General features: G+C 48.3%; 4 protein-coding genes across 8 annotated transcripts; 1 reads left to right on the top strand and 3 right to left on the bottom strand.

Moving 5' to 3' along the window:
- Positions 1–7667: 7667 nt before the first annotated feature.
- MEAF6 (MYST/Esa1 associated factor 6) lies at positions 7668–19835 on the bottom strand. Of its 5 annotated transcripts, XR_010026062.1 has the most exons (9): positions 19644–19835; positions 19300–19415; positions 18821–18908; positions 17870–17915; positions 17175–17364; positions 9218–9247; positions 9016–9074; positions 8416–8449; positions 7668–8001 (listed from the first exon to the last, which is right to left on the bottom strand). XR_010026062.1 is itself a non-coding variant. In XM_063139711.1 (8 exons), exons 1-8 carry the CDS (start codon positions 19746–19748, stop codon positions 7993–7995), a joined length of 618 nt encoding a protein of 205 aa, XP_062995781.1. In that variant the 5' UTR covers positions 19749–19834; the 3' UTR covers positions 7668–7992. The 5 variants fall into 5 exon arrangements, 3 of the variants coding, with proteins under 3 accessions (XP_062995781.1, XP_062995782.1, XP_062995783.1); XR_010026063.1 differs by lacking the exon at positions 9218–9247 and having other exon boundaries at positions 19644–19833; XM_063139711.1 differs by lacking the exon at positions 9016–9074 and having other exon boundaries at positions 19644–19834.
- A 1682-nt stretch (positions 19836–21517) lies between these two features.
- On the bottom strand, positions 21518–30214 carry SNIP1 (Smad nuclear interacting protein 1). Its single transcript, XM_063140431.1, has 4 exons — positions 30085–30214; positions 29697–29799; positions 27798–28384; positions 21518–22974 (listed from the first exon to the last, which is right to left on the bottom strand). The coding sequence occupies exons 1-4, from the start codon at positions 30165–30167 to the stop codon at positions 22695–22697; spliced, it is 1053 nt and encodes a 350-aa protein (XP_062996501.1). The 5' UTR covers positions 30168–30214; the 3' UTR covers positions 21518–22694.
- A 330-nt stretch (positions 30215–30544) lies between these two features.
- On the top strand, positions 30545–36299 carry DNALI1 (dynein axonemal light intermediate chain 1). Its single transcript, XM_063140432.1, has 6 exons — positions 30545–30723; positions 30859–30995; positions 31313–31482; positions 34150–34328; positions 34541–34705; positions 35947–36299. Exons 1-6 carry the CDS (start codon positions 30643–30645, stop codon positions 35980–35982), a joined length of 768 nt encoding a protein of 255 aa, XP_062996502.1. The 5' UTR covers positions 30545–30642; the 3' UTR covers positions 35983–36299.
- Positions 36300–36942: 643 nt separating this feature from the next.
- Positions 36943–55182, bottom strand: GNL2 (G protein nucleolar 2). Its single transcript, XM_063140430.1, has 16 exons — positions 55056–55182; positions 53742–53826; positions 49210–49304; positions 48841–48980; positions 47034–47218; positions 46289–46355; positions 44999–45157; positions 44525–44638; positions 43533–43661; positions 42576–42680; positions 42156–42314; positions 41513–41620; positions 40157–40584; positions 39452–39531; positions 38975–39078; positions 36943–37100 (listed from the first exon to the last, which is right to left on the bottom strand). The coding sequence occupies exons 1-16, from the start codon at positions 55117–55119 to the stop codon at positions 36972–36974; spliced, it is 2151 nt and encodes a 716-aa protein (XP_062996500.1). The 5' UTR covers positions 55120–55182; the 3' UTR covers positions 36943–36971.
- Positions 55183–61935: the final 6753 nt, after the last annotated feature.

Here is a 61935-nt window from a genome sequence, read left to right as displayed (position 1 = left end):
ACACAGACCTACATCTAGCTCAGTGCCATTTTTACAGCAGATAGTGGCCATAAAAACAAAAGCATGGGTGGCTGAGCGGGTGCACATGCGCACACACACACACATGCACACACACATGCGCGCACACACGCACACACAGTGCCTGCAGTTAGGGTGACCATTTGCACCGGAAAAGTCTAGAGACCTCTGGGGAAAAAGAGACAACTGGAGCAACCGGACTTTAGGCCCAACTTACCAGGAAAATGGGTGCCTGGTACTGTAAGGATGGTAGGCCTTTTTGTTTTTTCCCCAGGAAGCTGGAAAAGCATTTCAAATCTTGCGCAAGTGGCCAAAAAGTCCTGGCAGCCTCATTCTGTGCAGCAGCACAGCAGCAGCGGCAGTGTGTGTGGGAGAGCTCTTCACTCTGCAGCAGCAGCAGCAGGAGGAGGAAGAAGAGGAAGATGACGGATGGAGGAGGCACTGGACAGAGGCACCGAGGGACAGTGGCGGTGACCGGCAAGAGAAGTGGAGGAGGAGGACCAGGCAGCGGGAGAAGGAGCAGAAGGGGGAGGAAAACAATGGTGGCGCAGCGGGACCAGAGGAAGCACCGGACGACGGAGGCACCGAGGGACAGCGGTGACCAGCAGAAGAAGCGGCAGCGGCAGAGCAGGCGGCGAGAACAGCAGCGACCGGCGGGAGAACCTGCGGCGGAGGATCAGGTGGCGGCACCGGAGGTGAGAAGAGGAGGACAAGATCAGCTGCAGCGGCGGAGGACTAGGCCAGCACCACCACCAATGCAACGCGGGAAGGTTCGTGCTGGCAGCACAGCCATCCTCCTTTTTAACTCAGCTGGCGTGGCACACGCGGCTAGATTTTTAGGCATGCCTGGCCTGGGCCTATAATTCTATGACCCCAGCCGTGTGGCGCATGTGGCTTAATTTTGGGGCATGCCTGGGCTGGGCCTATAATTCTATTTTTTTATTTATTAATTAAATTTATATACCGCCCCATAGCCAAAACTCTCTGGGCGGTTTACAAATTCTAGTACCCTGGGCTTCCAATAGGCCATCCCTCAGCCAGGTGGCGCACACGGCTTAATTTTTGGATGATGATGATGATATTGATAATGATGGTGATTATGATAGATAATGGTGATAATGATGGTTCAGTGAGGGTGAGAGGAGCAAAGCTGATTAATTCACTAGGACTCCTCTTCAGGCAAATTTTAAAGATGCTTTATTTAATCTTTAAGCCTTGTTTTATAAATTTGGTAGGAGTTGAAGACTGAAACATCTAGAGAGCACCAGGCTGGGGACAGCTGTTGTTGATAGGATCAGCATATGAAAAGGAGGACAGGTATCATTACTCCTGTATCATTAACAGTAGTATTGAAAAGGGATTGCAGCAGTTAAAGCTGCAGGACAGGAGTCCTGCCCTCTTTTGAATCTGGTCACAGCTCCTGCAGCTTAAACTGTTGTGATGAACAGGGTGTTACGTGCATACAAAACAACACCTGCTGAAATTCCCTTTTCTACACAACTCTTGAAGATGCATGAGCCCTGTCCTCCTTTCCATATCGTCATCCTATAAGTAATCTATTATCTCCATGGCCCAAGGAATTATATTGGGGTGGGGAATATTTCCCTTTTTGTCTGAATTGTAAGACATGTGTGAGAGCCAGTGTGGTGTAGTGGCTAGAATATCAGACTGGGAGTCGAGACATCCCAGTTCTAGTCCACACTCGGCCATGGAAACCCACTGAGTGACTTTGGGCCAGTCACAGACTATCAGCCCAACCCACCTCACAGGGTTGTCGTTGTAAGGATAAAGTGGAAAGGAGGATTATGTACGCCATCTTGGGTTCCTTGGAGGAAAAAAAAAAGGCCGGGATATAAATGCAATAATAATAAATAAATAAAAGTGATGGAGGCCACGCCCCCTTGGGGTGGCCACGCCTCCTGATGGCAGCCATATTGTCCTCCTTTTTGGTTTCCAAAATATGGTCACCCTACTGTAGTTGCTCTCCAGGGTGGCAAATCCCCCTTCGCTGCAACAGAGGCCTTTTCAGTTAGCTGCCCGCAATGAGAGAGGCTCTCAGGCCTGGGTTTCAGCTGCCCATACTTGAATCCTCAAAGGCCTGTCAGGAATTAAGCGGCATCATTCACATCCCTTGCTGGGAGCCAAGATCACACCTCCTCTGCCCCAGTCAATCCAGAGCACAGAGGAAGCTGCTTTATGCTCAGCTGGAGCATTGGTCCAGCTAGCCCAGTATTGACAACACAGTGGACTGGCAGTGGGTTTCAGGCAGGGTTTTTTCCAGCCCTACCTGGAGATGGAGCCATGGATTGAACCCGGGACCTTCTGCATACAACACAGGGCCTCTGCCCCTTAGCTACAGACCCTCCCAGAATGGACCACAGTGAAGCCCAAGCAGGGAACAAATGTGTAAAAAACCAAGAAGTGCTGTGCTGGATCAGACCAAAGTGCAGCACTTCGTTCCCACCGTGGCCAGCACGATGCTCCCAAGGGAAGCCCACCAGCAAAGCACGGGTGGAAGAGCACCCTCCCGCTCATGCTCCCAAGCAGGAAGCTTTGAGAGGCACGATGCCTCTGATACTGTGGCCAATACACAGCCGTCATGACCAGCAACCAGTATTTATTTAGAAGATTTTACACCCACCTTTCAGGGCACACAACCCTCACAAGGTACTATGCAATATTACAAAAACAGGAACATAATTAAATACACAGACATTCAGCAGCAGGAGCAGCTAGTGATTTTAGAGCACAAAATGTACACTGGAATAAATGAGTCTTCAGGATTTGGGTGTTTTTTTTTTTTTTAAAGCCAGCCCTAATAAGGCATGGGGCAGGCGTTCCAAAGCTGCTGGGCCATCACTGAGAAAGCCCTGACCCCAATACCTGCCGGCCTAATGGCTCAGGGAGTAGGGACTCTAATGCTGATCTAAATGCTTAGAGGCACTCCTAGAGTCCCAAACCATTTATGGCTTTAAAAACCAAAACTACCACCTTCAATTGAGCCTGGAAACTAACAAGCAGCTAATGGAAATGGCACAGAACAGGAGCAACATGATCCATGTGGCAGCTAGAACACACGCACAAGCGCTCCAGCTGCCACATGCTGTACCAGTTGCAATTTCTGCAAGGGCAGCCCCGCATAGAGCACATTACAGTAATCTAACCTGGCTATAACCAAGGCATGTGGCACGACAGTTAAGCCAGCTTTTTTGAGATAGGGCCACAGCTGCTGAACTAGCCTTATCTGTTAAAAAGTATTCCTGGCAGCTGACACCACTTGTGCCTCCATAGAAAGCGCAGAATCCAGAAGTCATTCCAGACAGTGTATCTGGTCCTTCAGGGTGAATGTGACCCCATCCAGAGTCAGGTCTAAAATCAGTGGTTTTACCAACCCATAGAATTTTATTTTAGCCAGTTAAGCTCCAACTTGTTAGCCCTCATCCATCCCAATACTGCCCCCCCCCCACACACACACTTTGCCTCCCTGGGATTGGAGGGTGGAAAATATTGATGCACCTCCATCTCAGAATGATTTCTCCCAGAGGTTTCATGTAGACGTTGAAAAGTGGGGAGGACAAGATGAAAACCTCAGGGCACCCCAAATGTCAATAGCCAATAGAAGTCACCCAGCATCACCTTTTGGAGCCACACACAGAGAAGGGCTAGAAACACTGCAACACCATGCCCCAAGCCCCATCCTAAAGAGATGGTCCAGAAGGATAACATCATCAATGGTATCAAAAGCATGAGAGGTCCAGGAGAACCAATAGGGTCAGACACCCTCTCCCATTCATCCCCCAGGATCTATCACCCCCCAGGGCAACCTTGTGATTATGGAAAGCCTTTTCCTCCATGAATTTGTCTAATCATCCTTTGCCTGCTGGCATTTCTTTTGATGCAGGTTTGTTTTCCTTTTTGTTCTCCTCCTTTGGGCAAGACCCAGTTTCTGAAGGAAGTGTTCATATCTCTAATAGCTTCCTTGACCCTGCTTATCAACCAGTGCTGACCTCTTTGACCTGGTGCTACTTTTCCTGCCCTGTGGATTAATGTGTTTTTGAGTAACGCTGAAGCATTTTAGAGATATTTAACCTTCTTGGCTTTCTCTTTCAGCTTTTTTCTTTTGTTTCCAGTCCCCCGGTAAAACTCATCTAGCAATTTTTCACATACATATAAACTGCACTTGCTAGCACTAGGTCACCGTTTCTAATTGGTAAAAAAAACACCACCACATCTCCCATTGAGCTCCCCCTTCGTCCCAGAGCCTATGAGCCAAGACTGGTCCTCCCATAGCCAAAGCATGGCACCATTATGTCTCTCTCCTGCTCCCTCTTTCAACCTCCCCCCTGGACCTTTCTCCTCCCCACTTTCTTTTTCCCAGCAGTGCTCGGCTTGGGTTGGGTCCTTTGCCTAAGCCCAACCCAATTCAACCCATCAATAGTTTCCCTCTTTTGTTGTCAAATGAACTTCCTTTGAGAGGTCAGGACAGGGCATACTGACTGCTCTTTCACACGCACATCCTACTCGTGTCCAGCACCTCGTCTGCAATCCCTCCTGCCTCATTATGGAAACCTGTCTTGTTGAGAAAAAGCTGTGCACCAAGGTGAGGGGGGTTCAGCCCTGACTGTAACGCTGAGCAAACGGGAAACATCTTCAAGCCAAGTCTCCCACTAATTGACCAGGGGGAGGCTGCAGAATGGGGCAGGGCTTCCAAGCAAATGCCGAATTAAAAGATAGGCCAAATTAGAACACACTCACACAAGTACCCTACACAACAGAGAGAACAGAGTAGGGGGCTACCATTTGTAGAGGGAAGACCTCCTGATCAGGGCTTTGTAAGATACCTTTCCTTGGATTTGACGTTGGGGATCGGGGAGCATCGGAAGTCCTGAGGTCTTGCCAAAGAAAAACAGACGGTGCAGCAGGTCTTTTCTGAGGCAAAGCAGGGGACTCTGGGCAAGAAGGGAGAATAGCGGGCTGGCAGAAGCACCACGTTCCACGGCTTAGTGGCTCCCAGCTGGGCTAATGAGTGCCAGTGGAGGTTAACTGGGGCTTGTCTGCAACCAACAGGAGGAGATGTGTTTGCCAGATCCAGAGCCCTGCTGGGAGCAAGGAGGCAGGAGACCGAGCGATTCCACCCAAGGTGCCCGCCTCGGCTGGCCAGGACTTCAGAGGTTTCAGCTGCTTGGTTACCAGAACCAAGCTAATTCAGCAGCATTTGTCTCTGGATGGCATGGGATTGGAGCCCTCAGTTTTCTAGGGTAAAAACAAGGGCTTCAAAGGCGCCCTAGTTGTGAGACTCCACATATCAAGAACACAAAAGGGTGAGAGGAAGAGTCTCCTGAAGAGTCTACAGAAATTTCAGGCCAACAGACAGTGCAAAAGCTCTGGAGTCCCAAACGGGCCATTGAGGTGGGCAAGGCCATCGAGGCAGGGATTCAAGGGGATTCAGAATGTGACCTCTCCAAAAAGCCAGGAAACTCCTCACCAGCTCTCGCACCTGTGATTAGACCAGAGGGGTTGGGGGATCGCTCAGGGCTGGAATAGGGATACAGAACTGGCAATCCAATGGTTGCCCCCCCTCCACACAGCTCGAACCCGGGGGCTCTGGATTAGGTGCTGTTCTGATTGAAGTGATTTTGCTAAATGAAGCTTTGCATAGGAATGCTTTGGGCAGCATCACTTGCTTTATCATCCTGTCAGGTTTCCCTACCTTTCCCTGACTTGGCTCTTGAATTTCTTAGTGACATACCAAAAGTGTTGCCAAATACCATAAATACTACAACAAAAACTCCTGGACAAACTGGGCTGGTTCACACCTTCAAATAAGCCATGGGGGCTGCAGCATGTGTGGGCAGCCACTTTGAATAGTCAAGCCATGGCCACAGCTTGTCATGTTATCTGAACCCAGGCAGTGGGGATTGTGCGAGGGTTAAACCCTCACATAACCCATGGCCTGTTCTAGGGTTGTGACTGGATTCAGACAATACCAGCCAGCTGTGGCTTGAATAATGCAAAGCCACGGTGGGTTGTGGTGATTGCGTAAATCAGCTCAGCAGCCCTCTCCAGATGTCTCTGGCATCGACCATGTCTTACTGTATGCTCATGGCCCATTTCCACCTCCCCTCTCCCCATTGAGACCATGGGAAACATGATTGCATTCATCCCCTTGAGCCTGAACCAGACACTCCCCAGCCCCTATCAGGTTTCCTGAGTGCTCTGTCTCCTTTTTCATATGTAGAACCAGCACGCTGGTTCCAATTTGGTTCAAGTGGAGTCTGTCCCTCTTGTACAGGTCCAGCTTGTCCCAAAATGTTACCCAGCACCTAACACATCTGAATGCCTCCTCCTTGCAGCAGCATCTCATCCACACACTGAGAACCCTCAGCTTTGCATGTCCAGCTGGCCTTATGCCTGGAACAGGCAGCATTTCATGAAAGCTTCCTTGGAGATCTTGGCTTTCAACTTCCTGCCTAGCAACCTAAATGTGGCCTCCAGGACCTTACAACTACATCTTCCTCACTTGTACCACAACCACTGATTCCATGCCAATTCTAGTTAGATGACATTTTAATTGTATCTCACACCATGAACCGCCCTCCCTGACACACACCTGCTGGAGGCACCAATCTCAGGATGAGAGGATATCTATTTGTTTAAACCTGCCCCACCCCAAAACATGCACGCACACGCACACGCACACAAAGGTCCCTTCTAAGGGATTGTTTCCCTTTCCTGGGAGTGACGGTCTTCCCTCTCTGAGAGTTTCATTTTCTGACTGCAGAGGAGTCACAGAAACTTTGGGACTGGGACCGTGCTATCACATCCCATAAGATCTTGTCTACGAATCCCTCTGCCTCTCCAGCTCAGCAACTTTTGCCTCAAGGAACACACATCCTCTTAGAGCCAGGAGATCGTTGTGCTGCACAGCCTCCCACAACTGCAATCCTGCAGTCCTGCACCACCTGAAGAGAGAGCCCAAAGGCCCTCTCCCCAGCGGGGGCAGAGGATTCCTCTACACACCCAGTGCGTGAATATTTTCTAACAGGCGAGGAGACATTTCATTGGCATTGCAGCCCTTCCACCTTATCTTGCTACCGGCTGTGGCAATAACGCCTCTTGTCCCAGGGATGAGTGGGGGAGCCAGTGCTAACAGATCCTTCATCTATGATGCAGCTCTGTTCTTTGGGAGCTTTACACCCCTTTTGAATAAAACCCTTTGCCCACCCCCCTCCTGCCTCCAGGCATCCCCATCCAAACGCCTCTGCTTGCAGCGCCACTGTTCTTGGCTGACCACGAAGGCAGCCAGAAACGGCGGCTGCTTTCCCCTGCCTTGATGCCTGACTTAAGTAGCTCACAGAGCAGCATCCAGAACTGACCCACAGCCACTTCCAGGGTCGGCTTTCACTCAGGAACAAGCTCAGTGAGATGAAGATTTTCTATTGTTTTAATTACAAACAGCAGGCATGAGTTTTAAAAAGAGACGCTGGCCCCACCACACCCTTTTTTCTCAAGTTGCCAGCAGAAGTTTCAGGACAATTAAATAAAACCACCCTTTTTATGTTGAAGAGGGCCACTCAAAAGAAAGAGGGTTTAATAGACAAATGGGCTGTTGAACTGATCTTTTTTTTAAAAAAAAAAAAAGTGGAAAATTAACTATCAAGGTTTAATTTAAAAAAATAAACATACAGGAGACAAAACATCCAACCAGGAGGCAGCAGCAGGAGAAGCAAACGTCCACAAGAGCATCTCTGAATGGTTGTTCTACACATTGTGAAGTGGCAGCAGCTGGGCCAGAGAAGGGCATCTCTTTCTATCAGCAAGGAAGCGAGAAGCAGCACCATCACATCCAGGCCGCAAACAACACAGGTGCGTGGTCTGGGAGGGGGCGGTTGTTGTGCTTATCCAGCCTCTTGGTGTGGACCAGCGGGGGTGGGGAAGAGGCACAGCTCCTGGAAGATTCGGTGTGGAGGAGCCCTAGTAGTCCTATGGAAGGAGAGGAGGCAGAGCGTCAGCCTGGCTGCGTATACAAGGAGCTGAGTCAATGCCTCCAGGCGCACCTGAAGCCAATGTGGGCAAATGTAGGGAAGGGAAAATTAGCACAGCAGGGCATTTCCACAGAGAGAGGCAACACCAACCACAAATTTGGAAAGTACAGCTTAGAAATTAAACCACCCAACAATGTCCGTTCATTAAAATAAGGCATTCTAAGAAGACTGGTGTCCTTTTTCCTTAGGAAAACTTTAGGCGCCTCATTTATTTTCTAGCAAATTTAGGACAGGTTTTGTATTGACCCCATCCAAACCCAATTCGAGAATTCTGCTGACATCAGAATAAGAGCCTGATTTTGGTGCTGGAGAACTGGATGGAAAACCCTGAGGATAACAGATGAATACTTACAGCTCGGGGTTTTTTGTTCAACTTGAGATCAATCCTACAAAGGAGGGAGAGAAGAGAGCTGTCAGCCGGGATTCAGTCCTAGAGCAGCTCCAAAGACATGGCCACAGCCCACGGCAGCAGCTACAACCAAGGGCACGTGGATATTCATCCCTGCTGTGTGCCAGTTCAACCAGGGCCATGTAGAACTCCCCATCCACACCCCAACCCTGCACCAAAATGAAGATTTTGCCCACGCAATCAGGAGGGAAAACGAATTAGGGAGTTAGGCAGCATACAAAGATTGTGAACATGTCATGCGCTATGTTAGCATGTTAAGGGTGCAGCTCTGAGGAGGAGACAGCAGTAACTTATTGGATGTCAGCATGTAAGAAGATTTAGCTAGGCTCATGATGATCAAACTAGGCCCTTGCATACTTGGCACTGGTGGGGAAAGTGCCAGATCCACATGGGTGAATTGGCTTCAGAAAGCAAAGCAAGAAAAATCAGTTATTAAAAAAACCTCAGTAGACGTTTATCTGCTTTTTTAAGATGATGTAAAGAAGCGGAAGAAGGAAGCTGATTGAATTTATCTTTTGCCAAGATTATTAAATAAAACATTACCTCCTTTGCGCTTTTGTCTGTATTTTAAAAAACGTGCCAGCCTAACCTAATATACATACCTACAATTAAACAGATAAACTGTGGGTTAGAACAGTTTTGACAAGAATTGTGTTGCGGGGAGGGTTGGGAAGTGAGAAGGTGGGGGAGGAAAATGTCTACACACTAACAGCACAGCACAAAAACTAAGTCAAGTCAAACTTACTCAAAGTCATAATCAAACATGCCAGACGGGCTGAGGGGCAGCATTTGAAAGGAAGAAAGCAATAGAAATTAATATACTAACGAATTAAATCAATTAGTTGATTAGCCACCCTAGCGAGATTATTCTTTATAAAAAAAAGAGAGCCCGTGACACACATTTCTTATGTCAGAATAGAGAAATGCAACGCCCTCCCCACACCCCGCCAGTTTGACATCCTGGAAATTCCCACTCTGGAGCATTTCTGTAGAGAACAAAATGAGAAAAGCTGCAGGGCCACATGGCAGGCATGGAAGAGGCCACCCCAGGGGCCATCAAAGCATCTTTTGAAGGCACAAGTCTAAGGGCAGAGCAATGGCCGTTAGGTGAGGATTTAAGAGTTGAAGAAAGGACTCCAGGTGACTCTTATGGCAAAAGCAAATTTGGGAAGAAGCACCAGAACAGATTCTGCCCCAGATATTCTCTCTCTCTCTCTCTCTCTCTCTCTCTCCCTCACACACACACACACAGACGCACATGCCTCACTCACAATCCCAGAGCGGAATCTCACAGGAACTGAATTGCAAAAAACAATAGACCGCTCAAACACAGCACGGGCATCACATCTGCCCCCCCACCGCACCCAGGAGGAAGGAAGAAGCAGAAACACCCCACAACAGTAGAAATAAGGAAGGAAAACCCTCACATTTGGGGAATAAATCTGCCAAATCACACTTTCCTTGAGCAAGCCACATACTACAGTTCTGCAGGGTTCTGGACTGGAGTGCAAGGGTAATCCCCCCCCCCCACCAGTGGTTTGGCAGGGGAAAAGCAAGCACGACCCCACCCTGAAGGCAAGAACAGCCCACTGCTGCTGCAGGAAAGGGGGACGGGACACACACACACCCCTCCCAGCAGCTGCTGCTTTGCCTGACAGACTGAGCAGCAGAGCTTAGAAGGAGGCAGAGCACATGACCCTCATCTCCACAGGGGGAACGCAGTGCACAGGCTGGCACAAAGCCATGGCAAAGAAGTGCCATTCTGGGCCCACTTTCCCCTTAGGATCCTAAGAGTCTGTCAGAGCCAGAGGCCTCCCAGAGTCCCCTGGGCAGTGCCGGACATTGCTGATGCGAAGGCCCAGCACCCCTCAGGATAGGCTCCCTCTGCTTATGGCCTGTGCTCATTCACCAGAGTGAAGCCAAGGTCATTTTCTGCCTCTGTGGGTTCTACACAGCGAGGGCCCACAAGCCAATTCTTTAGTAACCTTCACATTTCTCTCAACAGTGAGGAAGGATTGAAGTTGGTGCTCTTCCACCCCAACCCGCCACTGGAAACAGTTGCCTGCTGACGTTTTGCCCTGAAACGGCCTGTGTGTCCCTGTAAGGTTCATTTTCTTCCCCAACCTGCATTTCCCTCTGCTCCCTTTGGGCCTTTTCTAGACAGCAAGACCTTTGGAGAAGGCAGAGAGTGAGCCCTTCATTCTTTGTGCTGAGCGAAGAATGCAGGTGGCAAATAAATAGGCCTGATCACAAGATAGCCAGTGTGGGATAGCAGCAGACAGAGGGCTCTGGCCAGAGACGAGAAGGGGGCGGGAAATCTGGGAAAACATATTTATTTTTATCCCAAGAACCTTCTTTCCCCAAAATAATTGTAGAAATTGAACTGTTTGGGAGTATGAAATACTTTCTTTTAGAATGATGAATCAAATGTTTATGTAATGCTCCAAGCAAATGATTTCTAAAAACTATGTAACAGGAAGACTTTTATAACAAGATCAGAGATGTAAAATTTCTGGAAATATTGAAGCCATAGGCAAAAATGTAAGATTCTCAGCAAAGATGTAAGTGAAAATGTAGGATCTCTCTGTAAGAGCCTCAGCATAGTTATTTCTTCTATTCCTTATTAAAATTACTGGAAGTCATTTAGGGATGCTCAAAGTCATGATCAGTTTCCCAATATGTGATTTAGCGTAATACAGGAACAAAATGTGGACTCTTTAACAGTTCGGGTTTTGTTCTATGTTCCTGTGTTTCTGGACTTGTTCTGTAGCTAATCTAAAACCCACTTGTGGAAGAAACACTAGAGATTATCCCACCACTAACACCAGATGCGATGGAACAGTGTGTAGGTTATTATTTATTGTGTTTATATTCTGCCTTTTTTCCTCCAAGGAACACAATCTTCCTCCTCTCCATTTTATCCTCCTAACAACAACCCTGTGAGGTAGGTTGTGCTAAGCATCTGTGACTTGCCCAAACTCACGCAGTGAGTTTCCATGGCCAAATGGAGTCTAGAACCTGAATCTCCTGCCTCCTAGTCCAACACTCCAGCCATTACACCACACTGGCTCTCCTACCCATGTTAGTTTTAAAAACAAAACAAAAATCCTTTGGGATCTATGGAACTCACTATCACAGTTTTTAATAAAAGTTCCAAATCAGACTTCACGGCTAGGGAATGTTTCTGTAAAAGCTTTAACTTCTGCCACCAGAATAAACCCTCTTTGGCCAAAGAAGCTCAGTAACCTGGTTTCTATGGGCACAGTCATGGAACTGAAATCACCATTAAAGAACCTTTCAAAACAAATAAAAAGTAAGACGTTTATTAAGAGGAATTATTTACAAGAGGGAATAAGATGTCACTCTAAATAATAGGTGAAGATTGCTTAAATTGTGTATGTTTGGGAAGCCTGTCAATGTCTACTAGTGCTATGTGCTGCCCCACTATCAGAGGGAGTAAGCCTGTATATACTAGTTGTTTCGGAACATGGGTGGGAGGCTGCTGTTGCACCCATGTCCTGCTATGTGGGTCCCTGGTCAACAGCAGGTTGGCCATTGCATGAACAGAGTGCTGGCTAGATGGACCCTCAGTCTGATCCAGCATCAGGGCTCTTACGTGCTTATGATACCTAATAGATAAGAAACACTTTCCCAGCTACATAAGATCACAAAAGCTTCTCCTTCCGATCAGATTCCCCTAAACTCCACCCCACAAACAGGAACAGGTTCAGGAAGTTCACTAAGTGCACGATCATACGTCGATGCCTGTACGCTACTTGGAGGTTTCTGGGACCCCTACGCAAAGCAGGAGGAGCTGCAGAGGTGACCTTTGCCTCCGTGTTCCCCCCGCTCTGCATTTTGGCTAGTTGGGCTTTCCACCTGACTACCTGCAGTGCATAAGGGTGGGAGGTATGGAGGCTGGGGCAGCCTTGGGATACTGATACACCCCTTTTACTCCCTCTCCAAGGTCACCTTTGCAACTTCGGAAGCAACCGGCACGGTTCCTTCCACGACAGCTGCAAAGGGGGGGGGGGGGAGGGAGTGCAGATTCCTGGATCAATGGTTGGAGTGTTGCCTCTGACTTCGGATCCAGGAATCCGAATTACCCTATGGCCCTCCCAGATACTGTCCAGGGTCCATAGGGTTGCTCCCTAAACTTCCTCACAATCAGGAACAGACCTTGTACACCAGTCTTCCTCTGCCTTCACTTCTTCCTGCTTCTAGGATGACTAAGAGGATGATTTATTTATTTATTTTATTTTTATGATGCCCAGTAGCTGAAACTCTCTGGGTGGTTTACAACAATTCATAAAATAATGAAATGCAATATAAAAATACATTAAAACTTACATATACAAAATTTAAAAGAATTTAGACAGCTAAAAACAGTTTCAATAAACTACTAGACCTGTTTAGATGACTGGCATAAATGCCCCATCACATGCCTCTAAAGGCCATGAAATCCTTGGGAGCAGAGGGCCCTCTTAACCTGACGTCGAAAAAATGACAGTGTTGGTGCCAGGTGGGCCTGAGTGGGGAGCTCCTTCCAAGATGCTGAAGGTTTTCCCTCTGGTCAGATATAAAATAGGAACCTAAAATGTACAAGATGGTTTGCCCATAAAGTTATCATGCTTGTTATATTAAATTTAAAAGTATTGTTTATTCAGAAAGCAATTACAAACTTACTGGCAACATTTGGAGGGTTAATAGTCAATACACAGTTGGTTATTTTGCTGGTACTCCCCAGACAATGAGACTGGGTTCGGACGACACAATAGTCAATGGTTGCTTAAATAGTTCCCCATTGACTATTGTGTTGTCTGTTGAGCATTTTACACACAACAGTTGGTTATTTCTGGGAAATAACCAATGCAGATTAGCAATGGTGTGCAGAGTTGACTATCTGCACAACCGTTGATTATTGTGTCGTGTGTCAGGCTCCGTGGACTATTCCACATGTCTACAGAGTCGCGAGGCAAGAGCGGCAGAAACCCCTGCCACACTTGCCCAGCGGGGCTCTATAGGCATGGGCTAGCCTTTCTGGGAAGGGCATGGACTGCTGCTCATCAGCGGCTCCCCACACGCTTCCCAAAATATGCACATGCTACCCTGCCAAAGAATCATAGAATAGCAGAGTTGGAAGGGGCCTACAAGGCCATCGAGTCCAACCCCCTGCTCAATGCAGGGATCCACCCTAAAGCATCCCTGACAGATGGTTGTCCAGCTGCCTCTTGAAGGCCTCTAGTGTAGGAGAGACCACAACCTCCCTAGGTAACTGATTCCATTGTCGTACTGCTCTAACAGTCAGGAAGTTTTTCTTGATGTCCAGCTGGAATCTAGTTTCCTTTAACTTGAGCCCGTTATTCCGTGTCCTGCACTCTGGGAGGCTCGAGAAGAGATCCTGGCCCTCTTCTGTGTGACAACCTTTTAAGTATTTGAAGGGTGCTATCATGTCTCCCCTCAATCTTCTCTTCTCCAGGCTAAACATGCCCAGTTCTTTCAGTCTCTCTTCATAGGGCTTTGTTTCCAGACCCCTGATCATCCTGGTTGCCCTCTTCTGAACACGCTCCAGCTTGTCTGCATCCTTCTTGAATTGTGGAGCCCAGAACTGGACGCAATACTCTAGATGAGGCCTAACCAGGGCCGAATAGAGAGGAACCAGTACCTCACGTGATTTGGAAGCTATACTTCTATTAATGCAGCCCAAAATAGCATTGGCCTTTCTTGCAGCCATATCGCACTGTTGGCTCATATTCAGCTTGCTATCTACAACAATTCCAAGATCTTTCTCGTTTGTAGTGTTGCTGAGCCAAGTATCCCCCATCTTGTAACTGTGCATTTGGTTTCTATTTCCTAAATGTAGAACTTGGCATTTATCCCTATTAAATTTCATTCTGTTGTTTTCAGCCCAGCACTCCAGCCTATCAAGATCACTTTGAAGTTTGTTTCTGTCTTCCAGGGTATTAGCTATCCCACCCAATTTGGTGTCATCTGCAAATTTGATAAGCATTTCCTGCACCTCCTCATCCAAATCATTAATAAAAATGTTGAAGAGCACTGGGCCCAGGACTGAGCCCTGCACTCGTTGCCTCTCCCCAGTTTGAGAAGGTTCCATTGATAAGTACTCTTTGAGTCCGATTCTGTAGCCAACTGTGAATCCACCTAATAGTTGTTCCATCTAGCCCACTTTTAGCTAGTTTGTTAATCAGAATGTCATGTGGTACTTTGTCAAAAGCTTTGCTGAAGTCAGGATATATGACGTCCACAGCATTCCCACAGTCCACAAGGGAGGTTACCTTATCAAAAAATGAGATCAAATTTGTCTGACAGGACTTGTTCTTGACAAATCCATGTTGGCTTCTAGTGATCACCGCATTGATTTCAAGGTGTTTACAGATTGACTTCTTTATAATCTGCTCCAGAATTTTCCCAGGGATGGATGTCAGACTGATTGGTCTGTAGTTTCCAGGTTCCTCCTTTTTGCCCTTTTTGAAGATAGGGACGTTAGCTGTCCTCCAGTCGTCCGGCACCTCACCCGTCTTCCACCTCACCCGCCTTCTCTGCTGTGGCACCCCAGCTGTGGAATGAGCTCCCTAGAGAGGTTCGCCTGGCACCTACGTTATACTCTTTTCGATGCCAAGTGATGGCCTTTTTATTTTCCCAGTATTTTAATAGTTTACCATCTTAGACTTTTAACTTTGTTGTTTTAAATCTGTATTAATCTCTGCATCGCTACTCAGTTTTACCCTAGTTGTGCTTTTATATTGTACTTTGATACTGTGTTTTTTACTGTTTGTGTTATACCTTGAATTGTTTTCATGGTTTTAATTTTTGTGAACCACCCAGAGAGCTTCGGCTATTGGGCGATATAGAAACGCAATAAATAAATAAATAAATATCCTTGGGTGGGGCACCGCAGATCATGCATGTCTCTTCCACACATACCTGCGATCCATTTGGATATCAGCTTAAGGAGATGGAAGGAGCTCCTTCCATCCACTCGAGCCGATATGCAAACGGCTTGTGGGGCAGAACGCGCAACCATCTCCTGCTGGAGAGCCTTGGTGCCCCGACCTCGTTTGCCACAAACTTGTGGTGGTGGTGAATGAGGACAGGGACGCCAGGACCTCCTGCCTGCTCTCAGGTTCACCCCCACTTCCCCCGCAGAGAGCCAGCTGTCCGCTCCCCTCCCCTCCGAATGGCGGCGCTGGTTCGTGCTTTCCATATCGGGACGCTGCGAAGGAAGTTCTTTGTGCCGAAGCAGCGGGCGGCTCTCCTGCGTCTTTCTCCGTGGCGTCCCGATATGGAAAGTGGGAACCACTGCCGCCATTCGGAGGGGAGGGGGCAGGGATGGCTGGCTCTCTGCGGGGGAAGTGGGGGCGAGCCTGAGAGCAGGCAGGAGGTCCTGGCGTCCCTGTCCCCATTCACCACCACGAGTTTGTGGCAAATGAGGGCGGGGCATCAAGGCTCTCCAGCAGGGCGGAGAGCGGTTGGGAGATAGCAATACTCAGCCAAACGTGAATAGTTAACTCCACAGCTGACTACAACCATGTTGTGTTGCAGGTACCCCCAAATAGTCATCCGTGGAGTTGACTACTGTGTCGTCAGGATGCGGCCAGAGAAATAACCAACTGTGAGCTGGTTGTAAGGAACTGTGAATGGATTATTAATCCACAGTGAGTTGACTAACTCGTCCCCCACCCTCCCTCCTCTTCTCAGTCCATCTTGTATCCCATCATCCCCTGCTGCTGAAAATAAGAGTTCTGCTGGCTCGAGTAGAGCGGCTGCCACCACTTTGACCGCTCTTGCCTAGCGACTCTGTAGCCAACGAAAATAACCCACAGTGCCCTCCACACGACACGATAACCAACGGTGGTTTAAATACACCACTCTGCACAATTTCCACAAATTAACCCACTGTGGGTTAAAAAAACAAACACCTCCACACGATACGACAACTCATGGTGGGTTACGTGGATTGTTTAACCCATCATTGGTTATCATCTTGTTCAAGCCCAGTCACTGAGTTTCTTTTTAAACATTTTAAATTGTAATGACAATTGTATAAGCAAACCAAGTTATACATAATGCATCTTATATTCCTAATGTGGCCTTTCCCAAGTAACTGCTCTCATGAGATATTGGACTATAACCCCCAGCATTCCTGACCACTGGCCAATACATCTGGAGGATAATAGGTTGGAGAACACTGTCTTAAGTGTTCAAAATGACTTTAGAGCTGTAAAGAGCGCTTCAAAAAAGTACTACATACTTTGCAGTTTAACCCAATATTTCTGCTTTTTTAAAACACCCCACCCACAGAAAAAAACTTTATTTCCCCACATGGCTTCAAAATGTCTGGAAATTGTACATTGTTCGCTCTGACCAGGGAGGCCCTGCTTCAAATCCCCACTTGGCAGCCTTTGGCCAGTCCTACTCTCTCAGCCTCGCCTACCTCTTGTGGAGAGGATAAAATAGATGTGGATGTAGAGCTTATATGCCACCCTGAACTTATTGGGTGAGATATTAAAATGTAGGTACTTTCATCAACTGCCCTCCACAAAAGAAAGATTTGGTCAGATAATTTCTCTGCACCAAGTCAGAGAAATTATCCAAGGGGGGGGGGGAGATCCAAGGAAAGGGTTTCTACAAGCCCACCACAGATACACACACACACCCCACCTGGGACTTGCCCAACTCACCTGTGTCGGTTTTTGTTCTTCCGTTTTTTGTGGCTACTATGGTGGCTGCCCGAGGTGGAGGATGCAGCTTTCTGGGGTTTCACCCCTTGAACGGAGCCATCCAGCTCTTCCGCTTCCTCCTGACTTGGGTCATTCTCCTGGTTGTGGAAATCTGGGGAAGTATCGCTCTCTGTCCCACTGCCAGGCTCCCCTAGAAGAGGAGAAACCCAGGCAAGCCTCAGGTGCTCAGCTGCAGGGAAGGAGGCCCCTTCCTCAGTCTTGGCTGGAAGGGCAGTTTGGAGCCCCATCTGCTAGACCCAAGGGAAGCCCGAGGCTTGGCAGGAAGTCTCCACTGCAGGGCAGCTGAAAGGGGGGGGGCAGGGCAAGCCGTGTCTCGCCCACATCTGAGTCAGGGATTAATTTCTTCTTTAAATATATATCCCACTCTGCCTTCAGCAAAGTGGGACAGAAGTGAAAATAAACAATCTGTATAGATAGGGCAAAATCTCCCTTCTCCCTGAAATATTAGCCCTCCATAGGCAGGAAGTCATGCAATTTTCTGCTTGCCTCCTGAAGTGGTCCAGTCCCCAAAGGACCAGCACAGGCATATTTGCTGAAATTCTGAGTCTAATTTTAGAGGGCTTGCAGCGCATGAGATGGAGAAAAGTCGTGCATAGAAAACGTGGCTGAGTCACAAAGAGGGAAAACCAACTTACGTTTCTCAATGAGCTGGTCCTGCACACCGGCCAATGCACTGACCGCCTAAAAACCAGACAAGACTGGAATGAGAACTGTGAGCGCCTGGGAGACCCCAGACCACTCCTTGGCACGCTCACAGAGGAGCACAAGTGTGAAGATGATGCACGGGGATGGATGCACGACAGGGCAAGCCCAGCATTGGCCTCATGGCAGCATCTTGAGTACCAGATGCCCCCTTCCAAAATGAAATGGAAAAGTGGGTTTCTCTCTTGCCTGGCTATAAATGTATGCTGGAAAATAACTGGACTGATCCAGAAGAAATGTCAAAAGCCTCCAAAAAGCCTAATAAGACAGCTCAGGGTGAGCCCCAGTTCTGCACTGTGGCAGCTGTTGTGAACACGGGAAGGCCTGCATTTTCAATCCAGTTTAGAGGGATGGGGAACCTGCAGCCCGTGAGATGTTGTTGGACTCCAACTTCTGTCAGCCTCAGCCAGCATGATCAATGGTCAGGGATGATGGGAGTGGCAGTCCAGCAACATGTGGAAAGGCTCTCAAGTAGCAGTTTGTGCCCAGAAAGCACAAACAAGCGGCAGCTGAATCCAGACAAGATGGAAGCAGGGCCGGCTGGCTGGGATGCACATATTGCTGGCGGGGGAGAAGGGAACTGCCCAAGCCTAGACAGAGAGTAGGACTCCAGCCCTCCTTCCCACTCTTTTTATAAACAAACTTCCCAGCGCTGCAACCGAGGGATCAGTTCTGCGACTCTTTCTGACCAATGTCCTAAAGAAGGGTCCTGGAAGCCCCCGGAGGCGCTGGATGCATCGGATCCCTTTGCTCACCACCCACGTGCTCTGCAGCCAGGACCCCAGCTCCAGGCAGGGCATGGATGCGCCCCACGGGGGCCTGGGGTGGAGGGCCGCCAGCAGCAGCTTCTGCTGACACGGCTCAGGCCACCCGGGGGAACTCACAGCGGCTGACGTGACAGAGGACTTGCTGAAAAGGCGCTCAGCTTCTTTGAACTTCCGGTTCCGTCGGTCGTTCTTGCTGTTGGAGTTTCTGGACACAAGAGAGTGCGGGGAAAGTGGGCCTGAGCCCAGGCAGGCAGGGGGGCTCTGCGGGAAGGGGGCTGCCCCACCGCCAAGGACCCCGCCTCCCCCCCCCCGAGAACCCGCGGGCGGGCGGGGAGGAAGGAAGCCCTTGCAGGCTCACAGCCGCCACGGAGGTCGCCCCACAGGGGGGCTGCTGCGAGGGCTGCGCCCCACAGCCCTGCCCCAAGGCGGCGGGGGCGGGGGACCCCTGGGACTCGGGCGAGGGCGGCGGGGCGGGCGACAGGCCCAGGGGGCGGCGGGGGCGGCGGCAGCAGCAGCAGCAGCCGCCTTCGCGGCCGGAGGCCTCCGGGCCGGGCCCGGCGCGCCCGCCCGCCCGCCTCTCTCGCCCGCTGACTCACTTCTGGTTGGTGAGGTAGCGGTCCCAGCCGCGGATGATGTTGCCGTACATCTGCGTGTCCTCCAGGTAGCTGCCCTCGAAGGCGTAGATCTGCCGCTCCAGGTTGGCCAGCGTCTCCTGCGGGCGGGGAGGAGCGGCTGAGCGCGGGCGGCCCACGGCCGGGAGCCCTGCGGGGCAGGCGGGAGAGGGGCCTGCGCCGCGCCGCGGGAGGCAAGGAGCCGCTCCGCGGGCCTACCAGCGCCGCCCCTGCCGCGGGAGCCTGGGCCTCGCCGCCCGCCCGCCCGCCCTGCCTGCCTGCCTGCCTGCCTGCCCGCCTGCCCACCCCCCTCTCCGCCGCCCCCTCACCGCCAGCTCCTGCTTGCGCTTGACCAGCTCGGCGAGTTCGCGGCGGGTGTCTGGGATCTGGGGCGGGACGCCGGCCTTGGTGGCCGCCCCGTGAAGCGTCGCCATCGCCGCGGGCAGAGACCGGAGGCCGCGAGCACGAGGAGCGGGCGAGAGACAGAGGAGCCGCCGCCGCGGAAGGCCCGGCCCAGCCAGGCCCGCAGCAGCAGCAGCAGCAGCAGCGGGAGGCGGAGGAGGAGGCGGAGGAGGAGCGCGAGCGCGAGGCGGAGGCGGAGCCAGCGAGGCCGGCGGCGGCGGCGGCGGCGGCGGCAGCGGTTCCGGGGCCCTCGAGGGGCGCTTCACGGCCGCTGCAGCTGGGCTCGGCGAGGCCCCGAGGAGCGCCCAAGACGCCGGCGGCAGCGCGGCTCCAGAGCAGCCGAGCCGGTCTTCGGGACGGCTGGAGGGGGGCCGCCCCCCCTTGCTTCGGACTGCGCAGGAGCTAGGCCCCCGGCCCTGCCTCCCTGGCCAGCAGCGTGGCTCCAGCCATGGGCGGCGGCTGCGGGCGCTTTCCCGCCCACGGAAGGAGGAAGAAATGAACGGGGGTGAAGCCTAGATCAGGTGGGCTTCCAGCGAGACCCGGAGACTTAAGACACCAGGAACAAAGGGGCCATGGCTTTAAGGTGTTTGATATTCGGATTAATAAGAAATTAAACCAGTTGTGGTTTAAAATTACTTTTATAAGACTACGGCCCTGTATGCTTGTCGAGTGAACACAGCCTTGTGTGTGTACAGGAACCATGAACGTTGGCCAGTAAAGGCCTGATTCTGACTGAGTTCGCTTGATGGATGCAGCCCATGCTGGCTTATATAAGCCACACACTGTGGCTTGTGGCATATGCTGGTGGCCAATTTAAATGCTTACCCCCACCCCCGGCCCACCACACCTGAGCAGCAGGGGTTGTTGGAGGGTTAAATAACCCATGGTCTGCTGTGGGGTTGAGGATTGCTTAACCCTCAAACCTTGTCACCCAGATTTGGACCACACAACCATAGCGGTTGAATATTCAAAATGGCCTTTGACACAGGCAAGCCACCATTGTTTAAGTAAGCCACAATAGGCTGCATGATTGTGCGAACTGGCCCATTACATTGAATGTGGCCAGCAAACACAATCCTGCATCCCCTTCCTGACAGCTTCTCAGACAAAGGCTTCTGATAAATGTCCTTTCATCCATAGTTTTTTGTTCTGCCTTCCTAAATATAATTTTTGTTTTGACTTATATTTAATTGCTCACTTACTGTATTTTAATATGTTGCTCACTGCTTTGGGATCCCTTTCAAGTCATGGAGCAGTATACAAATAAAATGGTGTTTCTAAGCAGAGGCATATCAAAGATTCTATAGACTCCACAGTCAATAGGCTATGCAGAGGTTGTGAATAGTGCATTTGCCAGGGCCCAGAGTGTAAGAATTAGCTTGTGGCATCAGAGTAAAATCCATCTGGTCCAGCCTTATATTTCTGAGAGGGATCACCTGCACTCTTCTGCTCACAATGTTACCGCATGGAAAAGAAATGGGTTGGATTATCGGGCTTTGGCTACGAACAATAGACCACAGAGCTTCTTCAGAGAAAATCTGATGTCAGTGTCAATGAAAGCTTATGCTGGAATAAATTTGCTAGTCTTTAAAGTGCCACAAGACTCTTTTTTCTGCAACAGACCAACACGACTACCCCTCTGGAGAAAGACTAGAATGGTTTCCACTAGACAGCTGCTGCTTGTAGAATGTATTAATGAAAATGAAAAATGCCAAAGGTAGTCTTTTCTGATTATTTTGATTAGTCATATCTTAGAGAAGTAGGAGAGATTATTTTACATAAAACAACAACATAGCATCAGTGAGGGTATTCACGCTAAATTTACAAATCCTTTATTTATTTTAAAAATAGGGACTCGTAGGATCCCAGAGATATTACTGTCCAGAACAGTCTCTGTTACCAACTGCTTGAAAACCTGCAAATTTGGCCCAAAATGTACATGATAAACTTTATCTTAATGTACACTTCATATTGTTCTACACACACAATCCTATTTACACAATACATTTATGCAAACAGAAAGTGCTCTCAAAGTGTGGGCCAGAAAGGAAAGTTATTGACTCGGGTACAGCAAATTGTTTCATTTATTACAAGGCAGCTGTGCACAAAACTTCAGTAATAGAAAAAGTTTTCAGGGCTCAAAAAGCTTACTGTGGAACAAGTTCTTGTGCCCTCCCACAATGATGAATACACGGCCTCTCCTCTTGCTACCAGTTGGCATCTGTAAACAAAGGAAACTATTCTTATTTTAATTTTGGGAGGGAAATTATACTTGCCAAACTAAGTGAAAAATATATCCATGGGGCAGTACAGGCACCACAGAAAGAAAGAAAGACAGACACACACACACACACCACTTCACTGGTAAGGAAGCCAGAAAGACACAGGAACAGTTCCTTTTCAGCCCAGACTGCACTGCCTGGGATGTGCAAAGGATATCCCTGAAAACCTATTTTGATGCGAAATAGTCTACATGAACCCTAGAAATACATAAAAAGTTATGCATTTTTCATCTTAACACATTATAAAGACAACTAGAGACATTACAGAACACCCATCAGGCTTTGTTTATCCCAAAACTCTACTTAAAAAAATAAGTAGCATCTATTTTAAAACTGTTTTCAAGGGGGAAAGAAATAAAAAGCAAAATAAAGTGTTAGTTATTTGGAAAAGGCCGTGTTTTGTCCAGTATGGTTTGTTGCTTCAAGATATACTAAAGAACTCCAGCACCACCACTGCTCTGCCAAGTTAGGCATGAAAAGCACCCTCCGTTCCTTGAATCATCTGAGAAGCCACAGGTCCATAAACATCAACACAGTGAGTGTATGAGGAGTTCCCAAAACCACCAATAACGTGTCCAGTTAAAGACAGCAGATTTTAAGGCAGTGAGAGGCATCAGTACAGCAAGGACTCAACATCCTCACTAAGGATTTGAGCTCAGCTGCAGAAAAAGGTTCCATCCACACCCTAACTTGCTGTCAGGTAGATTCTTCCTCCTCCTCTTCCTCCTCCTCTTCCTCCTCCTCCTCCTTCTCTGTCTTCTGATCCACCTCTGTGGTATCTGATGACTCATGGAGGAGGACATACTCCCTGCTGCTGAACCCGAATTTCAACACATCCTTCTCTTTCAATTCATAATAGCGCTGAGGCTCAATTCGCTGGTTATTCAAAAATGTGCCATTGCCTGAGCCAAGGTCAATGATGTAGGGCTTTACCTTCCGGCCCGCGGTGCCATCAGAGCGGGTGTATTCCACAAGCCTTGCAAGAAACAGAGATTCATGTTGATTAACAGAAGCACACCTGGAAGCACAGCGTTGTCACACGGCATGTGAACATTACATTTTGCCCCATTTCCAGCCTCTTCTCTAAACTCTGCAGAGACCACACCTTTGCCCAAGTGTCCCTCCCGCCCAGAGAACTCCTTCCCCCTATCTGCAGCCTCTGAAGAGCCTGCATGTGCCCAGGTGAATCAGGACTGACTGCACTTCTGATACTACCAGAGACCCTTCTTTCAAACATCTTGGCATCCTGCCACCCTTTCTGCCCAAACCCCATTCCTATTCATTGCCTTTCTTGCTTTTCTTCTACTGTTCCCTCTGGAACGGCCTTCATCTAGGAAATGGTCATGATCCAAGATCACAATCCTTTCTCGGTTGCTCAAGCTACTTGCCCTCCTTGAAACCTGGCTTCATCCCTCTGATATTATCAGTGTTCCAGTCCGCACCTTCATTTCCTCCCTGCCCTCAACGTTCGACATATTTGCCTCATTGGTCCAACAAACTATTTTTTCTCTCAGTCCTAGCCCTGGCTCACTCACTCCATTCAAAATCTGTTTGTGTGCAGCTCAATACTTTTAGAGAACAAAGAGTTTGCTCTTTTGCCATCAACGTGGCGAAACGACGCTGTTTCACCTCTGCACCACAGCAAGTCTAGGACTCCCAAGCACTGCTCTAGCCTGTCCATCCCCCTCCCCTTTCCTCACTCTTTCTCCTCAAGATTGTGCTTCCTTCTTCAGTGCTAAAACTGAATCCATCCTCTCTAACTCTCTCCTCTTTCAGCTCTCCCTCCACTGGCCCTCCCCTTTCCGTTTTTATAGGAGTGGAGGACACCCCCATCTTATTCTCCCTTGACTTCTAGTTCCCATCTCCTTTGTCATTAACCAGGCTCTCCACCATATCATAAGCCTACCTCGCTCCTCTGTCTCTTTCCATTTAGCATTCAAACATAGCATAATTCCCCGTTCTCCCCTCTCCCCTGCAATATACCTTGAAAATTCCTGGAATGTGTTACTTACTCCATCTTTCTTGCAGTTCCTATTTACACACACACACATCTGGCTTCCACCCTCTGCGCTCCACTGAAACTGCCTTCACCAAAACCACCACCACCTCCTCTGTGCCAGTCCTCATCCTCCTTGACTTCTTTGCCACCTTCAATACACATGATCACTTTCCCCTGCCTGGCTGCCTTTATTCCATAGGCCTCTGGAATTCTGTCTTCTGCTAGTTCTCTTCCTACCTAACTTCTTTCGTTCTTTCAATGTTTTTATAGGGGACACACTGCCTCAGCTTTCCCTCTCTCCTTTGGAGTCCTTCAGGGCTCTGTACCTGGCCCTCTACTATTCTCCCTCTATATAGTGCCCCTGCGTAGTATCATCCCATCCCATGGCTTCTCCCTTAAAAAAAAAAGCCACCTCGGGGAAAATCCTGGTGATCATCTTCTCTCGGGACTTTTGTTGTATCACCTTCAATGCCTATCCAGCACTTTTCTGCCAAACCTAATTCACCTCTCTAATTGCTCTGACCATGTGACACCCCTTCCTGAAATACCGCCAGTGGAAGATGAGGCTTGATGGGTACACCTTGTTTCAGAGAAATAGGCAACACAAGAGAGGAGGTGGTGTAGCGCTGTATATCAGGAATGAACTTACCTGTACAGAAGTAATGGAAATACAAGTCTTGAAAACCTCCAGGTTAAGACAGAAGAGAGACCTAACAGAAGGGATATCTTGCTAGGTGTTTGCTACAGACTACCAAACCAGTCAGAAGAGTGAGATGACAATTTACTAAAGCAGATTACTGAAGCCTCAAAAAAACATGAAGTGATTGTGATGGTAAATTTCAACTACCCACAAATTTGTTGGATGTCAGAAAAGTTCTTGACTTGTACTGGTGATAATTTTCTCTTTCCAAAGGTTGAGGTGGGCACTAGGGGATCTGCTACCTTGGATTTGATTCTTACTAACAGGGAGGAGTTGACTAAAGATATTAAAGTGGGGAAAAAATTGGGTACAAGTGACCACACATTGTTAGAGTTCGTGATTTTGACAAATAGTTTGGTAAAAAATGGTCAAACAACAAACCATGGATTTTAGGAAGGCCAATTTAAACAAACTAAGAGAAATAGTAAGGAAAATACCATGGGTAGAAAACCTTAAAGGCATGTGTGTTGTAGCCAGCTGGGATTTCTTGAAAGAAGAATTAAGGATAGCACAGTCTCAAACAATACCAATGAAGAAGAAAATGAAGAGACGTCTAAAGAAGCCAACGTGATTGAACAAGCACTTCATGAAGGAATTGAGACTAAAAAAAGGGTGGTTACTGGCAATGGAAAGAAGGGCTTCTGACCAAGGAAGTCTACAGAGCTTTGGCCCAGAAATGTAGAAATGAGGTCAGGAAGGCAAAGGCAGAAAATGAGCTCAGGCTAGCAAAGGAGGCAAAAACCAGCAAGAAGAGTTTCTTTAAATATGTCAAGCAACAAGAGGAAGACAACAGAGGCAGTGGGCTCACTGCTTACACCAAATGGAGGAATCTTAACAGATGACCAAGAGAAAGCAGAGAAAGTCAACTACGATTTTGCCTCTGCCTTTACATCCAAAGGAAATGATGAGTTGAGTGGAATAGACTGGGTATGAACACAACAGGAGGGTGTGGATCAATAAGGATGTGGTACAGGAACTTCTAGCCAATTTGAATGCCTTCAAGTCCCTAGGCCCTGATAAAATACACCGTAGAATATTAAAGGAACTGGCTGAAGAGCTGTCAGGACCTCTGTCAATTATCTTTTAGGAGTCCTGGAGAACTGGGGAGGTACTAGGGGATTGAAGAAAAGCAAATGTAGTCCTCCTCTTCGAGAAAGGGAAAAAAGACGATCCCAGTAATTACCAACCAGTGAGCCTAACCATCAATCCTGGAAAGATCCTAGAGCAGGTAATAAAGCAGGCCATTTGTAAGCATCTTGTAGACAATGCTGTGCAGAGTCAGCATGGCTTTGTTAAAAATAGGTCATGTAACCAGTGGGGTAGCACAGTGCTCTATCTTGGGGGCAGTATTATTCAACATTTTTATTAATGACCTGGATGATGGGATTGATGCACTTATCGAATTTGCAGATGATATAAAACTGTGAGGTCTGGCCAACCCCCATGGTGACAGAATGAGACTGCAATCTGACTTGGACAGGTTGGAAGACTGAGCTGAGAGAGACAAGATGTCCTTTAACAGGGAGAAATGTAAGGTATTACATTTAGGGAGGAAAAATGTAGAGTACACATACAAGATGGGGGATTCATGGCTTGGTAGCACTACATTGGAGAAGGTTTTGGGTGTGGTCGTTGACAGCAATGTGAACATGAGTCAGCAGCGTGAGATAGCTGCTAGAAGGGCTAATGCAGTTCTGGGCTGCATTAGAAGAAGCATTGTATCAAAGTCCTGATTCCTCTCTACTTGATACTAGTGAGAGCACACGATTCTGGGCACCACATTTCCAGAAAGAAATTGACAGGTTAGAACAGGTTGAGGAGGGCAACAGAGATGATACAGGGACTTGAGGCCATGCCCTACAAGGACAGGTTGAAGGAACTTGGGATGTTCAGTCTGGAGAAAAGAAGCTGAGGGGAGACATGTTAGGTACATAAAAGGATGCCTTCGGGAAGATAGTCAAGAACTATTTTCCATGGCCACAGAAATTAGGACCCACAACAATGGGTATACATTACAGCTACCTAGATTTTGATTAACTATAAGGAAAAACTTCTTGACAATAAGATCTGTACAACAGTGGACCAGTCTACATATGAAGATTGTGGGTTCTCCATCTCTGGAGGTTTTTAAGAAAAGGCTGGACAGCCACCTCTCATGGATGGTGGAACTGGTTTTCCTGCGCATTGTAGAGAGTTGGACTACATGATCCTTGTGGTCCTTTCCAACTCAACAATTCTATGATTCTACACCCACACTGGCTCTCTGTTCACTCCCAGATCCTGCACAAACTTCTTGTCTTTACCTTCGAAATCCCCCAAATTCTGCCCCCCTCCTCATTTCTCTGCTCTTATATCCCAATGTATCTCTTCTTGTAACATTCACTCTTCCAGCTCACCTTTTTCAGGAAGCCTTTGGAACATCTCACCAGTGAAATAATTGTGTTTCCCCCACTCCTGTTTCTCCCAGCCTCCATTCCTCCTCTTCCTTTGTTGTTTCCTTGTGTCTATTTAAGCCCCTTGGGATAGGGAGCTGTCACGCACATATTCTTTGTAAAGTGCCACGCACATAGATGGCACTATATTATTAATGATAAATGTAGGTCACACATTCCTGTACTACATGACCCAGTAAGTAACTAAAACATTTCCTCTTTCAACACACAAACAGCACCATTCTCTTGAGTAGTTATCAATAATGTATTTAATCCCCTTCTCCCAAGAGTGTCTGCCCTGACTGACTCTTTCAGCCCTTCATTTGCACTATTATTAATACTCCTGTTGATAGTTCTTACACTAGTGACACTGTAGGTGAGAAGAGAGATGTTATGATCAAAAACACAGGGGATAAATTTGTTTGGCAGAAACTTTCAGGACAAGGATGAAATGGCAAGGAGGCAGCAATTGCAGGTGAGTACACACTTGGCCAACCAAATGATCCACTAGAAATCATTAACACTGTCTCCTGTTCTGTGCTATATACATTCCAGGCAGTAAGCTGGAAGTATTGTCTAATCCAAAACTCATGGCCACTCAAGAGTTCACAGAGACATGAAAGCATCTAGTGTTCCCCATCCCACCCCCACCACAGACCAAGACTTACCGGTACTGAAAGACAGCATGTTGTTTGGAGCATGAGGGATGGTCAATGGGGATATCAGCAATGCGCCGGTGTCTGCCCAACAGATAGGCACTCTGCCTGTGAATGTACATAACTGGAAGAACCTCATCATTCTTAAAAGGATACAGGCGCCATCGCTTTTTGGGGATGCGTGCTTCTGGGGGCTCTGTGTATTTGATCACGACGCCACGGAAAGTGTTGGAATCCTCCAAGAGTGCTCCAGACAGTTCAAAGCTCGGCTTTTCTTTGTTACCTGGCTCTTTGTCTGTGTTCTTGCTGTCAGGCCCCCTTGTTTCCTGATTCTCCTCCTCATCACCACTCACTTCCATCTGCTGACGATGCTCACGCCGTCGCTCATTATAGAATTCCCTCTGTGCTTGCTGATCCTGGAAATGATGAGTGTCTCTTTCCCTTTCGTGACTCCCAGGCTGATCTCTATGGGACTTCCTTCGGCCTGAATGGCCCCGGTGTCTGTCTTTGTCATCGCTTCTGTCTCGCCTGTGCTCAAGTTCAGAATGATCTCGATGCTGTCGTTCTTCATGTCCCCTCCGGGAGCGATCCTCTCGCTCCTATAACAGTGAAACAACAAGAATTAAGTTAGAAGACGTATTGAGGAATATCAATGATGCACATTTTCATATTTTCCAAATACATTTTCTAGAACTGAAAGACTTAGAGAGCAATCCTACGATACTTAGCTGAGGGTCCCAGGGACTGTATTGATTGCATTCCCCCTTCACAGTGCTCCAACCTCAGAAGGGGAAGTCAGGAGATCCAACTCCCCTTCCTCTTGCAGCCATCTGCCCTCTGAGGTTGAAAAGAGACCTTGGAGGAGGAGGGGGGTGTTCTGGTGGGTGTGGAGGGGAGGAAACCAGAGAGGCCAGGATACAAGTTATCCCAAGCCTCTTCCAGCCACCTTCCCTCCCTCTGAAGCACCCTCCCTAGACGGGCTAAGATGTAGACCTAGCAAAATCTGGATGAAGAAGCGAAGATTGCCTCTGCCACTTCTCCCACCGTTCATTGGATGATCGGATGCCTCCAAAGTCAGGGGCTTCCAATCACTAAGGGTGCAACTGGTAGGACTGAACTCTAAATCTGTTAGTCAGTACAGTGGTGCTTTGCTTAATGGCCATATTTTTTTCCTGCTGTCTTAAATTTAAGCTACAAAACCTTGAAGGCTCAGATTCTGGAGAAGTAACCATGTAAGTCTTGTGACACCTTGATAACTAACAAATTTATTACGGCATAAACTTTCAGAGAAATTTGTCAGGTCTTTAAAATGTCACAGTAGTCTTCATTGTTACAGGGCTGGGCAACTGGTGGCCCCCCAGATGACTTGGCCTGCATCTTCCATCATCCGTTGAACACTGGCATTGCTGGGTAGAACTAATGGGAGTTGTAGGCCAAAACATCTGGAGGGCCACAAGTTATCCACCCCTGAGATTATTTCTGGCTTCCCAAATTTGAATAATAACAATAATAACAATAATAATAATAATAATAATAATAATTTTCTCAAGCAAGCTAAACTGTAATTAAAAATAATTGAGGATCCTTGGTGAAAAAACCCTCCTGAAATGTTACAGTGTGCTTGAACTGTTAACTAGCAGAGTTAGAAACTGGGCAATAAAGCTATGATACATAAACTACAATCCTAAACACACTTGCTAGGGAATGAGACTTCTGAAGAAATATGTGTAGGGATGTAGTTTTATTCTGCTGGTAGATTTAATATTTGCTCAGGATGTAATTTCCTATTCAAACAGCTTTTCTCTCAATGTGTCCATACTTGTTTTGCTCCCAAGCCTTACCACATTTCCCCGTCATATCAAGAAAACCACCATGGAGCCCCTGAACATGATTTGCAACGCGTCCATTTACCTGCTTCACTTTAGGTATAGCATGATGGGGACTTCGGCTCCTTTTCTCTCGGGGAGATTTCCGTCTTTTGTCTGAGGACTTGTTTTTCCGCTTGGACTGTGATCTTTTAAGATACAAAAATCAAATTAGGCACCAGGCTCCCCATCAGTAGAAACAGAGAAAGCCAGAAGGGCACACGCCGCTCAACACACCGGGCTCGAGGGCCCAACCGCAGCCCCACGACTAGCCGCCCAAAGCCCAGCACGCCAGCGGCGCTCCAGGCCCGCTCTTTAGGGGGCCCCGCGGGCGACGGGGCGGCCCGGCCCGAACCCTCCTCCTCCTCTCGGTCGCTGAGGCCCAGGCCCAGGCCCAGGAAGCGCGAGAGGCGGAGCCTACTCAGGCCCGTTACCTGCTGGCGCCCGAGTTTCCCGGCGGGGAGCGGCTTCCGCGCGGGCTCCGCTTCCTGTGCCGCCGACGCGCGGGCTCCTCCATAGCAGCGGCGCGGAGCTCCCGTCGCCTCTCGCTTCCGCTACCAGGTCGTTATGAAACTCCCCACCCGGAAGCACTTGCGCCGTCTCTGCGGGCTGCTCTACCCCCGCACTCTATGGTCCCGGGCGAAGCAGCCACGCGCCCCCTGCCGGCTGCTCCGCTTGGGGCAGCCGCCTCACGCCGCAGGTCCAAAGGCGGCTCGAGGGCCTGGCCAGGGCCCACGCCGTCAGAGGCAGCGAGGGGGACGCTTCCGGCCGGCCATTTCGGCACGAGGCATTTGGGACGCGAGGCCGGCGGTCGCGCTTCCGCCCTGGGCGGGGAGCAGCGCGGGGCAGCCTGGGCCTCTGCTCCGGGAAGGGACAGGCCCGCGCCGCGCATGCGCCCCCTCGCCCGAGTCGCGTGAGCGGGAGGCCGGCCGGCAGCGCGTCCCCGTCGCCAAGGCAACCGCGCCGCCGCAGGACCCCGACCCGCCGCCGCGATGATCCCGCCCGCGGACTCGCTGCTCCGCTACGAGACGCCGGTGCTGGTGAGCCGCAACACCGACAAGCGCTCGCCCAAGGTAGGTCGCGTCGCGGGGGGGGGGGGGGCGGGCGGCGGCTCCGGCTCCGGCTCCGGCTCCGGCTCCGGCTCCTCCTCGACTCGGGGCCCGGGCGGCCTCTCCGCGGCCGTGCTCAGCCCCGCTCCGCTCCCGCAGGCCCGGCCCCTGAAGGCGACCCCGCAGGTGCAGCCGCCCGCGGCGCCCGTCTCGCCGCCCAAGGGCAAGGCGCCCTCGCCCGCCGCCGACCCCAGCAAGCAAGCCGAGGAGATCCTCAACGCCATCCTACCGCCCAGGTGAGCGCCTCCCACGGGCCCTGCCCGAGGCACAGCGGACGCGTCCACGCGTCTCGGAGGCCAATGCCCTGGCAGCCGTTCCGGGGGTGCCCAAGGAAGAGGTGCCACTGCTCAGCAAGCAAGCAGCCAGCCAGGGCCTGGGCCCTCCCGTGCCTCTCCTTGCAGCGCACACGCATGTGCAAAGGGCCAGGCCTGCAGAGGGAGTTGCCCTGGTGAGTTGCCCAAGGCACTCCTAGGAGTCATGGGACATCAGCACAGAAGTCTTGGGGCCCACTTAGGCCGCTTGCTCTGACATCTTTCTGCTTGCCTTGCTATAGAGAATGGATGGAAGAGAACCAGCTGTGGATCCAGCAGGTGTCCAGCACCCCCAGCACACGCATGGACGTTGTGCATCTGCAAGAGCAGCTGGACCTCAAACTCCAGCAGCGCCAGGCCCGCGAGACGGGCATCTGCCCTGTGAGGCGGGAGCTGTACTCTCAGTGCTTCGGTGAGTGAGTGCAGGCACTCCTCTCCATCCAAACCTGCCCAGGAGAGGAGAAGCCCCTTCCTGCAGATACTAGGGGTGAGCACCAACCATAAGGTTTGGCTGGTACCCTGATTCAGCAATTCAGAAAGTAGCCCCATTCGGGTTGGATCAATTTGACTCCGGTCAGAATCTTGATTCGCAAATCCAAAATCTTCATTCTTCCCATTGACTCTTCTCTAGGAACCAACAAATGGCTATAACTTTTTTTCTGTTTGTCAGAATTGGATGACACTTGCATGATAAGCCATGTGAAGAGGCTACATCTGCCACATTTGTGCAAGCATTTTTGTGCTGTACGCCTTTAAATCTTGTTTTTATTAGCAGGAAGAAATTTGCAGGGAGAGTTGCCCCTTTTGGAGGAATCGAGCCTGCCGGTTTTCAGATGAATATGTGCAGGGAGATTTGTGCAAGAGCAGTCTTTACAATTTGGGAGTTTCAATAAAGGGATGTGCTTATCACCCCATTTTTGGTAGTCAATTGTTATGGAAATGATATACAGCACAGGGGTGACCCTAGTCAAGAAACCAGCAAAATTTTCAAAGGATAAGTGCAGTGTTCTTTGTAGGAACATTTGAATGGTTGTGGGGCAGGAGGTGGGTTCTCCCCCTCCCCCAGTGGTTTTTTAGTCCATTTGTAGGAAAATAACAGATGTCTTAGAGATACCCCAGGCAAGAAACCTGCAAGATTTCCAAAGGATAAGTGCAGGTTTATGGGGGGTTATTATAAATGAAAAATAGTTTTAAGGGTTTTTTGGGTTTTGCTCAGTTAGCACCAAAGTCACAGGAAGTACATTAGGACAGGGGTGGATGATGGATGTGAATTATGCAGAGAAAGAAGTACTTGAACATCCAATCTTTGTCAACCAAGCACCCAATGGTACTCTCTTGGGTCCCACAGGCTCCATTACACTTCTTTCAATGTCCCTTTTCCTGGGGGAGAGAACTAGCAAGGAACACTGGATCAGTTCCTGCAATATATTACTTCAACATCCCCCACCCCACCCCAAAGCACTGGAATTAGGGAGCCCTGGTGAAACTATCCAGTGATTAGAAGCTTAAGCTTCCAATCACAGAACAACACCCCTCCTCCCAACCATGTTTTCCTTATATGGAGAGCTTAGGGAGAAATGTGTCCATTTTTGGAGACACATTGATCAGAGTGTTAGAATTAATAGAAGTACAGCTTCCAAATCACGTGAGGTACTGGTTCCTCTCTATTCGGCCCTGGTTAGGCCTCATCTAGAGTATTGCATCCAGTTCTGGGCTCCACAATTCAAGAAGGACACAGACAAGCTGGAGCGTGTTCAGAAGAGGGCAACCAGGATGATCAGAGGTCTAGAAACAAAGCCCTATGAAGAGAGACTGAAAGAACTGGGCATGTTTAGCCTGGAGAAGAGAAGATGGAGGGGAGACATGATAGCACTCTTCAAATACTTAAAAGGTTGTCACACAGAGGAGGGCCAGGATCTCTTCTCGATCCTCCCAGAGTGCAGGACACGGAATAACGGGCTCAAGTTAAAGGAAGCCAGATTCCGGCTGGACATCAGGAAAAACGTCCTGACTGTTAGAGCAGTGCGACGGTGGAATCAGCTACCTAGGGAGGTTGTGGGCTCTCCCACACTAGAGGCCTTCAAGAGGCAGCTGGACAAGCATCTGTCAGGGCTGCTTTAGGGTGGATTCCTGCATTGAGCAGGGGGTTGGACTCGATGGCCTTGTAGGCCCCTTCCAACTCTGCTATTCTATGATTCTAATTTGGAGTAGCCCCACTTGGATTCGGACATCTCCCAAATCTATCAGAATCAGCTCAGTTCAATTTGGTGTTCGGCTGAACCCAAAGCACATTGCAGACACCTGCCAGACTCTTTTAACCATCCCCACCTGTTATATCCCTTCTTCTCTAGTTTTTAACCTTCTATATGAAATATCACATGGCAGTGATAACTTTCCTCACAAGTCTATCCACTTTTTAAACTCTTGTCTTCTAAATAACTGCAGTTTATCTTACCAGGAAAGACCTCTGGGATTGGCTCTCTTTCTTGATGCAGTGCATGCAGTTTTGAAGTATATACAAGAGCCATTGAGTTGTTTGCAGTGCTATTCCCAAAGATGGCAGAACTAGAGGTTAGAAGAGCAAAACTTTGTATCGGAGTTGCAGGCTGAGCCTCACGTGGCGCAGAGTGGTAAGCAGCAGTTACTGCAGCCGAAACTCTCCCCACGGCCTGAGTTTGATCCCAGTGGAAGCTGGTTCTCAGGCAGCTGGCTCAGGTCGACTCAGCCTTCCATCTTTCCGAGGTCGGTAAAATGAGTACCCAGCTAGCTGGGGGAAAGGTAACTGCGACTGGGGAAGTCAATGGCAAACCACCCCGCTACGAAAACGTCAGTGAAAGCAGGCCTCCCTCTAGGAGTCAGCAATGACTCAAGTGTTTGCACGAGAGGTTCCTTTTCTTTTTCCTGCAGGCTGAAGAACTCCTGAGCTTTAAGGCTGCTTTGGAGCTCTCCTTTACTTCAGTCTTTGTAGGGAATGGAGAGCGCCAGTCCTGGGACTCAGTGGCACTGCACATTGCTTAGAATGTGCCAGTGGATCTGCAGTCTCTTCCCAGACACTTCATATGTGGCCCTTGCCTCGCAGATGAGCTGATCCGGGAGGTGACCATCAACTGTGCAGAGCGCGGGCTGTTGCTGCTACGCGTGCGGGATGAAATCCGGATGACTATTGCAGCCTACCAGACCCTTTATGAGAGCAGTGTTGCTTTTGGCATGCGGAAGGCACTGCAGGCTGAGCAGGGCAAGTCTGATATGGAAAGGAAAGTAAGTGAAGGTCTGTAGCTGCTGCATCATGATATCGGGAGCTAGAACAAGCCATCGTCAGGGCTGGGGTGGGGGCAGGCAGAAGGGAAAGAATGGCCTTTGTGAAGATAGAGGAAGCTGGGACACCTTAAAGACACATTCAGAAGATCTGCATAGCTAACTTCGTACCAGTTATGGCCAATCCCTGATGGCTGAGTGTTTTCCATCCCAAGATTGCAGACTTAGAGGATGAGAAACGAGACTTGGAGAGGCAAGTGAATGAGCAGAAGGCAAAGTGTGAAGCAATTGAAAAGCGGGAACTTGAAAGGCGTCAGGTAGAGGAGAAGAAGCACACGGAGGAAGTCCAGTTTCTGAAACGGACCAATCAGCAGCTCAAGGTGAGTTGAGCAGTTGTGGACAGGTGTGCTTAGAAGCTTAATTACCTTGGTTACATCATCATTTTAACATGACACTGTATTTAGTCTCAAGGAGTGTCTCTCCTGCTCAGATGGATTGCTGACTTGGGAACATTCCTCTGCCTTTCCTTAGGGGTGCAATTTGCTTGCTAGAACCTGTTTGATCTATTAAATACTTCACTTAGACCAGCCTCTGATCTAGCCTAAATGGACTGATCTGTGCCTGGCTCCATGCAGGCAGTGTTGTTGGCTTGGACTAGGCAGCCATTTAGAATATTGCAGTCTAACCCCAGCCTGTGGTATTATGCTGTAGAATGCTAAACGTGTTTTATTGGTAGAAACCTGTACAGTGGGGCTCCTAGACTGCATGCTTAAGGCCTACCCTGGCTGGCTGAGCAACATGTGTCATAGGCTATGGCAATCCAGCGCATGGGAGTAGGCAGGTGCATGGTGGTGATGCAAAGTAGAGAACTTTTCAGATTGGTGGACGCTCCTACACCAAGTTGCAGGGATTATTTGTGACCAATTTGAATGCTTAGCAGTGGTCCTCAGTGAGTAGGAATTGTGCTTGTTAGTAATTGATGCAGCTTCTTAACTCCCTCCAGGCAGTTTAGGGACTTTGTGATGGGGGTGGACAAGATTGATAGCAGTGTTTTCTTTTCAAAGCTTTGCCTCCTTGGTGGAACCCTGTCTGGTAGCCTCCAGGCCAACAAAACAAAACAAAACACCCAGGAAAGAAATTAGATGTGGCACCTGGTGACCATGCTGTGTAGTGGTAGCCAGTTCTATTTTTCTCTTAATTGGGCATAAAGTTGTCTCAGTCACTGTACTCAGCTCAAATCTCAAAAGGTTAATGCGCCCAGCCCTTGGACAGCCATGGGTTTCACAGCCAGGACTGAAAGCAGAGAATGCAAACCACTGTTTTAGCAACGTTGATTCAATTCCCTTTTCAGTGCTTTGTATTCTGAAATGACACTTTCATTGCCAGGAAAGAGTGCCAGCTCTCTACTTCCTTCCACGACACACCAGGTCTGCGTGCCAAGAATGAGTGTGTCTAATTTATAAAACATGGGATAAAGAATGTAAGAATGAGAAAACCACCACCACCCTGGCTTGTTTCTTACCCTCCATATTGCAGCAGCCTCACTTTGGACAGTTAATTTGCCTTCTGGCAGAAGTGAGAAACTCATTAATTAGCCTACTTGTCTTCTTTTACATTATAGGCACAGCTTGAAGGGATCATTGCACCTAAGAAGTAGACCTTCCAACGGCTCAGTGCAAAAAGTGCCGGCGGAGTGGCAAGCAAGGGCGCGTCTTCCAAGAATTCTTCCAAATATTTCCAGAATGATTAATTCCCCAACCTCCCCCGCCCCTCATTTGGATCAAAACACTGGTCAAATTTCCCTCCTTGCTTTGAATATTTCTCAACCAGCTTGGGATTTGCCTCACCAGTTCATACTCACTGGATATTTTTTTAATGCATCAGTACTTTAGACTGTTAGAACTGGGCAGGTCTCAGCCCTACCGTGAGGCAAGGGCTGTTTGTGGTCACATTAAATTAAGTCACAACTCTGAATCTTTATTTGTTTAATTGATGCTTAAGTACCCAAAGCCAACCTCTTGCCTCCTTTACTAGGTAAGGAGATGATGACCAGTCTTCTCTCCAACCAGCTTTCTGCCTACTTAAATTTCATTCCTTGCCTTTCCACTGACAGGTGAAGCCTTTTGTAAGGCTCCCCGAAGAACGAGAGTCAACCAGTCCCATCTCCTCTTACGGCAAGTTTTCGAAGTTCATTTTAGCTCCAGTAACAAGAGCAGCTGCAAGTTCAGGGTTGTATAAAAGGTTCTGTATATGGTAAAATAATAGGGACTACAATCAGAGCATTCATAACATAGGGCATTTTTAACCCATTAGCCATAATGCAGGAGTGGGTAACACAAGCCCCCCACCCCCCGCTTGCTTGCTTTAAAGCTAAATTGGCCATTCTCAGCTGCTGCACCACCAAAATTCTCTGGCAGCTACCAGTTTCTTCCAGCAATGGGAGCAGCACGGAAGTTGACCACAAGGTCCCTGAAAACTGCAGTATTCTGCTGGGGAGTGGGGGGAAGCGATAGTTTAAATTCCACGTAGAAATCCTAATTGGCATAATATTTAAGATTTCGTCCGGCCATTCAGAACAAGGGAAGAAAGGAAGAATACCTCTAAAGCAGACAGAGGCTCAGAAACTACTGCTTATGTTTATTTCTCTTAAGTTTTCAGTTTTTGTCCTCCAGTATTGTGTTTCTTTTTGTTCCTGTTTTTGTTCTTTACATTATGAGTATCATAATATCGAACACCAACTTTCTTTGAGTGCTGCCGACGCTCTACTCTTCTCCTCTGTGAAAGCAGAAGCAAAACATACTTTGTATTTAAATCAGAGAAAGGAACAACACAAATTGACAATTTCAAAGGCTTGTTACTTTCTGCCCTTCTGGGAGTGTCCAAATGTCTCTTCCCCCCCTGGCCCCAGCAGGCAGAAAAGATGAGCACATGTGGCAGTTAACAAATTTTCAAAATCCATGCCGCTAAGCAGCCAGTGGAATAACGGGATAAGATTACCCACTCAACACAGGAGCAGATTAAGCATACAATCTTAAGACTCCGTGAATAGCCTGTCTAAAACAGCTGGTCTTAATAAGACAGCAACATACAAATGAAGCAGGCATGGGGCTACCACTGAAAATGTCCTGCCTAGAGATGTAGAGTATGAAAAATAAGCAATAATTTTTGGGGCACTCTTTACAGACCTAAAGTCACTTTGTTGTTTTAAGACAGTCTTCCCCGACCTGATACCCTCCATATATTTTGGATTTCAGCTGCCACCAGCCTTGGGAAGCCTGGCCAATTGTCAAGAATGCTGAGCACTCTAGTCCTAAACATCTGCAGGGCACCAGGTTGGGGAGGGATGCTTTAGGAACAGCCCTCCTCAACCTGTATATTCTGACTTTTGTACGTATACCTTAGTTTGCTCATAAAATTATCATTATATTTTAAACCTTTTAAAGGTATGTTCAATTAGTACATTTGTAATTATTGTCTGAATAGATTAAAACTTAAATGATTGCTACAGCATCAGGACTTTATAGAACAAAACCCAATCGTCAAGAACGACATTGTCAGGTATGCACAATGGTGACTCTACTCACCTGTTGGGAAACTGGGCATAAATGTCCATCAGTAAAATATACTTTAAAGCAATAATTTTAATAAGGAATGAAAGAAATAATTACACTGGGAATCTTACAGAGAGGGTTAAAATGTTTTCCCATGGCTTCATGATGTCCACACATCTCTAAGACTTTTTATAAAAGTGTTACATAGTTTATTACATAGTTTTTTAGAAATCATTTTGGGGGAAATAAAAAAGTTGGATAATATAAATACTTCATCATAAATTCTAAACAGAAATATTTCATAATTTGAAACTGTTCCATTTTTCAGAAAAATATGTTTCCCGCCCCCAGTCCCCCCCCCCCCCCCTTGGCCTTCACATCTCTAGCCCTGCTGCTCCTTCTCGCTCACAACACCAGAAGTTGGTGGGGAACCCAATGCTGAACTGAGTGCGAGGGAAGGGAGGGGGGGAGAGAATATACCAGCATGGAGATTTAACACTGAAGGCAAAACTGAGCAAAAAGGGAAGTCTGCTATTCCCCTGCAAGGGCAGAATCCACCCACTTTGCTCTGGCTTGCGGGCACAAGGTTTAGAATTGCTGGGATACTAGCTAGGTGCAAAGCTTCAATGCTTGCTGATTCATGGAATGCTTCGTTGCCATTGTCAGGCTGAGGGCAACTCAGAGGCAGCAAAATTGCCTACCAATAAAAATAATGGTTTCTGCCCAGCCACTCTCCCCTCAAGGAAAGCATCACCTCTGCTTCTCCGCACAGGGCACATCCATATTCTGCACCAAGAAAATACATCATATACAAAATTCCCCCAAACCTGGCATGTTTCATATTCGCCTCCTCAACCCATGTGCTTTATTCTAAAACAGATCTATTCCGATTTTGTATACTTTCTCATTTTCACAGCAAGTCAGGAGGAGAAGGTCTGGGTAAATGAAGGCATAAACCTGCTAATAAGTATTAGCAACCTGCTTTTTCAAAAGACACAAAAGCTAGGCTCCCATGAGAAATAGATTGTGTGCCAAGGAACACACACTGTGCTGCTTTCTGCATGTGGAACTGGCCCTGTGGGAGCTGCTGGAACCTACCTCCTTTGAACTCTGTTTTGTGCAAGGCCTTTTCGCCGGACTGCTATCCAGGTCCTGATCCTCTTCCTCTTGTTCTTTCCTTTTCTTGACTTTCCTCAGACTCCCTAAAAGTAGCATTCCAAGAATGATGGGAAGAAAAATCCCACACAGACTGTTCAGGGGAATGGAACACAGTAGCCAGAGCGGCAATGAATGACAGACTAGCGGTTATTCAGTGTCAGACAATCCATTTAGAGCGGTAAAACTTCCCCGCAAATCTATAGGCTAAGAATAGGCATAGAATTATGATCCCACCCTATACTCTCACCAGAGATACAGCCTCAAGCATGTTTCCTTCGCATGGAAGGCAGAAAGAGCCAGGGCTGGACAGTGAAAGCAGAGTGGCCCAGGCACACCCTAACCCTTCCATAGAGGGGTAGCAGCCTCCAGTGAAAACCCTCAAAAGGAAACCTACCAATGCTGTAACAGCTCCCTTACCTCCAGCTTCGTCAGTTGCAACAGCCACAGAGTCTAATAATGAGTTTGCAAACACTTTTTCACTCAGCCCTTTGGGGATTCTACAAAACAGGAAGCCGGGCATTTAGGCACTTGCAAAACCTTGTTTCACCCTTCCCTAGCTGCTGTTCCTATTAAGGGCTCCCCCTGCCATTCTACTATGCACACAACAGCACTGTCAAAATTCAACGTCAATCTCTCTTAAGTAGAGATGCCGCCTGTGTGACCATTGATACTCCAGCAATTATCCCCCCTCCACCAGGTATGGCCCACACCTCTCAGGTAGGTCCATTGGGGTTCATAGCACAGTGGCAGTAATGCCAAATTGCACCACACACTGGGCCTATTTCATATGCACCCTGTTATTTACAAGAGTATTCATTGACAGGCATATACTACCCCTCCCACAATCTGGGGGTGTAGAGAGGGGGCAATTCAATAAAATACAACCAAGCAATGCATAGGTTCAATAGCCTTCCTCCGCAGCACGTGGCCTGGCTCATTTTCTGAGTCATATCTGCTCATGGTATGCTGTGATCTGGATGGCCTCAGTGAATGAAAGGCAGCTAATCACTGGCCAGTCTTGCTACTGCAGAAGGTTCACCTCTGCCTCTTGGCCCATTCTATCTGCATGAGCCAGCTCAAACACACGCCATTGCCTAATAGAGAAGGAGACAGAAGTGCTACCTTATGGCTGAGAACCTCTTGGCTTTGGCCTTGTCCAAGAACCTCTTGTATTTGGCAATCTTCTCATCCAGCAACTGCAGCACTGCTTTTGTGTCTTGCCTAGTGCCCTCCTTTTTGGCTGCCCTGCCAAGCTGGCAATGCTGCTGCTGCTCCTCCTCCTCTTTGCTATCCTTCTCCCCTTCCTCTGGATCACTGTCTGTCTCCTCCACATACTCCACATCCACAGGGACCAGGTCTTCTTGTGAGAACTGAGGAGCCACACTGATCTTCCCAAAGTTCTGCCGCACGTGGGACCACTGGGTTGCTGCTAAGCTGGGGCAGCCATCCCTCTTGGCCTGCTCTTCAAGTATCTCTGTTGGCCCAGTGCTCTCCGCACTGCTCTTGTTCTTACTGGTGGCTGTGGGTACTTCCAAGGCAGCTGCTGTGGGCTGAAAGAAGAAGTTACAGTACCCTCTCTACAAACCATGGTTACCAATACACACAAACCACAACCACCACACTCAGCCATTGTGTTTGTTCCACTCCAGACTGTCTTGGCAAAACTGTCCACTGATCGGCCTTTAATCAAGGCTCACCAGGGTCTAGTATCAAGCTCATGTGAAAGGATAAATCAAGGAGTACCTCTGCTCATATGCCGAGTGCATCACCATGGTTACAGAGTAACTCTGACCTCCCGCACACCCCGCTCTAAAGATTAAAGGAACAAGCAATTCCAGTTTGGAATGTGCTGCTTGACAGTGGATTCCTTCTTAGGAACTACAACTTCATCTTCGCAAGGAGGTCTTGATCACATCTTGATCAGGAGGGAGCCAGGTCTCCTAGAATCTTAGAATAGTAGAGTTGGAAGGGGCCTATAATGCCATCAAGTCCAACCCTCTGCTCAATGCTGGAATCCTCAGCTGCTCTATGGCTTTGACTTGTAAGAGATAATTACTGGGGAAATGCTTAAAAACCTAAGACTTCTTTTAAAATTAAGGAAGGCCTTCATCACCTACTTTTGGAAGTGGAAGTTGTTTAAAGGCCCCCAAAAATCTAGTGCAGTCCTTTCTTTTGTTCTGCCCTCTTTACTCAGAGAGAGGATGAGAAGTAACCGTCCTGCAATATCGTTTGACTCGCCATCCCTAGTAAGGTCAAACAGTTTTTCTGTCATGGCTGCTGGGACAAGGACTGCTTTTTGTTCAAGCGTTTTGTCATCAGTGATCTGGCATAACTGGACCTGCTACACTTGCTTAGATGTTGCTCAACTTTTGTTATGCCTTGTCATAAATCAATATATTGTATTTCTTTAGGAAAATTTATATTCTGCCTTTCTGTTTCTAAAGAAATATCTACTCACATTGTTAATGCAGACCTTACCTGTGGGCCCTGCTCCATATTTGGGGGCTTGACAAAGAAGGGGATGCGGCCCCTCTGCCAGTCATTCAGCACCATCTTGCTGACTGTGCGCACATCAGGCTCACCCCCCTGAAATGGAAGGGTAATCTTTCAGGCCCACTGTAGCCACGTGAAACAAGAGCAGAGGGGGTAGAATTGAGGGGGGGGGGGAGAGGGTGAAGCAAGATGGGAGTGGAATCTGCCTCTTGGTGTCTATTTGGTTCCATAAATCCAGCCAGGTGGCAGGAAAAGAGGATACTTGTGGGGATGGATTACAAGACCATCTTCTCCCTACATCAGAATCCATCTGCCACAAATACCCTCTTTTACAGGGAGAAGACAGGCTTATAATCTGCCACCCCACAGAAGTAGACACCTAGAAGCAGACTCCCTTTCAGAGAGCACGTGCTTGCTCATCAGCTCCCATTCTTCCTTTGGTGAAGCACCTCCCTGATATGGTGCATCACTTCCCAAGAAGCAGCCTGGCCAACCACCCAACTCTGCTGAATCAAAGAGCAGTTTATCAGCTCACCAGCTAGCCCCTTAGCAGGTTACTTCTCCTCTCTGGTCACCCCATCATGAGGTGCTCTATCCCCTGTGGGGAAAAAGAGGCAGGTTCCTTTACCTTGAGTAGCTTCCCAGTCTGGAAGGCCAGTTTCTCAAGAAAGTCCTCCGCATTCTGCCAGAAGTCTATTTTGTACGTCTTGCTGATGTATTCTGGCTTGGCCCTCTCTAGCACTGCAACAATGTGGTCTTCCGGACTCTTGATTTTTTCTACTTGAACCTGGAAGCAGTCAGAAAAATCAACCTCCCAGGTTGTTACACATTATTTGCACAACTACAGCAGCAAGAATGAGGGTGGACAGCTCCAAAGGGCAAGGCAGGGACTTTACAAGCCTGCACGTGCGTCTCTACCCATTTGCCAAGAGTCTGCGTGAAGACTGCAAGGCCCTGGACCTCATAAACATTTTGATAATAAAGAAAGGATGTTAGATCAGGGTTGGCTCATGAGAAAGAAGGCTCAAACATTTCACTTAACACTCACCACTCCCTTCAGCACAATATCTGTTTCCGTGTCTCCTGAGGGGTACACCACTCCTGGGCAGTCAATGAGGAATATGCGGCGCATCAAGGTGATATACTGCCACACCTGTGGAGAACAGAACAGAACTGACCTTATCTTTCTTCTTCAACTGTATATACATTTTAAACTGGGAAGTAGCAGCCATGGTGCTGCTAAGCACTGAAAACTGAACTTGCTGCAAGACAGCTGGGCAGGATAGGCAATAGATCTACATTTTGTCTGTCTCTTGCAGTTGCGACATGTCCTGGTCCTATCACATTGTGGGGAAGCTAAACTGTAGCCCTTCTGGGAAGAGGGATATTTTATTTTGATTTCCCAGTCCGTTGGTGTTTTCCAACCAAAGTGAGTGTTCTCACTGCACAAAGAGGTTTAAGTTAATTTCTGTAGCTGACTAACCAGAGTTGAGTGTACATTTTGCTTTGGAAAAACAAACCAAATCGTCATAGAATGGTATAGTAGTGTCGGAAGGGGCCTATAAGGCCATCGAGTCCAACCCCAAAAGACATTTTTCTCCCCCCACCCCCACAAAGAGTTCTCATGATTTATTTTGCCATCCAGAACACTGAAATCATTTTACCATGGAGAAGTTCTGACATTTCGTCATGAACATGTTATATCTTCCACCATAAGAGCTAGAACAGGGTGGACAACGTCTGGCCCTCCAGAAGTTTTGGCCTACAACTCCCATCACTCTTAGCCAGCATAGCCAATGGTGAGGGACGATGAGAATTGCTGGGGCACAAGCTGCTTACCCCTGGGTTGAAAACCTAAGCTCGGAGACTGCTCACAACACTGAACTCTACACCTGGTATCTTTACTCAAGCAGTGCAAGGAATGTGCCTGGTCCTGACCCACACCACCACTTGCACAAGGACGACCACAGCGACATCTTAAGTTTGGGTCCACTGAGAGGCTTGCCTTGGTTTCGCCAGCGATGGGAGCCACACTGCAGACCTTCTTGGAGCGGAGCGTGTTGATCACAGAGCTCTTTCCCACATTGGGGTAGCCGATGAAGCCCACACTGATCTGCTTCTTGTCCACATGTAGCTGTTTGGGAACAATGGATGCAGAGAAAGGCAGGCTGCTGGCTATCAACATCCCACAAAAGGCCATTTCACACAAGCTGTTCCTTCCCAACATGCAACTGGTTTACGGTGGGAGCAAAATGAGAGGTGGCTGCCTGAAAGGGGCTCAGCAGCTGATGGGTTCCTTCCCACCCTCTGCTGCTTGGTGCCCCTGAAACAGGCAACTCTATGCCAGGAGTGGAGAAGGCCAGCAGACAAGAGCTGCTGGAGAGCGAGAGCATTCTCTGAGGGCAACCAGAGTTACACTCCAGAAGGGCAAGGAGGGCCAAGCTCTGCAGCCACTCCTTTTGCTGCTGTACCAACAAGAGAAGGTCTTTTTTTTTGCAAGTAAGCACAGCTCGTGTCACTACTTTCCTGCTCACTGAAAGGCAGAGGCTTCTAAGGTTGGGGGTAGGGTCTCAACCAGAAAGGACGCACACCAAGTGGTTCAGATACCCTCAGTGGTGCCACCCCCACCGCATCACAAGCCATGCCATGGCCATGCAGGCGCAGCTGCTAGATCAGTGCCTAGCATCCCTTTTGCTATGTTTGACAGATCTTCAGCTATACCCCCAGTGCCAGCAACCAGCACAGCTGAACAACACATACAAGGTTGTGCCAAGACTGGAGGCAATCCATGCTTTCTCCTTATGTATCCATGGGAGGTTCGCGAGTTTTTTTTTTGGCAGATTAGGTTTCCTAGAACAGCTGGAGCCAAGTAGCCAGAAAAACAGCCCTCCCTGAAACGGCTCATCTCCAGCTGAGAAAGGGTCACACCTCAGCAGCCCACAAAATCCAGGACTCCTCACTTGTCACTGAATGGCGAAGACAAAGATGTTGCCATACCTTTCCAAACTGCCTCAAGAGCTGGATGAAAGCTCCTTTTCCAAAGGGGTTTGTGAGGCTGGCATGAAAGGCCAAGGTCGGATAATCCTGGGAGAGAACAGCAACCCAACGTTTCTAGAAGAGAACAGACTACCATTCACCATCTCACAAGGTGCGGCTGCCCACACATGAAGCCACTCAGAAACTCTCCTCAATGCTTCTCTAGGGCTTTCAAAAATCCAGCTATTGCTTCAAAATTGGTCTCCTTGCTAGGTCAAAGCAATGAGTTCAATCTTACAGGAGCCAGAGCAGTTGTGGCCTAAGACCTTGCACAGCTCCAGAAAGCTATTTCAGATAGGCAGAGAAATCAGCGCCCCTGCAGCCCCCGTGGGGTTTACAAGTCCATTTGTAGAAGAACTGCTCTTCCTCTGGCAAGAAGCCTCCAAAAGGCCACTCCTGCTCTGCCAGCAGGCATGCTATTCCCAAGGGGCTTACCGTGGCCCATGTAGGCACAAGATCACATTTGTTCAAGACAAAAATGAGATGCTTCCAGGGCTTCTCCTTCTTCAGGTAGGCCTCCACATGTGGGGAGCGAGTCCCCACTGGATCTCTGGCATCCAGCACTTGCACAATGACATCTGATGAATCGATCACCTGGCAATTTGCAAAGAGGGCAAGAGACAAGTCAGACTGGAAGGAAGTGTCCTGCAGGATCTGTATGTGTTCAGAGGCAATGTGAACACAATCAGCAGCTGATCTGCTCTGGCTTCCTTACTGAGGACATCTGAACAAAGAGCCTGCCTGAAAATAGTAGCCAGAGCTTTGAAAGTCTCTCTCTCGTGCACACATGCACGCACGCACACAGTCACTTCATAAGGAAATGAAACAGTATTGCAACAGCCAGCCCAGGTGTACCTAGAGTGACTCTTTCCAGACAGAAACACCAGCCAGCTACTTCCCAAGACAAACAAGCGTTTGATACAACTTAACCTCTTCAGAGGCAATGCTTTTCCATTATTGCAACACTAGGGCCTAATCTACGCCAAGCAGGATGTTGCACTATGAAAGCGGTATATAAAAGGCAGGAGCCACACCAAGCAGGATATAGCACCATGAAAGCGGTCTATGGTCTGTGTCAATGGCCCCAACAGTGGTCAGTGCACTTCAGTACCGCTATAAAGCTCCTGCCTTTTCTATACCGCCTTTCATAGTGCAATATCCTGCTTGGTGTAGATTAGGCCAAGGTTTATGCACAAGTATGCACACGCGCAGGAACCTAAGAGACATGGCTGAGGCAGCTCCTTTGAGCACAGGAAGGTGTGGAGGCAGAGAAAAGACACAAAGCACAAGCACAAGCACAAGCAGCAGCAGCAGCAGCCAAGAGGACACAGACGTCCCCAATGTGTTGCCCTGCAAATGTTTTCAACTAAACTCCCATCAGCCCCAGCCAACCTGGCTAATGGTCTAGGATGATGGAAGTGGTAGTCTAAAACATCTGGAGGGCACCTAGTTGGGGAAGGCTGGGGAAAGCCTGGGTGGACCTTAATGGGCCTATAACTGCGTGGTTTTCTCCAACAGCCTGCAGCTTAGAGGTCAACAAAGAAGCAAACATCAACATGGCTCCCTGTAAGCAGCACAGCACAGAATGCCATGACACGGAGGTCCTGCCCAACTCTACGATAAACTGAGAGAGCAATGCAGTGCCATCTTAGGTCAAGCCCTTGCAAAAGCGGGAGAGTCATGCAGAGACACACACACACACCGCCTTCAATCTCACATACATACCTTGTAAAGTTCTCCCCAGATTCGCTTGGACTGCCCCTTCTTGTAGATCTCCTCTCGCACCTCCTCCCTGCAAGGGGGCAATTGGACCAGTGAGCAGATGAGAAGTTTACTGTGTCAATGTACTAGAACTATCTGCAGGCCAGAGCCCCTTGGATATGAGGCATCATTCCAGGCCGGGAGGCCACAAACAGCAGAGCAATTCCCCCAGCTCAAGCCCCTTGGTCATCCTGAGCACACAGGCATTCAATGCCATGAGAGGCAAACCAGCACCCTCCCTAAGCAGGAGCATCAGGAAGCTCAGAGAGGAAGGGAGAGAGGCCAACAAGTGATCCCTGGAGGTTTATTTATTTATTTATTTTATTACGTTTATATACCGCCCCACAGCCAAAGCTCTCTGAGTGGTTTACAACAATCAAAAATGGCAAACATTAAAAGTATACAAAGCAAGGCACAAGCAACCACTTGGGGGCTGCCCTCTGTGCACAGCAAGCTGCCCAGAATAGGGATGGATTCTGCACCACTGTCAAATGCAGTCATGATAAGAAGCTGCTTAGTGATGTGGGCCGGAGAGGCAGCTAGGCTGGTTGCAGTGGGGGAATCAGCGCAACCCACAAGGCAGAGAACCATACAGTTACACGTGACTAAGATCCACCTGCAGGGCCACAAGCTCCCTTTTCTGGAAGCCCGTGTGCTGCAGGGGGAGGGCAGATTCCCACTTCTGCAGGAGGGCGCTCCAACGGCTTACCTCACTCCAGTATCTTCTGTCACCAGATCCCGGTCCTTGTCTTGGTTGTAGTTGCTGGCCTCAGCTGCGGCATTTTCCACTAGAGACTGCATATCACTCACCAAAAGGTTTGGTCGCTTCCTTTGCGATTTGGGGCCAAATGTTGTTTCAAATGTTTCTGTGTCAAGAATGTGGACTTTGGAATTCTGAAAAGAGGGTTGGGAAGTAGTCACACCTGATTTGCCTTGGACCCGAACAAGATCCAGCACAGCAAGCCCAATCCAGGCCATGCTTGCTGGAGAGCCTTGCTCCATTTCCCCTCTGGTTATTCACTTATCCAATGTAATTAAAGCTACAAGGATGAAAATTGAACTGTTATCTTGGTTTGCTGCTTTGTTTCATCAACAGGGTTCCATATCCTGCCAAAATTCAGATTTGTCAAGGATAATCTGCTTCAGATTTTTATTTTTCCTTTGAAAGCCCAGCTGCAAATGTCAGCCCGTTTCTTGGAACATAGTCTCCTACAGCTAGCAAGAATTGCTCATTTAGTGATGTGCGCTTGAGTTACAGAGAACTCTTTTCTTAATTTAGGATGTTTTATTAGAGACATATGGAAACTCCTGAGAAAACAAAATTGTCCAGTGAGAGCTCAAGATGCACCAAAGAAATGAAACAAGGCTAGTGGGCCAGATCAGCAGGGATTTTTGACTGGACATGAAAGCACAGGCTGGAGGGCAGGGATGGGGTAGATCTGGCAAGCCTGAGGACAAAGCCAACATGCCCCATCTTTAATGCCAGGCTTGGAGGTTGCTGGCACCAAGCCTCACCTGGGACCCTCTGCCAGTCTTGTACAAGCAAGTCCCTTCCAAATGCATACGTGTATCATCCAAAAGAGAGCAATTTGGGTCCATGTCCAAAGAACCACCAAGGTTACTGAGCCCTCTGTGTCAGGCACCTTCTGGCAAAGAACAAAGTATTGCTTCAGTCCAGAAAGCAGCCACGTCACAACTAGGGGTATTATAACCCACAGTTGTAAACACACGCGTGATCTACAGCACTCTCTTCCATTCAGTCAGGCTTGCAAGAAGTGCAGCCCAAGGAAGACTCCTATTCACACAAAACCAGCAAGTAAGTCCTAAAAACTTAAGAAATGCCACGCTAGATAAGACCAAGGGTCCATCTAGTCCAGCACTATGTTTCCACAGTGGCCAACCAGCTGTTGACCAGGGACCAACAAAGCAGGACATGGTGAAACAGCCCCCTCCCACCCATGTTCCCCAGCAACTGGTGCACACAAGTTTACTGCCTCGGATACTGGAGGTAGCACATAACCATCAGGGCTAACAGCCATTGATAGCCTTCTGAAAAGGCTTTGGGGGAAGAGATTAGACTCTAGAGATGATCTCACAGAAACCAGTCACACAGAGGCTAGCCACAAGCCAACACTTCCATGACACACTATTCATATGAATGGGCAGAAATGAGTAGGGGATTTACACCACCCCTGCCAATGCCCTCTTGCCTGGCCTTCTGTGCCAAGTAACAATCCTCTTCAGGCAACAAAGACTTACAAAGTCTTTCTCTCAGATCACAAATAAGTAATGTTAACATGTGTGAGCAGCTGGGCTAAAAAAAAAACATTTCTGTGGACTTGTTTTGCAAGGCCAAGTGATGCATTTCCCTGGTCTTCCTGTTGCCACATAACTGGAAGATGATTTTCAGTGAGAAAAGAGAGAGAGAAAATACACCCTCACCCGACGGAACAAACCGAGGATACTTGGTGGTGGATGAGACTAGTCCCACCTTAAAAGACAAGTGGGAGACTCACGTGAGGCTTAATTCGGTCATTGAGGAGAGACAGGGGCAGTTTGTTTTGTTTCATGACCACTCTGTAAGGGTCGTTCATCACGGTCTCCATCTCTTTTTGGAACGTCTGGAGGGACGACTGCTTGATCACACGCGTGTTTCCTACATGGAGAGAACCATAAGTGGGTCCAATCTGGTGCTTGCCACCCCCTGGCTTGAGAACAGAAGCAAAACAGTGCTTCAGGAGCAGCTACAAGACAGCTCTTAGCCATCTCATCCTCTCCAAATCCAACTCTCAGACAAAAAAGCTGTCCCCATTCGGACCCCACACCCCATCCAAGAAACACATTCCTGGAAAAAGTGCCCACAGCACAGCCACAGGCAGGCTCACCAAACCATTTAATGTTGGGCTCCACTCTTGCTACTGTGCCTGGTGCCACTGTGGACTGGAACTGTAGCGGCCGGACCAGTTTCCCACGATTGTTCCTAGGAAGAAAGAGAGTCAATGGAGATTTGGAGACATTCATCCTGCCTTGCAGCAGCCATTCCCAACAGCATACTGTGGTCCTGGGTTGCAGCTCAGCAGTACAGCATAGGCTTTGCATGCAGAAGCTCCGAGGTTCAATCCCTGGCATCTCCAGGTAGGGCTGGAAAAATTCCAGTCAGCTACTGGCAGTCGGTGTGGACAATACGGAGCAAGATGGACCAACTGTCTGATTTGCAACTTCCTATGTACTGACAGAGTGAATACAATGAAGACTGTATGTTAAGAATGGGAAGATTTCAGAAAGTGTGATTAACAGAAGCAAAACTCAATCCATCTGAACTCGGGAGAACACAAGCTGGGGCATCTCCCACCCTCTCTCCTTAACTTAAAAGGGCAAATGCTCAAGCAAAGCCCAACACAGCTAGACGCAAAAGAGAAGCAACCGTATAGCTCCAGGTGTACAACTGGAAGCAATAAGGTTCCTTGGCCACATGTCAGCCAGGAGGGCAACGGGGTTGCCGAGGTGGAGGCAAGAATGCCTGTTATCCAAGGCTGACACTTTCCACAGGCTCTGCCAAGCAATGGAGCAGAGCCTCTGAAAAACACATTGCTAAGAGATTCCACATTTTGCACTTGGCCTTCTTTCACAGGCAGAAATGTTTGGGAAAACACGGCAAGGCTGCTTCCATTTAGCACCTGCTTGTGGGTATAGAGCACATGCCAGCACACAACTGGGCATAAAATTGACTTGTTTACAGATGGGATGAAAACAGGCTCCATGTCTGAGGGAAACAGATGGCTACTTCACCCTCACGGGAGAGGAAGGCTTTACCCTTCCTACAAAACATCTACAGCTCTCCCTGACAACACAAACAGTACGTTTATTAGCCAATTCCATGCATAGGGAAGTGGAGGGATCAGAGATCATCATACAAAAGGAGAGGTGACTGCAATCTTTTTCTTTAATACTTTTATCATAAGCCTGGAAAGTTCTAAGGCTTTGATCTGAATCAGCTTCCTGAAATAGGAGAGTTTTAAGCAATGAAGGAAAAAACTGCACAGAATTTGGCCTTCCAAAGGGCCTTCAGAGTGAAATCCTTGTCTCCCAAGTTCTGATTTGTGGGGATGGGCAACAACAGGTTAGTTATCCAGAAGGTCAGCTCAGAAACAGACATGGTTGTAGCTGGGGGCCTGGGACCATGTCCCTAAGAGAAGAGTAGGTGTGAATGAAGAATATACACCAATACTGGGGGAGAGAAGGGTGTGGAAGACCTCTCTTGGTAATGACCCAAGACACAGATAAATCATTAGCTTAAGGGCAGGGGTGGCCAGGAGGGCGGGGGGGAATCACCGTGCCAGGTATGCTTTCTATCCTCTTTCAACTGCATAATAAGAGTCTAATAAAAAACAGACTTGGGCATTACTACTACTGTTTTGGGACCAAATTTTTATTTTTATTTAGAAAAGGGAAAACCGACTTGGGGTCCAGCCACTCAGCAGGTAATACTAGGAAGTTTTATACTTTTAAGGGCTTAGATCAGAAAGGGTCTGACAAAATTGTTGCTTTTTAAGCAAAATCCCAGAAACCAGCAGGCACAAGATGGTCCACCAACAGATGACACTCTCAAGATATTGAGTTTCTGATCAAAACATGAGCTTCCCAGATGAAAGCTATTCTGCTTTCAAGGGTCGCATTTTGATTTGCACATGCTGTCACTTGTTTTCATCTATTTATGTAGCCAACACCAACATCTCCTCCAGGAGTGTATTGCTGCTATGGGAGAGAAAGCAAAAAGCCACAGGGATACAACTCAGAAATGAACTGGAGGAACAGCAGGCTTCTTGTTTCAGCAGGTTAAGAACATAAGCAGAGCCATGCTGGATCAGACCAAAACCTTCATTTGCTTTTCACAAAATGGCCAACCAGATGCCCAGGGGAAGCCCACAATAAGGACACGAGTGCACCAGGTCGTAGGAGGAGAAGCTGGTCTCAGAGGTATTTATTTATTTATTTATTACGTTTTTATACCGCCCAATAGCCGAAGCTCTCTGGGCGGTTCACAAAAATTAAAACCATCATAAAACAACCAACAAGTTAAAAACACAAATACAAAATACAATATAATGTAGTCAATATTATGCTTTCAGAATAGGAATAACAATGCTGTAAGTTACTTAACTTAATTTGTGTTGTTATTTTTCACTGTGCTTTAAAGACAGAACATCTTAAGAGCAAATGACAGAAGACATAGAAGAGTTCTGTGATGGCATAATACTATCCTTATCTATTAAAAGAACAACCATGGGAAGAGCAATCTGGATCCATTCCATGTAGCTGAGGTGTGGGATGATCTAACCCTTTGCATGGTATGAGAGACTTGATAAAAATCCCCCCTCCCCACCAGAAACACAGGTTTACCTACTTAAAATCTAAAGTTTCTCTCTTCCTATCTTATAGCAGTTTCTGGTGGGATTTGGATTAGGACTGTAGCAAAGGTGCTGACCACGGGCAGCATTGCCTCCACACAAACTGCCCCTTCCTATGACTTCTCTTTGAAAGCGAGAAAATTGGAACTCCCACATCACATCTCATTGTACTCCAGACACTGAAATAAATTAGCCAGTAAGTTTTAGTTTCCCTAGAAATCTCCATGGAGTTTGTTTCTGTTTTTTTCAAAGATGCAAACCTCTTTCCTTTAACAACATGAAAACATGGCTGCAATTGAACATCTCAAAGGACTTTCTGTACCAGCCACCACCATCAAAATCTAAAATTATTTCTAGGCCACCTTTAAGGGTTGAACCCCCTCAAGGAGGTGTTATGAAACATCGTCTCAAATTCCTGCGTTTGTCTCTTTTTGGGGAGATGTTTAACAAGGAATGTTTAATACTACTACTACTACTAATAATAATAATAATTTCTTACCCGCCTCTCCCTTTGGATCGAGGCGGGGAACAACATTAGTACATTTTATTTATTTATTTATTTATTTATTACATTTTTATACCACCCAATAGCCGGAGCTCTCTGGGTGGTTCACAAGAATCAACACATCTTAAAAATTCTTGATTTTACATTGATCTGGATAGGCCTGCCGGAAAAGGCTAGTCTTTAAAGCTGCCTTAAAATCACATAGAGACTTAATTTTACAAATCTCCTCCGGCAGGCCATTCCACAATCCGGGGGCGACAGAAGAAAAGGTCTTCTGGGTAACTGATGTCAGCCTAATTTTGGCTGACTGAAGTAAGTTCTCCCCAGAGGACCTGAGTGTGCAGGGTGGACTGTATGGGAGAAACCTGCAAGTAACCTGGACCCAAACCATGTAGGGCTTTAAAGGTAATGACCAACACTTTGCCCAGAAAATAATTTGCAGCCAGTGGAGTGATTTTAATGTTGGGGTAATATGCTCACCCCTAGATGTACTAGTGACCAACCCGGCTGCCATAGTTTGAACTGGTTGAAGTTTCCGAACTAGGTACAATGGTAGCCCTATGTAGAGCGCATTGCAGAAGTCAAGCCTTGAGGTTACCAGCGCATGCACTACTGTTTTTAGGGTAGAACTCTAGAAAGCGTCGCAGCTGGCACAACAGCCGAAGCTGATAGTAGGCACTCCAGGCCATCGCATCTATCTGGGCTGTCATTTGGAGCGTTGGATCCAGAAGCACCCCCAAACTGCGAACACAGTCTTTCAGGGGGAGTGTAGCCTCATCTGGAACTGGCTGACACACCTCCAAACCTAGGTCAGAGCCCTTGACAGCAAGCACCTGTGTCTTGTCCGGATTCAGCTTCAGTTTGTTTTTCCTCATCCAGCCCATTACCGCCTCCAAGCATTCATTCAGAGGAGACACACTATCCTTAGCTGATGCTGTTATTGAAGGCATAGAGAAATATATTTGGGTGTCATCAGCATACTGATATTTACTGTGTTATCTGTACAGCACCATGTACATCGATGGTGCTATATAAATAAATAATAATAATAATAATGATAGCACCCTGCTCTCCACGTCTCCGGATGATCTCTCCCAGAGGTTTCATGTAGATGTTAAACAGCATTGGGGATAGGATGGCACCTTGTGGTACGCTATACAACAGCTCCTTTTTTGAGGAGCAGCTATCCCCAAGCATCACCATCTGGAATCTACCTGAGAGGTAGGACCGGAACCACTGGAGCACAGTGCCCCCGATTCCCAAACCCCTCAAGCATTCCAGAAGGATACCATGGTCAATGGTATCGAAAGCTGCTGAAAGGTCCAAAAGTACCAGCAGGGACACACTCCCCCTGGCAATACTCATGCAGAGATCGTCTACTAAGGTGACCACAGCTGTCTCAACTCCGTATCCTGCCTTAGAGCTGGTTTGAAATGGGTCTAGAAAATCTGTATCATCCAAAACTGGTGATCCAAAATTATGTCAGATACTCCTCCATTCTCACCTGCGTTCCTTCTGCCGGTACATGTTAAGACGCCGGATGGTTGCCCGGTCCCTCATGTTGTGCCCTCCGGCACCAGCTGGCCGATCTAAAGAGATGGCGGAAGGGCAGGGAGAGATTAGCCAGTGACCAAAAGTTAAGGGTCTTTCAGTAGGGAGAATTTAAAAGTGATTTTCAAGGTGATTTAAATAAGCAAGAAAGAGGTTGATTTAAATCATGTTTCCCATTGAAACCATTTAATATATTTCCTGAACAATGACACAAACCTAAACATTAAGGCATATTGATTTACTACCGAGTATTATTTGATGCTTCCTTCTTACAATCAAGCTTTGCATCTCTCTGTCTCTTCTTTTTTACCAATAGAAGTAATGTCTCTAAAATATTCTAATATAGGGAAGGTTTTTCTTATGACCAGCACCCATAACCGCTTGAGGTTAACAGCACAATGTTATTCATGTCTACTCAAAAATAAGTTCCACTGAGTTCAATAGGGCTTACTCCCAGGTAAGTGGGTAGATTTGCATCCTCTGCACGGGAATACAGACAGATGCGCACTGGACAATTTTGTCGACTTTTTCTTTCTGGTTTCACTGTGTTGGCCCATCTTCGCCCTCACAAAAAACCAAAAACAAAATTAGATAACAAAAACTATGACTGATAGAACAAAGCAAGGTTTTGATAGTCCCTGGGCAGGAAAAAAAAATCTATTTTTTTTAAAAAAAAACACACATTGTTTTTTTATCCACAGTGGTATATTATCTTCCTGTCTAAATTAACTCCTCTGCTTCGTTGGGCCCAACTCCACGACCACATAAGCACAGAGCAACAATCTCATCTGGCCGGTGTCTTTCCAAATGTTTGTTTACTCAGAGAAACTGAAAGCCCCCAAAGTAAAGATGTTAAAATCCGTTAAACAGTTTTTATTTCATTTTTTAAGCCTCGATTTTTATCCACCCTGCCTGCCCTCCATTCGGTTCTCGGGCCGCATTTGTGAAGCTATGGGTGGGGAACCTCCGGTGGGTCTCAGCAGCCGGCATCCTCGGCCATCCAGAATAGGCCGGCTCTGCCCGGCTCTCCCACGCGGCCCCGGTGCGGGCGGGCTGCGCAGACCGGGGCCCCCGGAGCGCCCCTCGGCAACCCGGCCGCCAGGGCGCCGCCTCCCCTGCCGGGACCCCCGGGGCTTCCGAGGGGCAGCGAGCCCCGCACAGCTGCCGCAGGAAGCGGCTCCCGAGCGAGCGGACGGCCAAGGCCCAACTGCGCGGTCGGCCCAGCTGCGGCTCCTCCGGCCGGCCGGGTCGCGGCGCTGGCACTCACCGGGGTTGGTGCTGGCCCCCGACGGGTTGAGGCTGGCGCGGCCCTTGAAGCGCGGCTTCACCATCGCGGCGGCGGCGGCGGCGGCTCCTGAGGGAGAATCACCCCACGAGCACGTTCGGAGGCGACTTCCGGGGGACGCGCGGCGACGGCGACGCACTTCCGCTTCCCGGGGAGCGCCGTGACGACACGGCGGGGGCGTTGACGTCAGGTCGTGACGTGGGCGGGAGCCCTGCTGCTCGCTCGCCCGCCGCGCCGCCCCCGCCAGCCAGCCACCCCCGCGCCTGCCTCGGCTGCCCCCAGCGGGGAAGGCCGCGCGGAGCCTGCGTGCCGAGCTGGAGCCTGGGCCTCCGCAGAGGCCGGGCGCGGAGGCGTGTATTCCGCCGCCTGGGAGGGTCCTGGGCACCGCCCGCGCCACGGGAAGGGGAAACTGAGGCACATGGGCGCCCTAGATTGGGGGGGGGGGGTCACGGAAGGCGTGTGGGGTGGTGGAGACGACCACACGCAGGACCATGGGAAATCCTGCCGCTGTGGTCGCTCGTGAGGATGCGCTACGGAGAGCTCCCGAGGCCTCGGTGAGCCCCGGGTGGGGGGCGCTCCTCCGCCCCCGCCCCCGCCCCCGCCCCACTGCTACGAAACTCACGTACATCATTTGTGTGTGCACGCACGCACACACGTGCAATCAACAATCACGTCCAATAATAATTCCAAAACACTCTTCACTACATATGTTAGTGGAAATCATCTTCCGTGCTTTCCTGAAAGCAAAAAAGACTAATCTCTCTAATATGGCGGAGTTCTCAAGCTTCCCCTTATTTATTTATTACATTTCTATACCGCCCAATAGCCGAAGCTCTCTGGGCAGTTCACAAAAATTAAAACCATAGTAAGACAACAGGTTAAAAGCACAAATACACAATACAATATAAAAAGCACAACCAGAATAAAAACCACGCAGCAAAATAGATATAAAATTAAAATACAGAGTTAAAACAGTAAAATTTAAATTTAAGTTAAAATTAAGTGTTAAAATACTGGGAGAATAAAAAGGTCTTCAGCTGGCGACGGAAGGAGTACAATGTAGGCGCCAGGCAGACCTCTCTCCTTGTGCAGCATACAGACAGAAAACAAAAACACACCTCTCTCTCTCTCTCTCTCTCTCTCTCACACACACACACACACACACACACACACACACACACACACACACACACACATGCATACAAGAAACGTGGACCAATCTACTGCTTCATTCAGACACAACAGGACACGTGGCTGCACAGCCAGTCCTGGCTCAGGAAATTTTGCTGCATGAGAAGTAGCAGCAAAGGCCTCCCATTTCTCACTGGATTATCTGGACCAGTCACTACCTCTCAATTTAACCTACCTCACAGGATTGTTGTGAGGGTAAAAACTGAGAGATCTTTAGTTCCTGGAGGAAAGGCAAAACAAATATGAGACCCAGTATAGTGTGGTTGGAGTGTTGGACTAGGACTTGGGGGACCCACTCAGCCATGAAGCTCACTGGGTGATCTTGGGCCAGTCACAGACTCTCAGCCCAATCTACCTCACAGGGTTGTTGTTGTGAGGATAAAATGGAGAGGAGAAAGACCATATGAGCCACTTTCGATTCCTTTCAAGAGGAAAAAGGTGGGATATAAATGTAATAATAAAAAATCTCTTCTAGAAAACAGAATAGAAAACATAATGTCTTACCCTATGTTCATAATAGCCTTCCAGGCATGTAAAATGGTCATCTGTGTAAACAGTGAAGTCGGAAGACTTAAATGCCTATTTTCATTAAATACTTCACAACTCCCCTACTCCAGCTGCATTCCCACCCCCTGGCTGTAGAACTCCCTGCTGAGGGAAGCTAAGTTGGTTTCTTCTCTATTTCTCTTCTCCTGGCAGGTAAAGACCTTTTTATTCAAGACGGCCTTTGGTTTATAAAAGGGTCTGTTGGGTTGGATGTTATTTTTACTCTGTTATTGTAGTGTTTTTTGAAGAGCCTTGTGGCGCAGGGCGGTAAAGCAGCAGTTTCTGCAGCTGAAACTCTCCCCACGGCCTGAGTTCGATCCCAGTGGAAGCCTCCCGAGGTTGGTAAAATGAGTACCCAGTTAGCTGGGGGAAAGGTAATAACGGCCGGGGAAGGCAACGGCAAACCACCCTGCTATAAGGCCTGCCAAGAGTCAGTAATGACTCAGTGCTTGCACGAGAGGTTCCTTTCCTTCCTTGTAGTGTTTTAAATTGTGTTTTAATGTAGTTTTATTATTGCTTTTATCAAGTTTTATTTGCGATTGTAAGCTGCTTTGAGTGTCATTTTTCTTGGTAGTAAGGCAGGGTACAAATAAAGTAAATAAAACCCAAACCACTAGCAGACTAGATAACAACTCTGGACTTCACTGCAGTTATGTCATCTTTTACTCTTCCAGTAATCTGGGTATGACAACGATGGACTACTCTGCAGTGTGGATGTAACCTATAGTTACAGCAGCAAATTCTCAGAACACCCCAAATCCATCCTTTTGCATGTTGTGACAACAACAGCAATAATAATCCACACAAAAGCATTTCTTTTTGACCCACGTTCTGCTCCAGCAGCATCTCCCATTGCACATTGCAGAGAAGGAAACTGAATCATATGACTTCAAAATCATGAGTGCCAAACTTGTGAGGAATTGGGCCATGCAGGGGAAGAATCAACAACACAACCCCCACAAAGACGCTTCTTTCAAGCCACATTCTGCTCCAGCAGCAACCCCGGTTAACACAAAGTGTATGTGACGTTTAAGATCGTAAGGGGGGATCCCCAGAGCCAGACCTCATCTTCATCCTCTTCCACAGAAAAGCAGCCCTTGGAACACAGTAGCAAGTTCTCAGCACACCCCAAAATCCACCCTTTTGCATATCCACCATAAATGCCCCCAAACCTGCATGCCTACTCAGAAGCAACAGTGCTAAGACGCAGCTCAATATGAAAATCCAGCTTGCTAATGGTCAGTAAAAGAAAATCTTTAAAGTGCAAACAAAATGAAAGAAAGGAGGGCATGAATGTACACACATACATGCTTTTCTGCTTGGTTGCTGTCTCTCGCTAACATGCACACACTTCCTCACTCTTACTCTCCTTTTAAAAATAATTGAAGGACCCAAAATACTCAGTGTCATGATGCACCTTTTCTCCTCGCTCTGCCTCCACCAGCTGCGTTCTTCTGCAATTAACAGCTTGTAGGTTAGATGATCTGCAGCTGCCATATGGGTTTATTTTGTGTGTGAGAGAGATGGCCCACTAAAGCTGGGCACTGTACTGAACTCTTGAGGGGATTGCGTGGCCCCTGACCAAAGGATCTCTGTGGTCCGGTTCAGACGACGCTTTAGTCAACAAGAGGGCAAAATAGGCAGCTCCCAGTGTATGATTGCACGGGTACTCCCCACATGACATGTTGCCCTGCCCCCATCAAGCAGCTGCAGCTCCATCGAGTACGTTAATAGTCAACGTGGCGGTTGAGCAATAGTCCGCCTGCCCCTCTGTGTGTGTGACGACCTCCTTGAACATCCTCCTGAGCCTGTGCAGCTTGTCCTCGCACTGCTTTGGGGTGCGCACATGCCCATGTTCCTTCATCTGGGCGGAGAGCCATGGGTACAGCTGGTCATGCCTGGAGGTGGCCATGATTCTGCGGCCCTCGGGGCTTCCCCAGAGTTCTGAAAAGGGTGCTATCTCTACCTCAGACCAGTGCTTGGCTCTGCGCCTTCCCGTAGCATCCTGGGTGCTCTCCAAGTGAAGGCTCTGTGACCCAGTTCCCTCGGCCTGGCTGTCAGAGATGTCATGGCTGCTGGGATCCATGGTGGCAAGAGTGGCAGCCTTGGGTATTTGTGAGGAGCTGGAGAGGTCACCTAGGTGTAGGGCTCTTGTGGGCTAGTGAAGGAGTAGAGGTGTGGGAGCTGGAGATAGTTGTGGGAAATTGCCCTCAACACCTGGGCCAGGAGGGGTTGATAGAAGAGCAGAGATGGCTGGCTGTGCAGAGTGTTATGCATTCTTTTGAAAGTTTCATGCAACAACCGCAGGTGGCACGTCCAAAGGATTTTGTAGGCTGTGGTGCCCACATGCGCTCTTTGGCTGGGCTTTGTGTGAGGCTTGGGGAAGTGGAGGCTGGCAGAGGGGCAGGTGGAGATGAAGAAGGGTGGCCAGGCGGTCTGGGAGGTGGGCGTGGTGTCGTCAGGGCAACTGGCTGAGTGGCCATGCAGAGATCAAGGGGCACTGAGGGTTTGGGGGGCCAGTGGGCGAAGCAGGAACGGGCCAAGGGTCGCCCCTCTCTCCCCGGGCAACGGCTTTTTTCTTGGGAGACGGAATGGGGGGAGGGGGAGAGTTGGGGCGGTTGTGTTGGCTTGCACCCCACAACGGGCTTGGGGCAGCCTGTGATGAATGGAGCCTTGCTGGGCGGTGCTGCTCCAAAACAATTGTGAGGGGGATGCTTGTGTACTTGGGAGGAGGAGGGGAGCGCTGGCAGGTATCTGTGGAGCCACAGCCACAGGGAGATGCTCCTTTCAGAATCCAGCCCTTCACTTGAGTGCACAGAGGGTAGGATGGGGAGGCGGGTGTCATGGGTTGCTAGGCAGACTTTGGAATGGAGTTTCAGTGTCTGTAGCACAGCGGCCAGGGCAGTTTTGGCCGCTCTTGCTGGAAGACTCTATGGGCTTCTGAAATAGCACACACAATGCGTGGAATTAGGCAATGGAGCCCACCACACGACATGTTAAGCAACAAGTTTCCAGATAAGCAATGGAGCAGCCCGTTGTTTTCCTCCGTTGGTTAAATCGTAAAAATGGCATACGGTGAGTTGTGTGCCAGATGACATGATAAGCACTAATTAAGCAACTGTTGCTTACCGTGTCGTCCGAACCTGGCCTGTGAGTCTGATGCCTTCCGTGCAGGGCAGGCAGTGGATTCCGCCCCTTGCTGTAGCAGGTCTGTCTCTGGGCAACGTGGTGGTGGTGTTCCTGTGTAAAAAGCATGATGCCAGCACTAAAGGAAAGGAATTGTGGCAATAGCAATAATTGCACATTTAAAATTAGCAGTACCCTGGTTTGTTTAATTAGTTTACTTCAGCTTATAATGGCCTTTTATTTTTATTTTATATAAAAACAGCAACAATGGGCTGCAGTGCTTCAGCCCCTGCACGGTCTGCTTTTATTAGGACATCGGAAGCTGCCTTCTATGGAGCGAGAGCCCTGGTCTATCGAGCTCAGTAGGATCTTCCATTCTGACAGGCCCCTTTCCAGCCTTACCTGGAGCTGCCATGAATTGAACCTGGGACCTTCTGCATGCAATGCAGGGGCTTTGCCACAGAGCTATGGACTAGTCCCAAGCAAAATCTACAGGATTTTGCTTCTTGGAAATAGATAGTCTCTCTACATTTGGAAAAACTGTTCCCCCCTTCTTTTAGCAGGATAGATTTATCTGTGTACAAAGCACTCACATGTGGGATTTTTTGTTTTGTTTTTAAAGCGTATTGCAGCAAATTATTCAAACTCTTGGACTGGAGGCTTAGTAGATGGAAGACTTCTCCAGCCTCAGTGTGGTTTCTATTAAAGTCGATACCCATCTGTCAAAGGGCTCTTTTGATTTCCAAACTCTCAGACTAAATAGTTGAGTAATACTTGCTCTCTTCACCCCACACTCTCCCTCCTTTTCCGTAGGAAAACACACTTTGTGCATTGTTTAAGTGGAAAAAAAACTTGGTATCTTCCCAGGAATTTGATGTTCTGTCTCTTTGTAAGAGCAGAAAAACAGAATTTTAGTTTAAGCTACGCCTAAAGTAGCTAAGAGAGCACACCGATTAGTATATATTGGTTATGACCACAACATTCTGCTCCAGTGCTCTGTAACACATAGGGAATAACGGGGCGACTCATTCCAGAGTGTCTAAGTACACACAATAGGGCAAAAAGGAAATTTATGATATGAGCCAGGTATTGCAAGGGAACTTGAAATGCCCTTTATTCTTTTCTGTGTGCCTGTTGCCCGAGATGGGTGTTTGCTGTTTATGCAAGGTCCTTTTACTCTTGTTTCGCATCCTCAGTTTCCTGTCCACCCTATTGCGTGTGCTTACGTACTCCCAGTAAGTTTATCATTACAAACTCTCTGGACTGACTCCACCTAAAAAAAGAAAAATCTCCCCCTCCTCCTTCTCCTCCTCCTCCTCCTTCCCCTCAGATTCCGGCTGGGCATCAGGAAAAACTTCCTGACTGTTAGAGCAGTACGACAATGGAACCAGTTACCTAGGGAGGCTGTGGGCTTTCCCACACTTTTAGGCCCCTTCTAACTCTACTATTCTATGATGCTATGTAAATGGCACACAGGATATCCTGGGAGCAGGCAGGGACGACCCCATGATGATCCCAGGATAAATCATAGGTCTAGCTAAGGCCTGAGTTATTCTGTTCTTTCCAATGTGTTATAAAGCAGTATAGCAGAATTATGTGGTCTCCATGCCACATGTCTTAATCAGTGCATTCTTTTAGCAACCCCAAGCCTCAGCATCTATCTACAGAATCTATGCAACAGTTTTGAAATAATTTCCATGTTGGAAATTTCCATGCATTTTCCAGTTGAATGGAATCTTGAATGGAATCTCCCACACTAGAGGCCTTCAAGAGGCAGCTGGACAACCCTCTGTCAGGGATGCTTTAGGGTGGATTCCTGCATTGAGCAGGGGGTTGGACTCGATGGCCTTGTAGGCCCCTTCCAACTCTGCTGTACTATGATTCTATGATTCTATGAATAAACTTCAGTTAGCAGTTTTGTTGCTGTTTCATTTTGACAAACCTCAAAATCTAGACGAACGGAAGGCTTCTGAAGCAAAATGAGCAGCTGGTGATGCTG

The sequence above is a fragment of the Elgaria multicarinata genome, chromosome 13 (genome assembly GCF_023053635.1).
Source record: "Elgaria multicarinata webbii isolate HBS135686 ecotype San Diego chromosome 13, rElgMul1.1.pri, whole genome shotgun sequence".
Taxonomy (NCBI): Eukaryota; Metazoa; Chordata; class Lepidosauria; order Squamata; family Anguidae; genus Elgaria; species Elgaria multicarinata.
The sequence above is the reverse complement of the archived record's forward strand: the minus strand, read 5'-3'. Positions and strand labels throughout refer to the sequence as shown.

Bases quoted from the DNA above. Each gene is read 5' to 3' on its own strand.
- MEAF6 (XM_063139711.1), bottom strand. From the start codon at position 19,748: ATGGCGACGCTTCACGGGGCGGCCACCAAGGCCGGCGTCCCGCCCCAG. The intron at 18,909-19,299 runs GTGAGTCAGCGG...TCTTGTGTCCAG, and splicing joins CGCTACCTCACCAACCAGAA to AAACTCCAACAGCAAGAACG. The intron at 8,450-9,217 runs GTAAGTTTGACT...CCTCCTTTGTAG, and splicing joins ATGTTTGATTATGACTTTGA to GATTGATCTCAAGTTGAACA.
- DNALI1 (XM_063140432.1), top strand. From the start codon at position 30,643: ATGATCCCGCCCGCGGACTCGCTGCTCCGCTACGAGACGCCGGTGCTG. The intron at 30,996-31,312 runs GTGAGCGCCTCC...GCCTTGCTATAG, and splicing joins AACGCCATCCTACCGCCCAG to AGAATGGATGGAAGAGAACC. The intron at 34,329-34,540 runs GTAAGTGAAGGT...TTCCATCCCAAG, and splicing joins AGTCTGATATGGAAAGGAAA to ATTGCAGACTTAGAGGATGA.
- GNL2 (XM_063140430.1), bottom strand. From the start codon at position 55,119: ATGGTGAAGCCGCGCTTCAAGGGCCGCGCCAGCCTCAACCCGTCGGGG. The intron at 43,662-44,524 runs GTATGGCAACAT...GTTCCCAAACAG, and splicing joins TCTTGAGGCAGTTTGGAAAG to CTACATGTGGACAAGAAGCA. The intron at 42,681-43,532 runs GCAAGCCTCTCA...TGTTCTCCACAG, and splicing joins CCATCGCTGGCGAAACCAAG to GTGTGGCAGTATATCACCTT.
- SNIP1 (XM_063140431.1), bottom strand. From the start codon at position 30,167: ATGGAGGAGCCCGCGCGTCGGCGGCACAGGAAGCGGAGCCCGCGCGGA. The intron at 29,800-30,084 runs GTAACGGGCCTG...GTATCTTAAAAG, and splicing joins GGAAACTCGGGCGCCAGCAG to ATCACAGTCCAAGCGGAAAA. The intron at 22,975-27,797 runs GTAAGTCTTGGT...GTTTCTTGCAAG, and splicing joins CATGCTGTCTTTCAGTACCG to GCTTGTGGAATACACCCGCT.